This window comes from Leiobunum rupestre, chromosome 2 (assembly GCF_980474605.1).
Source record: "Leiobunum rupestre chromosome 2, qqLeiRupe1.1.hap1, whole genome shotgun sequence".
Lineage (NCBI taxonomy): Eukaryota > Metazoa > Arthropoda > Arachnida > Opiliones > Sclerosomatidae > Leiobunum > Leiobunum rupestre.
The window spans coordinates 23,410,038-23,482,126 of NC_143385.1; the positions used below are offsets into that span (position 1 = coordinate 23,410,038).

Sequence of the window (72,089 nt, forward strand, 5' to 3'; positions counted from 1 at the left end):
GACCATTCAACCAAGAATATCACACAGTGCTTTCGACCGACTGGAAGGGACAACTGAGCCTCAAAGAAATCCCCTTCTCGGAGAACCTTAATTTCATCGAAGTGCTGACCGATCCTGCTACGGTACGTTCATACTATATATCTTAGGGTTTAAAGGTCAAAGTTTATAGTCCCCTAAAAAATATACAAAATGATGGACTACCGATTATCCTCGTAGATTTCTACAAAATCATTTAAATCTCAATGTTTGTGGGAAAAATGTTCTTATAGTTAATCATATATGCTCTTTATTGGCAGGGGCGCTATGGATATTACTCAAAATTATTAAAATCCACGAGGCAGCGTGGAAAAGTTTCAGAAATCAGTCCTTGAATTATCCAAAATTGATCAACATTTTTAAGGTCGAAATTTATATTTTCACTGTCCAAATCACCTATTAGTAAAGATAACCAATTTTTCCATCCCTGCTTCAGTTTGATATACAACACAATTACTGGATAGGGCTTAAACATTTCAAGTATAAGCTGTGAAAAGTTACTTAATTCAACGGCCACTTTCGATACAGATTGTTGGGCTCTTCATAATTAAAACGTTAATAATTTTAAACTTGAGAGTTATAAACTATGGAAGAACACTTCAATTGCCTAAATTGTTTAACAAATTATGTCGGTTTTGCTTTTAATTGATCGTTGGATAGAATTGAAATGACAGCTTAATTTTATTGAATTTTTATTTGGTACAATTAATAGTAATATTCAAAATCAATAACAATTTTGGTCTTACCATCTTTGGATTAAACATTGGTCGTCAAGGGCTTAGGAACGTTTGATAAAATGGATAGGTAGATTAAAGGTTTAGTTAAATATTGTTTTGTTATTGAGAAATTTTTTACGGATTGAAAGCCGGGAAGCCCAAATTTGGAATAATAAAAGGTCAACAATATTATTTTCAAGGTTGAGATAGCCCGGTTTATCGAAGTTATTTTTTATTAAAATATTTTAATATTTTGTTATATTGGTCGATATAACAATTTTGAAGGTCGAAATTTACATTTTCTCTTTCGAGATCGCAAATATTTTCAACCCTGAATCAATATGGTATGTAACACCAAAACTGGTAGAACCTGAGAAAAGGGCAATACTTATTCAAAACTAGAGTGGTTAAATTTCCGGAAAAATTAAATGCGAAAAATTTTCCGCAATGCAATCGGAAAAAAATTGAAACACATTTCATTTTCATGGTTTTTATTGTAGAGGTTAAGTTTTACTTTTGGATTCGACCAAATGAGGCGAAAAAGGCGCAATATATAAATTTGTGAACAATATTAGGCTTATCATGGAATGCAAACCTTTATTTTCTTTTTTTTTTAGAAAAATACGAAAATTATTACGACTTAAAACTCTATTCAAAACCAAAGAAGTAGCTCGGATTACCAAGTTACCGAAAATATTAACTTTCCTTGACTGGAATAAACCCTTGATTTGATATCTTGAGTGATGGCCAAATCATGAATATATCAAATTTGAATAAAATCTCTAGCTTTGGGTATACAGGGTGTTTCAAAAGGCTATGCAAAAGTTTAAGGAGTTGTAGGGGGTGAGCTGAGAAGTATGCCGGTTTTTTCCCCATTTTCCTACGATGAGTTAAAAGAGACCCAGAGAACTTGAAAATGTGGCCTACTAGCCCCTGAAACTAGGCTGCAACAAGCGCAAAACCAATCAGCTGGGACTTTAAATACTGTTTAAGTTTACTTTTTTACGCTGGTTACCTCGATTTGTTTACTCCGTCTTTTTTTTCTGTAACACGAACCCAAACCTTAATGTTCGCATTTCCCTGCTGCTGGGTTTTGTGCTTGTTGCAGTCTACGTCCGGGGGCTAGTAGGCCATACTTCGAAGCTCTCTGGCTCTCTTTTAACTCATCGTTGGAAAATGGGGAAAACACAGGCATACTTCTCAACTCCCCCCTACAACTCCTTAATATTTTTGCATAGCATTTTGAAACACCCTGTATAGCGATTATAAATCCTAACTTTATTTTCAAAAAATATTTTAATATTAATTTTGAGGACACCCTGTAACACGAAGATCCGCTTCTTTGGCTTGAAGCTTTTAAAACCTTTAACTCATCAATTTAAATATCTTAGAAACCGAAATGTTGGAGGTGCAAACACATTAGTCTCCCCTCCCAGAGAAATATTTGGAATAAGTATTGACCCTTGCCCGCCTGGTTCCTACGCCAGTGCTTGTCACAGGTATTAAGTCACCTTCGCCCTTGAAAACTGCGATCACCTCTTTTACACAATTAGTAAATAATTCGATTCCTAGAACTATAATGGAGAGAACACATCCAAAAACAAACAGATCAAAAATGCTCTTGGTCGAATCGTACGACAAAGCTGACACATCCTTCTTGGGCTCTTTCCAGTTGATTAAGGACATTACGTGCTGCACCATGGTTAACATATGATCACCCAAACGGGTTTCTGAAATCCTCAGAATTCTAAAATACATAACATTGCTTGATTAATTAAGCAGAAAAGTTTAGTTTTATTCTCCAAAATAGTTGGATTTTTTTTTATTGTTGCCTCAAGTTTATAGTCAAGAATGTATTGATTTATTCTAAGCGTAATATTTAATCCTCCTCACACTCTAACAGCTAAAAAATAAAATCAGCCCGGATTCTTATTGGTTACCTAAAACCAAAAGCGACATAAGACCCAAAAGTGTGTCAGAACGGTATAATGTTTAATGAGAGCTGGTCGCGAAGTAAAAAGAGGGAGTGGGAGAGGGGGTGGAAAATACGTCATCAAAATTTGAAATTTCCTCCACTTCAGCAGACCATAGACTAAATTTAAAGTTGCTAGTACTATTCCAACTAGTAGGTTTTGTAGTCTATAGTGAGACTAGCTCTCAGTAAATATTTTAACGGACGCAAAAGTAGAGTTGACACACTTTTGGGTCTTATGTCACTTTTGCTAAAACTGGTGTATTCTGGCACGTGCAAGGAGAAAAGGTGACCAGGATGTTCGCTTCACAGTCATTCTTCCTAAATATGAATAAGTGCGTCATCCTTAAAGAAATAGGCTCAATAGTCTTTCATTGGTTTTTCCATCTTTTAAAGTAAATGTTATTCAATTTTGGGCATTGATTCCGGCTGTTTGTTATTCAATTTTGGGCATTGATTCCGGCTGTTTGTTATTCAATTTTGGGCATTGATTCCGGCTGTTTGTTATTCAAATTTGGGCATTGATTCCGGCTGTTTGTTATTCAATTCTGGGCATTGGTTCCGGGTGTTTGTTAGCGTTATCGCTAAATCTAATCGAGAATCAACCCACATGTCAAGTTTAAGCACAACTCCGTTCTATATCGTTCTATGAAATTAATTATAGCTAGACGGGTGATTTGCAAGCAGATACGTGTTAAAGATGTGAAATTTAAGATTATTCATAGTGGAAATGACTCCACGTATCACTGCGGCGCCTTACCTATGATCTAGCGTCTATTATTGTTAAATTCGCTATGTTATCACATTGTTGAGAAAACCAAACAGCGTAAAATTAAATGTAAGTATGATATTTTTTAAGTTTCTATTTCATCCATAATTACACGCTATTACGAATAATAGTGTACCATAAAAATTTTGACAGGTATTAAAGTACTTGGCACTATTTCTACTAAACTTGGAACCAATAAGAACAGGTCACCTACAGGCGCACATCTCTATTTAATTTTCTAATTAATCTTATTATCTGTCATTGGATAGGCCAAAGGTATTGGGTATTAGCCTAGCTGATTATTATTATCAAAAGTAGCATAAGAGCCAAAAGTGTGTCAGAACGGTATAGTAGTTAATGAGAGTTTGTTGCAAAGTAAACAAGTCGGCCAAGGCCGTAATATTAGTTCCACATGGATGAATTAATTAATTATTCTCTAAGCCTTGGCGCGTGTCAAAAGGTTAAGCATTACGTCAGACGTAAGCTTCTTTATCTGTATTGTAAGTTTGAGCTCCGTATCTCAAATCCACTAGGAACTACGAAGAAAATTCGCATACGCTCACTAACCCTTGGCGCGCGTTAAAAGAGTTAAACATAGGGTCAGACTTCAGCTTCTTAAATGTATAAAAAGTTTGAGCCCCGTATCTCAAATCCAGTCAAGACTGCGTAAAAATGCTAAGCCTTCGTTAATTTAAAATTAAGTCTGGTAAAATATCCGCAATACCTATCCTAATACCTACATCAAGTTTCAAATCGCACGCGAATAGTGTTAAAATTAGGCCAAAACAAGCTAAGCCTTGGTTAAATTACAATTAAGTCTGGTAAAATATCAGCAATGACCATCCTAATAACTACATCCAGTTTCAAAGTTATACCTCGAATCGCACGCGAATAGCGTTAAAATTAGGCCAAAACAAGCTAAGCCTTGGTTAAATTAAAATTAAGTCTGGTAAAATATCAGCAATGACCATCCTAATAACTACATCCAGTTTCAAAGTTATACCTCAAATTGCACGCGAATAGATTTAAAATTAGACCAAATCAAGCTAAGCCTTGGTTAAATTAAAATTAAGTCTGGTAAAATATCCGCAATACGAACCCTGATAACTATATCAAGTTTCAAAGTTATACCTCAAACCACACGCGAATAGCGTTAAAATTAGGCCAAAGCATGCTAAGCCTTGGTTAAATTAAAATTAAGTCTGGTAAAATATCAACAATGACCATCCTAATAACTATATTAAGTTTGAAAGATATTCCTCAAACCGCACGCGAATAGCGATAAAATTAAGCCAAAGCATGCTAAGCCTTGGTTAAATTAAAATTAATTCTGGTAAAATATCGAGAATACCAACCCTGATAACTATATCAAGTTTCAAAGTTATACCTCAAACCGCACGCGAATAGCGTTAAAATTATACCAAAATAAGTTAACCCTTGGTTAAATTAAAATTAAGTCTGGTTAAATATCAGCAATGACCATCCTAATAACTAAATCAAGTTTCAAAGATATTCCTCAAACCGCACGCGAATAGCGTTAAAATTAGGCCAAAGCATACTAAGCCTTGGTTAAATTAAAATTAAGTCTGGTAAAATATCAGCAATGACCATCCTAATAACTAAATCAAGTTTCAAAGATATTCCTCAAACCGCACGCGAATAGCGATAAAATTAAGCCAAAGAATGCTAAGCCTTGGTTAAATTAAAATTAATTCTGGTAAAATATCGAGAATACCAACCCTGATAACTATATCAAGTTTCAAAGTTATACCTCAAACCGCACGTAAATAGCGTTAAAATTAGGCCAAAGCATGCTAAGCCTTGGTTAAATTAAAATTAATTCTGGTAAAATATCCGCAATACCCATCCTAATAACTTCATCAAGTTTCAAATTTATACCTAAAATACACGGCTTCGATAAGTGAGTGTCACACTTATATGATATTTCTGGTCATACATGGCTTCAATAAGTAGTGTCACACTTATTGGTTACTTCTGGCCATCCACGGCTATGATAAGCACGTGTCACACTTATTAATTTTTTCTGGCCATACGAGGCTTCGATACGTAAATCACGCACTCTGCGTAAGGCAAAAACGAACGTCAGCGGGAATGTGGTTTATGCGGCGCCCAAGGGCCCCTAATTTTCCTAGGGCACCGAAACCCGGCAAATCGTTAGAGCTAAAATAAATACGTAATTTAAAAAAGAAATTAAATTTATATGTCACTCAGTTGGGTAATAATCAGCGTGCGTAAATCAACGCTCACAATCGGAAAAGGGGGGCTTTTGCGCCCCCTGTTTCCACGACAGAGCTGAAACGTGCGCACATTGTAGAGGTATAGCGGTTATATAGATTAAAATTTGAACGAAATTTAAAAGTCAATCGTAACCAAAATTGCAAGGCTGCGTATTTTTTTAGAAGTGACTAAGGGGGGTCGGATAGAAGAGGCTGGCAAAGCGCCGCTAACTAAATTTAACCCGTGAAACTTGGTTGTGCAGATAGTGGCAACCGTATTAAGCATTCTTAGAAAAAACGGTGGGATTATGTCACCCCGTTCAAAAGATATGGAAGATGTTGAAAATGTGGACGACGACGACGACGACGACACTTCACAACATTCTATACATACATATAGATGTGGAACTAAAAAGGGAAACGAAGAGATGGTCGGAAAATACGTCATAAAAATCGAGTTACTCCAGCGCCGCCGAGTGAGGCGTTTTAGAACGTATGTCTACGGGCGAGTAAATCGCGCCAGACTAAAACCTAGATATAAAGTTGATAGTACTATTCCAATTAGTAGTTTATGTAGTCTATAGTGTGACTAGGTCTCACTAGAAATGTTAATAGGCGCGAAGGTACAGCTGACACACATTTGGGTCTTATGCTACTTTTGTTATTATTATTATGTTTCTATAATGTACAATCCGAATCTGAAACAAACTAAAATTACTTGGTCAATCAGCGCTCGTCTTGAATACATAAACGCACTTGAAATTACTGAATTTATATTCAACGCATACTTCTTTCCCCTTATTTGTTTTTCACGCGCTCGTAGGATACAAAAGACTGAAATGTTCTCCGAGAACACAGTTGGAAACTAAAATTTGGGACACAGTTTCTCGGTATATTTCAGCCATGGTCACAACCGACCTTAAAAGCTTAGGCTCACCCCTTCACTTGGAAAAGGGTTCAAACCAGGGTTGGCAAAAACTTGTTTTCGCCGGGACATGTTTGAAAAACTGGTAAAAACCGGAAAAAAAGTGGAAAAAACTCTTTACACGCTAAATTAATCATTGATGTATCTATTAAGTGACTAATTTGGTCATTGCAAATATTAGAGATGAAAAAAGGCCAAAAGAAGAGTGAATAGAATTGAAGAATATTCTGCTTTTATTATTTATTTTTTATTGAATTTTGCCACTATAGGTGGAAAAAACCGCGGAAAAATCTAGTTTTTTCGACCTGGTTTTTGCCACCCTTGGCAAAATTGTGCCAACCCTGGTTAAAACATCTTTATTTTTTCGATGGTCAGTTTTATCTCCTGACCTCTCCATGTTTAAGGATTAAATACGGCATAGTAAGCATGCACGCTGCCAAAATTGTCAGCAGTTGAGAATCGCGAAGTCTGCGTTAGGAGATGACTATTGCTATCAATATGGCGATAACGAAGGGAAAGCCAAAATATGTTTGAAATGTTTTGATATTGAATGTAAGTTGGTTTGTTTGACAGTTTGATATATTTTTGGAACTTTTAAATGTAGATATAATCTACACGAATCCTAGATTAAGAGATAGTGTGACCGTGTCTCTAGTTAGGTCCAAAATGTCATTCAAATCGTTGAACGTTTACTACGCCTATGATATGACGATGACAAACATTTCGCCATTTGAGTCATAGTCAAAACAAATACTTACATTTGATTAACTTTTTCAAATCGGTTTGATTTGGCGAATTCCGATGAAACCGCGTAAACGAGATGCACCTGGATGAAAGGAGGCGAGAGGTAAAGTCTTCCAATAATCCGGCTGATATTAAACCTTGCTGATATTAAATTGAGCCACATTAACTTTAGCCCAAAAGTGTTAGCAACCAAGACTTCGTGTGGGTCGGACAAACGTTGGATGTAATCACCGCTCATTAAATCAATAAAAGGAATTCTTGATTGTCCATCGGCCTCTAAGATTTCTACCAGTTTTTTATAAGTGTTATCAAATTTTGCCTGAAAATGAAGTCAATGTGTAAAGTGAAGTTATAATTTACGACGTTTTGTATTTCCACAGCTCTCTGTTCTAAAACACGTTTTGATAAATATACCAAATTAAATATAGGCCTATTTACTTTTGGTGTGTCTTCGAGGGTAGCTAAGAGCTGTTGAAAAATATGTATATCGGTTACAAGCATTTGAAACCTGTAGTTAATTACATAATCTTTTTTACCGATAAAGCTTGAATAATTGGTCTCAGTTGAATTTTAAAAATGTAAGAAAAATTGGATAAAATATGGTATTATAGTCTTTATTAGGACAATTACGTAACATAAACAAATTATGGTATCACTGGGACATTCTGATTTTACTTTTTTACTTTTATTCAATTTAATTTTACGGCTACACTAAATTTGATAAACGCCAATTTTTTAACCAAGCCCATTTGACAACTAATTGGAATTATCTCGGATGCGAAAATGCTTTTATTGGAGCACGCAAAATTCGAACAAAACGGCAAAAAGGTACATCGTGCTCACAGATTTCGGTTCGGGGTGCAATTTTAGCATTTGTGTCCTTTCGAAATGATATTTCCAAAACGGGAATTAATCGCTTCGAATTTTAGAATATTGGGGTAAAAGCGGTGAAACGGAAACAGCGATAAATAATTAATGTTTGAAAAATACAATTGCAACGATTTTAGTTATTTAATTAAAATAGCAGCTGTTTGGACAGTATTAACAAATCGTTTTTAGCTATATTATTCAATGCCTGGTATTAAGCCTTGGTTTTTTTTAATTTTGTATAAAATTAAATTCAATGAATGAGCAATGGGTTGTATTTTAATTGTTTTGGCACCTATAAAGAAAATTTAATTTCCCAAAATCAAGCATCTGGCGAAGTACGTATTTAAGCTAATACGATAGAAATCAGAGATAACCAGTACAAATGCTCTCTTTCCATAACTCCAACAATCAAACCAAAACTTTTAATTTCAAAAGTATAACATAGGGCTACTGAAAATAAGAGTTTTACTGACAGTGACTCGCTGTTAGGTTTTAGAAATTGTTGGTACCGTATGATGAGTCAAATTACTTTTGACGTAACTAAAAGAGGCGTAATATTAAATGAGCATAAATAATATTTAACCAACTAAACCCTTATCCCTAGAATAGAGGTGGTAAGGCTGGCTTTTCCGGTGCCCCAAAACTGACTAGGGGCCCTGGGCTGTAGCCCACTTAGCCCATGCCTTAAGATGGCCCTGACCATAACAAAACCATCTTCAGAAAACTTTGAATTTTTATTTCCTTCTGATGATTCTTCCTAATAACTTTTGGGAGAGCTAACAATTCTCGAGTTTTAATTTCCAAATGACTTGTGTTGAGTCCGTTGAAGAGCCCCCAAATTCGACCCCTTCTAACGGTCCGTCAATGTAGAGCCTAGGTAGCGCCCATTAATTACGTGAGGCGATTGTGGCGATTTTTCGACCCCCCTCCCCCCTCCCTCCCCTGTAGAGTCTTCAACTGGGATAGTAGCTGTCGGAATTGTATTAGATACTACGTTAATTGGGAGAGCTATTCCAACTTTAAATTCAAATTACCGACTGAAAAATCATTTGAATTCCTTTTACTAATTTTAAATTATATATATTTTTACAAATCTTTTACTTTTTAACAATATAATTTTGACAGCGTTATATTTCAGAATCAATGGTACTAAATAAAGACATTTCTCAACATCCCCCCTAATATCACGTGAGATTTTTCAAAATTCATATTTTTAGTGTAAATACGTTTGCGGGAAAAAAAATACGTGATATTTGACGAAACCCCCCCTCTCCTCCACGTGAGATTGGGTGAGATTCAGCTCGACCCTCTCCCTACCCTAAACGCCTCACGTAATTTATGGACGCTCCCCTACGGACGACTAAGAGAAGCCCTTCCCGTCCAAACCTCCAGCTGAGAGGTGAAAGTCCAAAGTAGAGTAAAATAAAACTGAAAATTGAATTAGATTAATAACCATGTCAGGTATTTTGAATTATGCGCGTTTGGTTGGAAATCAGGCCCTGAACATTGAGTTAAAATTCAAACCTCTAGAGCTGACCGTTCTCGAGTTTTTAGGAACATGGCATACCAATAAATAAATAAATAAATAAATAAATAAACAAATAAATAAATAAATAAATAAATAAACAAATAAATAAATAAAAGGACAAACTTTAAGACTTATAGTTATAGATACACCGAACAAAATAAAAAGGACAATATACACCCAATATAACTCAGCCACCTGAATAAATGGGATTCAAAGTCGATAGATGGATTTGACCTAAGGTGGTACCATCGTTATAGCCTAACTGATTAGGTTTGTGTTTATAATGTTAATAAACACAGATCCGCCATTTAAACTGAGAGATCGCTGGAACTTCTAGTCAAGTGAGAAAACTTAAATATTGATTTCTGCTGAAACTTCTTTTGTGTAGTAAAGAAAAGCATCCAAGGGGCTTTCTTTGGAGCATCCATTTGCTTTAAGTCCAGTTACCGGATCTGGAAAATTATCTTTCAGTCTAGCAATAAACTTCGCACACTCCCATACACTTTGTTTCTGTTTATACCATACACTTTTTAAGTTGAAAATCTGGGAAAACATTAGAACTTTAGTGATGCGTTTTAATCGCTTTGAGCGCAGACAAATTTCTGGGTGATGGTTTTGACTTAATAATTTTTCCCAAACCTTTTTGAAACCGTAATTCTATTAAATATAATTTATTAAGCTTATTTATTTAGCTAAAGTAAATTTTGAAAGTTGCATGAAATGGGCGTATCGCTTTGAAAAATCAATTCCACCACTGAGATATTTATCTCGAAGCTTCCAACAATCGACGGTAGAGGCTTCAATCTTATACAAGATGTGTGTTTTGTAGAAAAAAAATTGTATCGACGTACCCTTTCAAGCATATAAATCTCTTGCGGCGAATGTTTGACGACTCTCAGTTTCAGAGGTTTCACTTTTAAAGCGCTTTCGAACGAATCCAGTTTGTCATAGACTGATTTACAAAATTCTGACTTCATGTGCCCATTGATATCAAAGCTCAGCATAGTCAGAGAAAGAAACCACACAGCTGCCAGAATTCGCCAAGACAAATAACGTGGCACGTTTTCCATTGCTGTGAGATAGTTATATTATTAAACGTCTTATAAAGCAAAACTAAGTCGTAGGCTACATCCAGTTTTCTAATTTTTTTATCTCAGGTAATATTACCACTCAAACTGGCTTGAGCCAAATTGCTAGAAAGTACGTTGTAAAATTGGACTAATTAGTATGCTATTGTTTTTATTTTAATTCAGGTTTCTGGTCGTTTTTATTTGATCATTTTTAACTTTAATTAACTTAACATAATATATATATTTAACCAGAAAACAAATAATTGTTCCTCGACTTTGCAAGTTGTTTCCCAGGTTCTTAAAGTGGTTACCTCTTTCCATAACAACTTGTAGAGGTTTTAAATCCATAGTTACCGTAGGGACACTATATAGTGGTTATCTATGGTACGTCTAGCCTCAACCTTCCTACGTGGTCTAAATACCCCTGTTTTGCCGTTAAAAGGGCTTCGGCCTGTTGCATTGCAAATTATAAAAATATATATTTTATTAATGCTCATCTCAAACTTCAAAGTCAAACGACATCTTACAAAACCCTCTAGCTAACTACAGTTCTTAAAATCCTCAACTCACGTTCGTAAAAGATGGTGAAGATTATTTTCCACAAATTTTCATAAAACTTTTCAAACATTCTACGTCTGATAATTCCATATTTAAGTAGTTCTGATGAAACGGTGAGGAGCAGAGGAAATGAAACTGGACGAAACATTTGAAATTGATAAGTATTGAATGGAAATGGCTAGTTATGGAATCGAAATGGATGAACATCGAATTGAAATGAATAAGCATTGAATTGAAATAAATAATCATGGAATTAAAATGGATGAGCATGGAATTGAAATGTCTAAGTATTAAATTGAAATGGATAAGTATGAAATTGAAATGGACAAATACGGAATTGAAATGGATAAGTATGGAATTGAAATGGATAAGTATGGAATTGAAATGGATAAGTATGAAATTGAAATGGACAAATACGGAATTGAAATGGATAAGTATGGAATTGAAATGGATAAGTATGGAATTGAAATGGATAAGTATGGAATTGAAATGGATAAGTTCGGTATTGAAATGGATAAGTATGGAATTGAAATGGAAAAGCATTGAATTTATATTGATAAGCATGGAATTGAAATGGATGAGCATGGAGTTGAAATGGATAAGCATGGAATTGAAATCGAAAAGCATTGAATTTATATTGATAAGCATGGAATTGAAATGGATGAGCATGGAGTTGAAATGGATAAGCATGGAATTTAAATGTATAAGCATGGAATTGAAATGGATAAGCATTGAATTGAAATGGATAAGCATGGAATTGAAATGGATAAGTATGGAATTGAAATGGATAAGTTCGGTATTGAAATGGATAAGTATGGAATTGAAATGGAAAAGCATTGAATTTATATTGATAAGCATGGAATTGAAATGGATGAGCATGGAGTTGAAATGGATAAGCATGGAATTTAAATGTATAAGCATGGAATTGAAATGGATAAGCATTGAATTGAAATGGATAAGCATGGAATTGAAATGGACAAGTATGGAATTGAAATGGATAAGTTCGGTATTGAAATGGATAAGTATGGAATTGAAATGGAAAAGCATTGCATTTATATTGATAAGCATGAAATTGAAATGGATGAGCATGGAGTTGAAATGGATAAGCATGGAATTTAAATGTATAAGCATGGAATTGAAATGGATAAGCATTGAATTGAAATGGATAAGCATGTAATTGAAATGTTTACATATTAAATGGAAATGGATAAGTATGGAATTGAAATGGATAAGTATGAAATTGTTATGGATAAGTATAGATTGTATGCCTTCGATTTAACAATATTCCGTGTTATTTAAAAAAAGTACAAACTGTTTTATCCGTGGACAACAATTCCAGTGACGCAATCGTCTTTTTCTTGGGAAACGTCGTAATGAATAAATTGGACACTGAGCCAAATGGGTGGCTTATTTTTGTTGCATTCGAAGGCCTGTCGTGTCGGAATTTGAAAAGACGAATTGGCACTAGCAAGATGTCCATTCCCTAATTTAATGAAATGGAACAGTTATACGAAAGCTTTAAATTAAATTATTTATTAAGGTTCAACTACACCAAGGGTTTCCCAAATTTAAAATTGTAAAGACCACCACTAAGATTAACACAATAGGAAGTAAAATACTTATGGTTATTATGCTACTTATGTTGTTATTTCAAAAGATATTTCTATAAAATAAAATGAATCAAAAGTAAAAAATGGAATATGTTTCTCTTATGTCACAAAACACGTCTTTATTAGTATATTATCCGCACGCGTGCTAGAAAAACCTATATCCCTCGTGACTGTAGCGCGCTTGTAGACTTGTAAAAGTAAGAGGCAACATATTATATTTTTTACTTTTAATTCATTTTATTTCTTAGAAACATCTATTATAAGATTTTAATCTAACACTGCACGTATTAAGCTGCACGATACGATTTTTTAGTTGTAAATAGAGTGAAACAAATTTAGTGAGGCTAGTCGCTCTAGCTAAAAACAGAATGAAAAATAAATTTACCAAAACTATCAACGATTATAATCCAAAAAGTATGCGTACGATTTTCCAATTATCTCATTTGCTAATCTGTGGCGAAGGATTATAGTTGTTCTCAATTTAATACCATAACCTTTGAGTTACCTTAGCGGGTGATGCCCCGTTCGCTATAACCGATTGGAAGGATGATATAGGCTTACTCACCAAATTGAAAGATCGCCCTAATTAGTCTAGTTATTTTTATTAGAGAAGTTAAATATATTTTAGATAAAAAATTTTAAAGCATATTTTCGATAAAAAGATTTTAAAGCATATTTTCGATAAAAAGATTTTAAATTATTTAATTTTACCAACTACATAGAATTGATGGTTTCATGTCAATTATTTGTTTAAATTAATTTAAACTAATTGTACACTCTGTATTTTCTGTTTATCTCTCGAAGTTTGAAATGGAACTGATATTTTAACCTAGAGCTGTCACGGTAGTTTTACTAAGTAGGTTACGCTATAATTTTTCATTTAAAAAATAAATATGCGATTTTTTGATAGCAAGGAGGTAGAAATTGTAGAACACATAAAAATGGCTTTGTTTAGTTGGAAAAAGGCCGATGGGTTCATAAATTAATAACCAGGAAAAATAGCTTTTCACGGAGCATGTTAAAGGGGCTCCAAAGTACGGTGGCAAAAAAAAGAAAATTGAGCATGCTTTTCTTTCCCCCAACCCCTCACTCTGCCTTGGCAGAGGCGGGCAGAGTCAACCGTATATTTCGCACTTTACTGACTTTACACACATTTTGCCACCGAACTTTGGAGCCCCTTTAAGTGTATGTTCCTAATTTTTTCTAGAAGCTCCACATTTTGAAGATTTTTGTCAAGTCTAGGACTATAAACAAAATATCTTACCGTACCTTTTTAATCATAGTTATAAATATAAAATTTAGTTATTCGTTTAGCTGCTATGAACTTTATAAGAAGAATTACTATTTGCAATTCATTGATACTTACAAATCCTAGATCTTCATTGATGCTTATTGTGTTAAATTCTTCAAATTTTAAATTTCTGTATACTACACTGTGGTGTTAGAGTGAAATCGAATTAATTCTCACAAATTAAATAAACAAAATGCTTAGCGTTGACTACATAACTTCATTGAAAAAAGTTAGAGATACGTTTCCTGAAGAACCCGGAGTGCAATATATTTAAAATATAACATACAACAAAGTACAAAACCTTTGTGTTGCTAATATTTTAAATTTAGGAAAAACTTACCTTATATTAGTTAACTTTTCAAAAGAATACTTGAATGTGCTGTATAAAATGTCCCCAATAACTTTAAGATTCATTGTTTCCTGATAAATAATTCAAGTAATCTTATGTAGTATTATTCAAGTAATTTTATGTAGTATTTTTCAAGTAATTTTATGTAGTATTATTCAATTAATCTTATATAACATTACTTGAATAATATTCTATAGGATTGCTTGAGTAATCTTTTAGAATAATAGTTTGGTAATCTTTTAGAATATTATTTTGTTCTTCTAGAACCATATTTTAGTAATTTTTAAGAATAATGTTTTTGTAATCATATTTTAATAATATTTTAGAATATTATTTTGTAATCTTTTAGAATATTATTTTGTAATCTTTTAGAATAATATTTCAGTTATCTTCTAGAATAATATTTCAGTCATCTTCTAGAATAATATTTTAGTCATCTTCTAGAATAATATTTTAGTCATCTTCTAGAATCATATTTTTTAATCTTATTATAGTAATCTTTTAGAATCATATTTTTTAATCTTTTAGAATCATATTTTTTAATCTTTTAGAATAACATTTTTTAAATCTTATTATAGTAATCTTTTAGAATAACATTTTTTGAATAATTTTTAATCTTTTAGAATAACATTTTTTGAATAATTTTTAATCTTTTAGAATAACGTTTTTTTAATCTTTTTATAGTAATCTTTTAGAATAATATTTTTGTAATCTTATTTAAGTAAACTTTTATAATACTATTATTTTGTCATATTTTAGAATATTATTTTGTTATCTTTTAGAATATTATTTTTTAACCTTTAGAACAATATTTTAAGAATTTTTTATAATAACATTTTAGTGATCTTTTAGAATCATATTTAATCTTTTAGAATAACATTTTTTAATCTTATTATAGTAATCTTTTAGAACCATATTTTTTAATCTTTAGAACAATATTTTAGTAATGTTTTAGAATATTTTAGTCATCTTTTAGAATAATTTGTTTCATCTTTTAGGATAACATTTTTTAATCTTATTATAGTAATCTTTTAGAATCATATTTTTTAATCTTTTAGATTATTATTTTTTTAATCTTTTAGAATGATATTTTTTCATCTTTTAGATTATAATTTTTGTAATCTTTTAGAATAATATTTTGTAATCTTATATAAGTAAACTTTTAGAATAATATTTTTGTAATCTTTTAGAATTATATTTTTTGTAATCTTTTAGAACAAATTTTTTTGTAATCTTTTAGAATAACATTAAAGTAATTTTATGGAATAATATTTAGGTAATCGTATATAACAATATTTGGGTAACCTTATATATAACAATATTTGGTTAACCTTATGTTCAACAATATTTGGGTAACTTTATAAATAACAATATTTTGGCAACCTTATATTTAACAATAATTGGTTAACCTTATGTACAACAATATTTGGGTAACTTTATATATAACAATATTTTGGCAACCTTATATATATATAGCAATATTTGGGTAACCTTATATATATAACAATATTTGAGAAATCTAACAATATTTAAGGTATCTTATAAAATTATATTTAAAAAATCTTACTGAATGATACTTAATTTTTTGGAATAATAATATATGTAAATGTTAGGTTATGTATATTTTACCTCTATAACTCCTACTGTCAGTGGTTTACTAAGATCATCCTATAAGAAAAATCTCAATTAAGAAGAGGTGAGTTGATATATTCTTACATTAGAGAACGCCACAAACTTATCAATCTTCCTATAGTGGACAGGTTTTCAATTTTTGTAAAAAAAAAAATAAACTTGAATTTATGTCTAACCAAGCAGCCGATTAACTTTCGCAGATATTTTCATGAGATGTACGATTTTCCCAGATCGCGGTGATTTTCATCCAAAAATAATCTTCTGGGTGTGAATGAATAACCAACAGAAAATAATTTAGCAAAATAACCTAAATACTCTGAAAGTTATCGCTTATTGCTAAACCTTTAGCCTTCCATTTGTCAATATGGCGTTTGATATAAAAAAACGAAAGCTGTCGCGTTCGGAACGATTAGAACGAACTCAATAACAAGCTGTTTGAATAATAACAAAATTAGCTTAAAACTAGTCAAAAGCAAAACATGTTTATGTTTCCATGAAAATAACATCTTGTCTCAAGGTTATTTTACTAAGCTAACTAACTTTATGAAAAACAATTTGCAAAAAAAAATTATTTTACTCCAAAAGTATATAATATTAATAACGATAGAAGTGTCCATCTAGTTCATTAAAATGAATGGCCGCGAATTTCAGCATATTCTAAATGACCACTCCAAATTTGCCCTGACGAGGTAAAATATAGCATCCGTGGAGATATTGTTTTATTTATAAACCACATTTTTCTTATGAAATAGTTTTAGAAAATCACTTTTATAATCAGTACAATTTTCGTCCCAAAACTTCTTTTGAAAAATCAACACGACCCCGATATGCATGATTGAAGCAAATAATATTAAGAAGGTAAGAACATAAATACTACTCTCTCTCTCTCTGAGAAATATATCAAATACTTCTGGTTAAGCCTAAGGAAGAATATAAATTTTCATACCTCTCCCATTACTCCAGTTTTTTTTCTTATTCCAAATATCGATGCTAAAGTATTTATTGACACCGGTAAAAACTTTGCCCTCAGAATTCTGAATAGAGAGGTTTCACCATGTCCTAGTCCTCAAAAAGGTTAGTGCTCTAATACATATAACGCGCATACAGTCTAAACTTCATCGATCATAGCCAGGAAGTTATAAATTATTTAAGTCTTTGGTGCCGCCTGCGCTGGTTAAATATAAAGATTTTTATTTTTATATTGTGTCAAGAGCCATGAAAGCAAAATAAACTCCGGTACGAAAATTAACATCTGTTGTCTTCTCGTTTCCCATCGTATCATGGTTACACACGTACATTGATATTTTCCCAAGTCTACAATGTACCTGAATGCAAATGTCTCAAACGATTCTATTCCCCCCAACCCACTTCAAGACGTATTGGCTTTTCCGGAATTTTCCGTTATTGAAATTATTTGATCTGGGTGGGTGAGGGTGTGTTTATGTGGGTTAAAGAGTACATTGATCTTCCGTTTTCGATGACAGGGCAATGTAGAAAATTTTAGATTGTAATTTGTATCACTATCTCTATCGAGATAAGTATCCACCTCGGCTAATAAAATTGTAAAAGAATTTCACGCCAAATCACTGTCTTCTCAGTTAAAACCGATTGTAATCAGGACATTATTGATGATATTCAGCCTCACTTTTGATGACAATAAGATTGATTGTTAATGAAAATCTGGCTCAGTACTGGTGAAAATCAGGCTCGTTGTCGATGACAACAGTGGCAAAGAGAAATTAAAAAAAACGTTTTAACACGTTTTGACTATAATAAGTAGCACATAATGATACCCGCACCGGTGCCACCATACGAGCTACGCCACTGGATGAAAATCAGTTCCATTGATAACAATCTGGCTATTATTGGTGAAAATCAGGCTGTTATTGGTGAAAATCATGCTATTATTGGTGAATATCAGCCTTATGGACGATAAAAAATAGTCCAATTATTAATGACATTCCCAGGTAGCAAACACACGTGCTGATTTGGTTGATATTCCGTAAATTTAGTTGATAACACGTGTTTGCAATAACTAACACGTGATTACCACGTTGACTTCGAGTATTCTAAAACACGAAAACCAATTCGTGTAGTTCTATACGTTGCGGACACGTGATTATAAAGTGTAAGAACACACGTACCACTTGTGGTGTATCTCAACACGTTGCGACCACTTGATTATTAAGTGAACAACACACGACATCTATTTAGTGTTCCTTTACACGTGGTTTGTAGGTGTTCATTGGGTGAACAACACACGACACCTATTTAGTGTTATCTTACGCGTCCGTTGCACGTGTTTATTTAAACTGAATTAACACAAAGTTTATTATTTTTGAACAGCGACTATAAAATCAATCGCACAAAATTTAGTGATTTAAATTAATTTAAAAATATTGGGATTTTATATGCGCGCTCCATTTGAAATAATGTACTTATTTCAGCGTTGTCACGCGTCCAATAATTATAGAAAAAAATCTATAATTCGACACTAAAGTTTCGGTGTCTTAAAATTTTTACGGTTTTTGTTTTCGATTTTTCGATATTTATGACTTATAATTGGATATATCTTACTTAAAGCGTTTACCGTCCACGAATAACCCGACTCGCAGCCACCAAAATAATGCGAATATAGGTCTAGAAACTCGGACCACATAGGCCACCGACTTCATTATTTCTCGAGTATTTCTCATTTTTTACCATTTTAGTGTGTGTTTTTTTTTCAATGTGCCCTAGACATATTCGACTGGAATTTAGCCTTTGGGTTTATAATTTGATTTTGGCTATCTGGCAACCCTGACTTTTCTAGTAACTTCCGAACCTCGTGGTCCGTAGTCTAGATTATCTTTGTCCGTGGAAGGGTTAATATTTATCTCTTATTGTTTTGCCATTTTAGAATATCTTCTTTTTCATTCTCTTTGTTTAACTTTTATTAGTAAATTATTGTGACTATTTTCTTATTCGTAAAGTTAAAAAAATACATTTCCTTTAAAGGTAAGTTTGCACTAAAATATTTATGCATTTATTAGCATTTACATCATTTTCGTACTTTTAGGCCTTTTCTTGGAAAGGATTGCTTTGACCTTTGTTGCTTGTGGTTACACTTGATAGGTAAATTTTTAAAATATTTATTTTTATTTAATTTTTGATGTCTTGAGTATTTCTGAAAATTATTGAAATAGCTAATATTTCATGCCAGTTTGTCGGGTTTACCTTAGAATTGTTATAGAAATATAAATCATTTTTCCCACATTAAGTTAATTTAATTTCAATTACATACAAAATTGGGTCTTTCTTATGCGGCACTATCAGTTATTCATGTTTTTTGGGAACAATAGTGGCTCCTTATGTCAGAACTGATATAGTCGAGTAAATATAAATAATTTTTTCCACAGTTTAAGTTAATTTCAATATCAATTACATATAAAATTGGGTCTTTCTTATGCTGCACTTTCAGTTATTCATGTTTTTTTGGGAACAATAGTGGCTCCTTATGTAAGAACTGATGTAGTCGAGTAAATATAAATCATTTTTCCCACATTTTAAGTTAATTTCAATTCAATTACATATAAAATTGGGTCTTTCTTATGCGGCACTATCAGTTATTCATGTTTTTTGGGAACATAGTGGCTCCTTATGTCAGAACTGATGTAGTCGAGTAAATATAAATCATTTTTCCCACATTTTAAGTTAATTTCAATTCAATTACATATAAAATTGGGTCTTTCTTATGCTGCACTTTCAGTTATTCATGTTTTTTTGGGAACAATAGTGGCTCCTTATGTCAGAACTGATGTAGTCGAGTAAATATAAATCATTTTTCCCACATTTTAAGTTAATTTCAATTCAATTACATATAAAATTGGGTCTTTCTTATGCTGCACTTTCAGTTATTCATGTTTTTTTGGGAACAATAGTGGCTCCTTATGTAAGAACTGATGTAGTCGAGTAAATATAAATCATTTTTCCCACATTTTAAGTTAATTTCAATTCAATTACATATAAAATTGGGTCTTTCTTATGCGGCACTATCAGTTATTCATGTTTTTTGGGAACATAGTGGCTCCTTATGTCAGAACTGATGTAGTCGAGTAAATATAAATCATTTTTCCCACATTTTAAGTTAATTTCAATTCAATTACATATAAAATTGGGTCTTTCTTATGCTGCACTTTCAGTTATTCATGTTTTTTTGGGAACAATAGTGGCTCCTTATGTCAGAACTGATGTAGTCGAGTAAATATAAATCATTTTTCCCACATTTTAAGTTAATTTCAATTCAATTACATATAAAATTGGGTCTTTCTTATGCGGCACTATCAGTTATTCATGTTTTTTGGGAACATAGTGGCTCCTTATGTCAGAACTGATGTAGTCGAGTAAATATAAATCATTTTTCCCACATTTTAAGTTAATTTAATTTCAATTACATACAAAATTGGGTCTTTCTTATGCGGCACTATCAGTTATTCATGTTTTTTGGGAACATAGTGGCTCCTTATGTCAGAACTGATGTAGTCGAGTAAATATAAATCATTTTTCCCACAGTGTAAGTTAATTTCATTTCAATTACATCAAAACTTGGGTCTTTCTTATGCGGCACTTTCAGTTATTCATGTTTTATGGGAACAATAGTGGCTCCTTATGTAAGAACTGATGTAGTCGAGTAAATATAAATCATTTTTCCCACAGTGTAAGTTAATTTCAATTCAAATACATCAAAAATTGGGTCTTTCTTATGCGGTACTTTATAGTAAATATTATGTACCAAATAGGTTTTGACTACTCTGTATTTTGGAGCCATCAGTTTTCGTTATGTATAAAATTTCAAAAAGAACGAAGAGAAGAAATATTTCTAATGCTGTTCAAGAACATTTACTTGATACACACAGAAATGTGGCTTATGATGAAAAGGAAGTTGCTGTTTTGAACTTTGAAAAAGATGTGGATAGACAATACATTGATCCAGATGATAATGATTTAATTCAAGATAGTCACTACATTGATCTCGTCGATAATGATTTAATTCAAGAAGATGGAGAAATTGAAACTTCTTCATTTACGGACTCAGCGAACAGTGGAGATGATGTTAAAGATAATTTTGAATATTTTTCTAATGGAAGTGAAAGTCAGTGGAGTTCTACCTCGTGTGGCGAAGCAGAAAATGATGAAAAGTTACAAAGCTATTTAAGAGAATGGGTCTTAACCTTCGGAATTAGTCACGCAGCTTAAATGGGCTTTTGAAAATATTAAAGCCATTTCATAGTACACTTCCTTTGGATTCAAGGACTATTCTGGATATAAATAGTCAAAAAGCTCTTATTCTTGATAATCTTCAAAATGGGGTTTACTACCATATAGGTCTAGCAGAGGGTTTACAAAGAAAACTTAAATCAGGATTAGAAAACAATACGAAATCATTGACTCTTATCTTTAATATAGATGGGATACCAATTTTCAAAAGTTCAAATGGCCAGTTTTGGCCTATCTTATGCCGCTGTTTAGATACTAAAGATAAATATCCTTTCGTAGTAGGGTTGTTTTATGGCAATAGAGATACACAACATTATTAAGAAAAATACAATTATATATATAATTGGAAAATACTATAAAACCACCACAGATGCATACAAATATCCGTTTTCTTCTTCAAAATTGGGAATAAAAAAAGTGTCGAATCTATCATCGCTAAAATCATGGCCTGCTTCACAAATATTTAAAAAATGTTACTTTATGACTGACACCATAACTTCAGGGATTGCAGTTCCACTACTTCATATTAACTAAGAGTGGAGGTTAGTAAATCACTTGCTACTGCTAATGTGATAATAATTAAACGGAATTTTTTATTTGAGTAATTCACGATATCTGATAACTAAAGATTTAACTTCCCTTTAATTTGGAATTTTGCTTGCTATGCTTTCTTGTCTTTGATAATTTCTAAGATTTTGCTGTTGCTAATTAATTTGAAAGTTGTAAATTTTGAAGTTTTACCTAATTGCTTTTACTATTTTTAGGACTGGTTATTTAGAAAATGTTTATGGTTGTGGAGTTTGTTGAAAAAACGTCCAGTGGTGATATCGAATGCGGTATTATCAACAAAAAATGGCTTGATGCAAGTCGAAAAAAGTGTTTCTGGCCTCCATATCGCTCTGCAGATAGACAAGTGAAAGCTATTCTCAATTCTGAAAGCCCGACTGATAAGTGGAACAAGTTTGGCGTTAGCAGAGTTTTTTATTCAACCGGTATGATATATCAATATGTTTTCGAATTGGAATTAAAATAAAATAATTTTTTAATGTTTTATACTAGATGATTATAAAACTGCCGAGAAAAAAGCCCAACAAAGCGAGACAATTTCTGATGTAGCTACGGACTGTGGAGATTCTGAAACGAATATTGGTATCTCAAATAAAAGGAAAAGGAAGAGTGGAGCTATTCACTCAATTTCTAAAGAAAAAAGCAATTTTTTCAATGTTAGCAGTGATGATGAAGGTACAATTTTTTTTAATTTATTTATAGTATATAGTTAATTGTATTTTTATTTGCTTTTACAATACATTAGCAAATCAACGACAGCAATTGAAAGATTTACATCTGCCAAGCATCGGAAGTTTTCCATCTAGCAATAACAACTCAACATTACCTCTTTCTGCCTCAAGTGTGTACACAATTTTTTTTAAATATATCAATTGAAATTTAATTTTGCTATTTCTTATTTCAGTGGAGTTTGAATCGACTATAAATCAATCAGTTACAGATTTAAATCTTCAGGCTGAAAATAGTAGTAATCTCAATGGTCATAAGGTCATTGGCAAACAGTCAAAAGGCACGCCATCAAAGATAGCTGTTTCAAAGAATCATCTAAATGGAGACGATGTTTGCCCCGCTAATAGTTCAGTTGAAATGAATTGCACTCAACAATCAACAATTTTCCCATCTCCAAAAGAGTCCCGTAACGTGACGACGGCCAGTTTTAGTGGATATAAATCTACAATCAACTGTAAGTAAAAGCTCTATCATGTTTATCGCATTATATAACCAAATTAAAATGAAAAAAAATATTTCAGGTGAACCAAGTCTTCTTGATATCGTTCGAAGCATACAATCCTTCCAAGAAAAACTTATGCGAGAAGTTCAAGAAATTAAAACTCAAACTATGGCAAATGCAAGAATGCTCAATAAGCTTGTAGTTGAAAATGATCCAAAACATTCTAAGCTGGACGTTGATAATCTTAATTTACCTGTAGATTGTCAGTCTTCCATGGATAACTTGGAAGAGTTTCTTATGGATAAGAAAAACCAAATTATATTGGTTAGTACCTTTAATTGAACTTTTCAAGTAAAGCAAATGTATATAAAATTATTGTTTTTGTAGATTTCATTTCTAGGAGGGTTAGGCGGAAAAAACTTAGGAGATGGCACAAGGAGAATTTTATCAACCATATTGAGTGACAAATTAGCCCAAAATTACAATTGGGCAGGACACGGAAAGATGTCGTTTAAGTCCTTAATGACGAAAGATATGATTATAAGCAAGTGCTTACACTCATTTGAATTTTAAAAACCATTCATTAAAACATAACATATTTAAGGTGCTGTAAGAGTAAACAACTGCTTCAGGAAAGCACAGGAATCGGAAATTGAAGAAATAATAAAAGAATGGTTAAAACATGCTTATACACGAATAACCAAAAAAGGAAAGGCCAAAGGAAAAACCAATAAAGAAAGCAGTACGGTTGACCATAACAAAGATAATTCAACTAGCAACATTTAAATGAGCAACTAATCACATAAATATAATTTGTATGTTTAATTTCAATACAAATTTGTTAAAACCGAATAAAATTTTCCAAACGAATTGAGATTTAGTTGTTTAATTGCTCCTATTTTATCAAAGTAGTTTCGAATACACGTAATTTTTGGGGGTTTGGTAAGTGTAGGAATGATGTTCGGATACGTGCTATATTGGTATTTATACACGTGTATATTTGGTGGTGTATCACGTGTATATTTGGTTTTGTATCACGTGTAATAGGGGTGGAATTAACGGGCATTTATTGTTTATACCTAGGTAAAAGAAACGTGGTTAGAGACGTTACTATTTTGTAGTTGAACACGTGTTTTCTTTGTTTTCAAACACGTGAAAGAAACGTGGTCAGGATGTGTGTGGAAACGTAATGCACGCGGCCAAAGTTTACGTGCCAAACACGTTAACTGTCTACGTTAATTGTTCGTCTTTTAAACTCGTTGTAAACACGTGTTTTTGCTACCTGGGATTCAGGTTCAATATTGTTTAAACTATAAAATGTGACCATGAGGCTCAATATTGTTTTAATTATAAAATGTGACCATGAGGCTCAATATTGTTTAAACTATAAAATGTGACCATGAGGCTCAATATTGTTTTAATTATAAAATGTGACCATGAGGCTCAATATTGTTTTAACTATAAAATGTGACCATCAGGCTCAATTTTGTTTAAAATGTGGTTCATTGTTTGATGACAATCAGGCTCAATATTGATTAAAACAGACTAATTGTTGGCCATCAGGTTCAATATTGGTTAAAATTAGACTCATTGTTTAATGACAATCAGGCTCATTATAAGAGCTCGGCGTTTGATAAAATTAACCACTTATTTTATTTTTATCCATAGCCTACAATTATCCGAAAATATAAATAATTTTTTGCATGTTAAATCGTTGTTTATCCATGGATAATATCCATAAATAAACAGTTAACCAAAATATTTACGATTAATCGAAAATTTGTCAGTTAATTTATCTGTTACGCAGAGCTCTATTCATTATTGTTTAAAATGTGGCTCATTGTTTGTTGACCATCATTATTGGTATAATCGGGCTAATTACTGGTTTAAATCAGACTCATAGTTGATGACAATTCGGCTCATAGTTGATGACAATCCGGCTCATTATTCATAACAATCAGGCTCAATATTGGTTTAAATCATACTCATTGGTAGATGTAGACAGTCTTTGACATAACTATGAAATGGAATTCAATGTTTTTTCAAATGATCGCGCAAGAAATACAAAAATCAAACATTGTACCACCTGTATTTATTCGCCTTAATTACACTCCATAAGGACATTTACCTATTTATAGAAATATTATCCCAAATAAATTATTTTACGAATTCGCTATATTCTGCATTTCGAACAGCAATATTTTTTAAAGTAAATTCCATTAGGATTAACGGTAGATTTAAAGTCAAAAAACAACTGTTGTGGAAGAATAATACTCGTAAACAAAATTATTAAAACATTTTTATTGTGATAAAATATATGCCATTAATATGATTATGATATGGATTGGGTGGCAGAGTGGTTAGAGCTTTCGATCCCAGCTTGTGACACGTTTTGAAAAATTGGAACCACTCCTTCTGAGTTAAGTTTGCAAGTTATCTATTGCTCAAAGGGTTTGCCCCCTGGATTATTTGGTTTCCATAACACCTTGTAGATAATAACGGTATAATAGTAAGTGCAGGGAGCTGATAGCTGGCGTGGCATCCAGGTATGCACCACCCTCCTACGCATTATAACCTGGACACCTGAATAAATAGCATTCAAAGTCGATCTTTAAATTAGTCCTAGGATGGTTCATTGCTTATTAGCCTAGCTGGTTATTAATATCATCTTATATTATTGATTAAACCCATTCTCTCAAAATTTATATACCCTCTTTAAATACAAAGCAAAAAATACATCCACCAAGAGTAATATTTTATCAGTTGTTTCACGATTCCAAATGAAATGTAATGACCTTAGTCATAAAATTGATTTTTTATTATGTAAAAATTTTGATATTTTAAATCTGAAAAACTAAGTAATTAAAAAAGAATGTGTATCCATAATCTAGTAATTAATATATATTTTTATCGCCATTTATGTATATTAAACCTCTGCTGTTTATATCCTGGTTCATTGGTCTGTAATGTTAGTATGTACAATAAAGATTTTAATTTCATTATTATACGTTTCTCGCAAGAGATATTTTTCGTTGCCCGTGTAACACTGAAACAGGGCAATACAACCAAAAGTCTTAAATTTTAACGATATTTCCCGTTCAAGAGCGACCCTTAAAGAAATAATTTAAAGTAGACTCCTAGTTTCTCAGTTACCTAATTGCGTTAATACCTATAACATATGTTAAAGGTTTTTGGCTTTTGCATTCTATAAAACAAACCCTGAAAATGATTAACATCCACTTTTATCAAAAACTTTAACATGCCAAAGCAACATGATTTCGAATAGTAACAAACCGGTGATGCTTCAGAAGTTCACACAGTATAAGGATCAAGCATTCTAACTATAACATAAGAGAACTAACAGCAGTAAATAAACCACAAATGGTCAGGGTCACTTTTACCATTGTTATTGAAAAGGGTTCAATGCGCGGGTTGAAATTTAAACCTTTGAAGGTACATTCCAAAACTGAGTTCAGTTTTTAGCCTTCAAAGGTTTAGTTAGCAAATGCGATAAATGGTTCAGATTATATTTATATCTGAACCTTAAAAGGTTGGAATTGTAAGAAAGGTTCAGACGAGGTTTAACTATACACTATAAATGGTTCAGATTATCTTGAGGGTTCAGAATTCTTATTTGAACAATTAAAGGTTCGAAAATATGAACCTTTTGGGGTTTCATTTCGTCTAAGATTAGAGTTAGTTAAAATATGTAACTCATGATTGTACTTTACACAGTTTAACTACGTGGTGGCGTATTTATTTATATTGTAACTTATGATCGTCCTTGCACTTTACGTGTCATTGCTAAGGAAAATGAGACTACATATAATCTTAATACTGAAATTATTTTTGTCAAGAAGTTAGAGATATCCAATAATAATAAGCCGTGAGTAACCGAGTGTCAAACTATTATAACGTCACTGTAAATTTCGAAAAATGGTTCAATATTATCGACAGGGCCGATAGTTTTCGTACGCCTTGCAACTCTCCCCTTTAAGCGCATTGACAAACAAGATGAGCTTAGAGGGAAACCAGTAAAGACTAGAGGGAGTTCGAAAACGGTAGCAAAGTTGTTCTCTGGTCGTGAGCGAAAGTGTAGTTCAGAAAAAATTGAAAATCACTCGGGCTAGCGTCATCTCTAATGTGTCGCTCCACGAGATTACTATTACTACTGCTACATTTTGATCCGACAAATAGTCCCACTTGATGTGACACTAAAAATGCGCTTTTGAAGATTTCACTGTTGGAAATGATATATTTGGAGATTTTTTAATTGGTACTAAATTCAAATAACATCATAGAAAAATGCGATTTGTTAGGTGCCGCAAATTGATTTAAAACCCCAGTTAAATTTTTATTTCAAATATAAATGTAGTTAAAAATTCATTAAATAATGGTATTTAAGATCAATTCAAAGTTTTTTGAAAAACAGTATGTAGATATTAGAAAAAATTGCCAAATTCTTAAATAACCCACTGCATGCGTGATATTTACTACCGAATGACAAATCGTTGACCATTCTATACCTGATCCAGGGAAAATCGAATTCAGCATGGGTCCCTTTAAACGTGAGTATATATCGTTCAATATCAAAATAATTTGCCATTTTCTAAAATCATTTATATGGTTTATTATTATACTGTATATGAATTATTGTTTATTATTATACTGTATAGGAATTAAGGTTTATTATTATACTGTATATGAATTATTGTTTATTATTATACTAAATATGATTTATTGTTTATTATTATACTGGATATTAACTATGTCTTTTTGTACAAGAAATGAAATTTGGTTGAGGGAAACAAATTTATTGAATTATAGAAAAAATTCGTTGTACATACTGATGAAGTTAATAGTTTGGTGTTTTTGATATTTTTCTGTATAAATATTTAAATACGTCTAAATTAGCAAAAATGCATCCTCTGATGCCGAAGTTTCTTTATCCAGGTATCCCTCATAAGAAAAGTTAATTCAAAATAAGAAAAATTCATTATATTACAAACAAGGAAATTCCAAAAATTTATGGAATGAGCAAACTACATTGCCATGGCCCTAGAATTGACCGCAGCTACAAAAACACGAGCACTGTGATCGGGCTTAATATTTGGATATATTGCACCTAGGTAACCGTTAGTGATTTGTTGCCGATCCATTAAAAAGTTGTGTTTATTTATAAGGGCAACATATATTCTTGAATAGTCTAATTTATTTGGATACCTAAAAAAAATTAAATTATTATATTTTTATTTAACAAATTATTTACCTCTAAAAATAAAATAAAACTTTACACTTACATATCAAACTTTCTGACGTCCTCAAACAGAATTTGAATAATGGTAGCTCTATTTCTGTTACTCAATACTTTTCCATCTTTATTAATTATTAAAATTTAAATTTTTGTTGGAAAATTGGGCACTACATACTCATCTGGAATTCGATTGCCCATTGCTCCAAGGTTTTTGTTCGATGAACGTTGTTCGACTATTAAAATGGTATACTAAAATTTTTGTTGGAAAATTGGGCACTACATACTCATCTGGAATTCGATTGCCCATTGCTCCAAGGTTTTTGTTCGATGAACGTTGTTCGGCTATTAAAATGGTATACTAAAATTTTTGTTGGAAAATTGGGCACTACATACCCATCTGGAATTCGATTGCCCATTGCTCCAAGGTTTTTGTTCGATGAACGTTGTTCGGCTATTAAAATGGTATACTAAAATTCATAAATTTAATGTTAATAGTACAATAACCTACAATAAAACTATAATTTATTTAGTAGATTATTAAAAGTAACGGCATTAATCGTATTTAAAGCGGCGGTTAGAAAATAAGATATCACGGAAATTTAAGTACACACAATCTGGAATTCGATTGCCCATTGCTCCAAGGTTTTTGTTCGATGAACGTTGTTCGACTATTAAAATGGTATACTAAAATTTTTGTTGGAAAATTGGGCACTACATACTCATCTGGAATTCGATTGCCCATTGCTCCAAGGTTTTTGTTCGATGAACGTTGTTCGACTATTAAAATGGTATACTAAAATTTTTGTTGGAAAATTGGGCACTACATACTCATCTGGAATTCGATTGCCCATTGCTCCAAGGTTTTTGTTCGATGAACGTTGTTCGGCTATTAAAATGGTATACTAAAATTTTTGTTGGAAAATTGGGCACTACATACCCATCTGGAATTCGATTGCCCATTGCTCCAAGGTTTTTGTTCGATGAACGTTGTTCGGCTATTAAAATGGTATACTAAAATTCATAAATTTAATGTTAATAGTACAATAACCTACAATAAAACTATAATTTATTTAGTAGATTATTAAAAGTAACGGCATTAATCGTATTTAAAGCGGCGGTTAGAAAATAAGATATCACGGAAATTTAAGTACACACAATCCCCACATGTGTTACAAATAATAATTTATTTTTTACAGCGACAGTGAGGGCAGCATATTTGATATCCCCTGCCAACAGATGCATAATTTTCCCTTCTATTCCTTAAGGTCCTTGAGACAACCAATTCCAAATTTCTGGGGCCCCATAGTAGAGGTCGGCGTTTTAATAAGAAATTATCCAATTATTTTTTTTATTCATAACCGACAATTATTAAAAAATATCAGAAACAACTCATTATTTTTGCATCTTAAATCGTTGTTTTTTCGTATTAAACGTTCATAAATAAACAGTTAACCAAAACGTTTATGATTAATCGAAATTTTTCCGGTTAATTTATTTGTTCCGCCGATCTCTACCCCATAATGCTCATAATAAAGACAGTGACCTTGAAAGCATGATTTCAACTATCAATTGATATATTACTTTCCTTGCATACGCCCGAACAATTGACCCTCGAGCACACAAATTAAGACAGCAACAATGAAGGCTCACTGCTCGACTACTATACCGTTGATCAGGAATTCATACCTCTACTTGGAATCCTTATCGCGGCAGATTTTTTCATTTCTATATAATTTCCTACAGTGGAACTTGATGTTCCACTACTTGCGACGCAATTTCTTGTTGTTTTTATTAGGTGGGGTGGATTGCAGATGAAAAAGACATCTCTATCTTCATCTCTGGTATAAATATTTTTGCATTTATAACCAGATTCATTAACGGATGATTTCCAAATTTTCCTATTCAAAGTTAGTTTTCAAATCAATAAATGCTTCATCTGTAAATCCAGACTTCACTCCAAAATGAGAAGCATAGTTGTACTAATTAAGTTCTTTGCGAGGGTAATTCAAAACACTGGCTTCCCTCTAAAGCTTCATATGCACTTCGAGATTTACTTCGTAAATATAAACACAATTGTATAATTTGGGGTGCCAGCGCCTACCTCTGTTATTTTTCCATTTTATAACTTTTATTTTTTATTTATTGATCACGAAAATGGTGTTTATCAGAATCTTTTGGGAAGTCATTTCGATGTTTCTACAATACCTAAAGTAGGTCATTGCTATCCCTTTCATTTAAAATCTGACCTTCGACTTGATTTGGTTGTCTAACTACTTTAGTCTTACGTTTTTGGAATTTGAATAATAACCTTGTTTCTTTTGTTTTCTAATATTTTCCGTTAGTTGAGAATGTAATTTACCGGATAAGGAAGAACGTTTATATATCACAGCATTTATATTTTTCCTTCTGTATAGTCTTTTTGCAAGGTACCGGTTTCATTTTTCATTTGTTCGAATATGAAAAAGATTTAGAACATTGCAAAGAATAAATAAATAAATTTTTGGCCTACTAAAATAAGTTTAATTGTAAATACAGTGCTTAAGTTACTACGAAATAAACGTTTACAGAATTGCAGTAGTTACCACAAATATCTTCTGTTCACACCAAAACTAATATTTTATAGCGTTTCTACGTTCTTTCCTTACTATAACGAAATGACAATTCAAAATGGGTAAATGTATCTCTTAAATCCAAAGACCGTACGCCTCACGAATGAGCCACTGGTATTAATAATTAATTTGGTTCTTTTGATTGTACATCTACGCCAGGCATTATTATGATACTAATCATAACCACGAGCCATTAAATGTTTTGTGAGTTGAACATTTTAATTATGAATACACAATGAAGTAAGAACAACTGCGTATGCCTTCAATATTTTTGGCCAGGCAATGAGGGTAATGGAATATTTTGACGGTGTAGTCTTTATCGTGGAATAAATCTTTTATATGCTTACTTAGAAAAGCACATTAATTGCAACTACTATCGAAGGTCATTCGACACTCACACATGTAAGGGTTTAATTTCACCTAAAATTGCTTGCAAACTAATTATGGAACAGTAAGTGAAATATTTTATTTTTTATAACAGCCGTGAACTGGCTGCTGTAAAGAAGTTTCGGCGAAAAGGTAAGACAACGATTTCATGGAAACTGTTTAGTTTCCAAATTGATTTTTTTTCAAAAACAGCAATGCTACCCTTTATCAGCTTAATTCTGGAATGGTGTTGAACTTTTACTGGTATATTTTTGCAAAACACTAACCATCATCCTAAATGTCACACGTTACTAAACGTAGTCACGTTTCCTCTCCGGAGTATCTGAAATTCGGTATTTAATTTCTAGATCTAATGTTTTGATAAAATTAGCTTAGGTTAGATGAGGTTAGTTTAAGTTAAGTTAAGGTAGGGCAGGGTAGGGTATGTTAGATGAGGTTAGTTTAAGTTAAGTTAAGGTAGGGCAGGGTAGGTTAGGTTAGATGAGGTTAGTTTAAGTTAAGGTAAGGTAGGGTGGGGTAGGTTAGATGAGGTTAGTTTAAGTTAAGTTAAGGTAGGGGAGGTTAGGTTAGATGAGGTTAGTTTAAGTTAAGTTAAGGTAGGATAGGGTAGGTTAGATGAGGTTAGTTTAAGTTAAGTTAAGGTAGGGTAGGGTAGGTTAGATGAGGTTAGTTTAAGTTAAGTTAAGTTAAGTTAGGGTAGGTTAGGTTAAGTTTACGTTTGGTTAGATAAGGTTATTTTAAGGTTAGCTAGGGTGAGGTTCAATTAAGGTTAGCTAGGTTGCGGTTTAGTTAAAAATAGGTAAGGTTAGGCTTAGATTCTTTTCTTTTGGCTAGGTTAGTGTAGGTTTAGGTAGTTATTGTAAGGTTTAGGTTTCGTTTATTTGAGTTACTTTAATACAAATGAAATCTTTTCTCGTGTTGGGAGAGGGTGTTGGATAAATAAAACTTTTGAACTGTTGCTCCGCGTAGTACATCTCGTCTTTCAAAGGACGGGCACCTGAAAAAAGTCGCGACTTCTTTTCAATTTGAGGTTAGAAATATTTAAAACGAAATTTACTTTCAATTTATCTCTGTACGTGTTGCAATAGTGTTTTCTTAAATACAAAAATTTATCATTCTTACTATTGATTTCCCTAGGTGGGATCACAAATGCACTATTTTCTCGATATCTCTACCAGACTATACATGTTTTAGAAAACCTTTTGGTTTCTCGGGTTATAGTCGAAAGTTCAACGTTTGAAAAATGAACTAAAGCGCCTAGGTACTTAAATTGGCATTCACAATATCTAAGACGAAAACAAACATTTCGTCATTTGAGTTGTTGATAAGGAAATTTCGCTTTAATTAAATCATTGATAATTTTATTTAAGTAAGAAGGTTTCTTCTTGTAACTTTCCCGGCAGAAGTAAGGTATTGCAGAACTTACTTCTTAACGTTCTATATATATATATATATAAATTTTATAATTTTACTTTGAGGTGAATATTAATAAACGAAAATGTATTTTGCCAGCAAAGTCGTGTTAGCTAAGTACGAGGCACTACGTGTCTGTGTATTCCCGGGTCAAGAATAACTACAAGAAGTAGCGGCCCTAGTTCGGTTTTAGAAAATGTTTGCAATTGAAAAACGCACTCACATATCGGTAGTGTCACGTAATGTTTAAAATATATTTGGACGTTTACTACGCAATAGTGGATTTTTAAAACATTGTTTTTGTTGGTAAATATTTAGAATAAATAAAACAAGAGATCCACAGGTTTCGTCATAAAATCGTTTTATTAAAAATCGACAGCTTGTTTTACCAATCCATTCGGGGGCTTCTTCAGGCCTAACTTTGACGTGTCCGCATCCGACCTTCCCATTAATGGTTTTTTTGTTGCAGGTAAAAAAAAAAACAATTTATTATCGTTAGCGAATTGCATAATAGAACATTTTTATAGAAGTAATATAATTTCTTAAGTTTACAATTTTTTACCCATATATGCGGAGCGTAACTTTCAGTATCGTTCAGTGGCATAGCTAGGGGGCAGGGGTGGTCCGCCCGTGTGCCACCCGTTTGATCGTGATTTGGGGGTGACACCCGACCATGCAAAAAAATAAAAACTTACATAAACTAGAGACTAGTAAGTAGCCCACAATGATTCCAGCCCGGGTGTCACCCATGCTAGCTACGCCACTGGTACCGTTATCTCAATTCAATACATTATTGGGGTTATTGTTAGGTTTTTTAAGATTTCAATGGATTCTCTCACATTTAATTTCAGTTGATTGTCAATTTTACTTATGATTTTTACGTCCTGTATACTTTACTGCAACTACAAGGAATTTATACACTTCGCAGTTTTCCAATAAGTTAATTATCTCTTCAAAGAAGAGAGATTGTCTAACAATTTGTTAATTGGTCTAAAAATTGGTTTAATATTTAATTTGTTGAACACGTTGCCTATTCCAATAGATATATTTGCTATTTATGATAAAACGACGTAGTTACGGCTTAATAACTCTTTTTCTAAGGGATATTTTTAATAGATTTTTGTTAGTATTTTGATCAATGCCTCTCTTCCCATAAAATCTTGCTGAGGTTAACGGTAATAGTTAGTGTAGGGAGCTGTTGGCTCGCGTGGAAACCGTGTTTTATTGCGCTTCGTGTTTTTAAAGTAATTCGACAGTTAAAAGTGCCTAAGAGCGGCGATTTTTAAATTATTTTGAAGCTTGAACTATCCTGCTATCGAATTTGATAATTGCATTTCCGGTTCGACCGATATTTTAGGTTTAATAACCTTTTTTCTGTTCCCCGAAAATTAGTTCTTTCGTTTTTTTAAGCCCGAGTGCCTTTTCAAACTTTTCATTTTAATTCCGCGTGCGCGCGCGTGAATTAAAATTTCAAATCTCGCGCCAAGGATTTGATTAAGGCTGACGCCGCTAAAGAAGATTTTCTTGTTCCTTCTATGGGAGATCGAGAGGAAACTTCATCCCAGCTTTTGAGTTTACTACCGTAAACACTGCTTCAGCTACGTCAACTTCTCAACGCGATGCCACCGCCGCAGCTACTATCGATGCTAAAGTTCCTTCTTCGGAAGAACAGTCTGCTAGTTCATCGTGGGCCGACGTCACTGCCTCGTCGGAAACCGCTAATTCGGAGCGTAATACGAGTGAGAGATTTCAACTGCCTCACACGTATTCGTTCAACCGACCTTCTCAACAAGCGAATCCAAACGATAGAGGTATTTCTATCCGTTCCATTCATTGAAACGCTACTATTGAAGATTACTTAGTGGCCATCTCCAAAGTCCTGCCTTCGAAAAATATCACTGATGCTTTTCGTAATAACGGATTTATCTACGCCTATTTCTTCGATGCTACCTGGGATCGTCAACTGATTGCTGAAGGCCTTGACTTCCGTAACGAGCGCCTGGAGTGTCTTCCTATTGGCATAGCGCCGAAAGGGGTACTCCTCTCTTAGGTTTCACCCGCAATCGACGACTCCATGATTGTTTCAATCATGTCGCGTTACGGTACCTGCTTTCGTCTCTCGTCCTGAATTTAAATATATCAAAAGTGCTCGCCGCGAAGTGTCGGTCCTTTTCGAGTCCTATGAAGCTTAGCGTGCTCTATCAGAATACTTCATGGTTATCGTCAATAACGAAACATTCATGGTCTCAGTCAACATCCCAGTTCGCTGCGTATATTGCGAGGAAACCGGTCACATCGTCCGCGATTGCAAAAACGTTCCACCAAAGGAGCCTAATCAATCAACCTCTGCGCCACAAAATCCGTCTACCTCTAATGACGCGACTACCATAGTCAATTCTGTAGCGTCGTCCGTTGTGCCTTCTTCTCTTCTTACGGAAACTGATGCGAACTCGGCTGACACCACTGCCTTTCCCGGTGCTTCTGGAACTGTGATCGTCAAGAAACTGGCTACTACCGGTGACACTCCTAAATTCGATTCATCGGAGATCGTCTCTGGCTCAGACGTAGAGTTCAAAGATACCGAGATGGATTTTGACAACTATCCCACCGTTCAAGTGGTTCCAAAAAAAGTGGCAAAATAATCGTCCGAAAATTCTGCTAAGCGGAAAACCGATATGGGTCCACCTAGTCCCATGCCTCCTAAGAAACATACAACTGGTACGAAATTCCAGTTTAACTATTCATTTCAACCTGCTTTCTCGTATGATGAGGTTAAACAAAACATTAACCTCGCCGTCAAATTTCTCGCACGCGTCGCTCGCGACGCTTGTCAACAAATCAGCAACGACGCCGTCGACGCTTACGCATTATCCCGACAAATTCTAGTCATCGGTTACACCGCTCCTGAAATCGCCCAACGACCTACGGAAAAATGAACGCAGCAAATTTGACCGTCTTGCTAATGTCATTCGAGGTATGTTCCCAAATATTTCGGATATCGAACACTCCTCTCAGGAGAAGTCACTTTAATTTTTTTGCTCAACTCATAATGGTGTTCCTTCATTTAATCATGGTTTTTAATTTATTGTCTCTAAACGTTCGCGGCATGAGTCAGGACTTAACCTCCATTCGCGCTCGTTATTTGTGACTCGTTTTAATCCGGACATTATTTGTTTTCAAGAGACTTACGTAAGTTCTAATTTCGCTAATTCTTATATTTGGTCTCAATAGCCTTACGTCTTTTATCACCTGCCCTCCTTAGTGCCACGAAGTTCAGGTGTGTCAATCACGATTCATCCTTATCTTCGTCCTTATGTAAATTATTTTAATTCTTTCCGCAATGTTTGTTTATATATGAAATTTAACGCGGGGATTTTCTCTTCGGATACCCCACTTGATCTTTTCTGTATTTACATTTCATCTTTAAATGATAATATCGCGATTGACACCCTGTACTATATTAGAAATATCGTTGACAAAATTGATCCTGGTATCCCTGTTTTTCATCCCCTATCGATCGTTATAATTGTACTGAGTATCGATTTCCCCTTCGTCAAAATTTAAACGATCTCGTTACTGATTTAAATTTTATTGACGCTTTTCGTCACCTTATTTCAGACACCCAAAGTTTCACCTAGCGTACTAAAAATCACCAAAAACTACTCTCCGCTCGCTTAGAATATACGTTCGTTCCAATTTCCGCTTAAAAAACGTTCGTCATATTCCGCCATTTTTTCGGACCACGACGTGATTTCGTGTCAATTTTTTGACACTTACACCATGCCCCGGTCGCCGCCGTTTTGGCGTTTGAGCCCGCGGTGTTTAAAAGACAGCGTTTTTCTTTCGCAGTCTCGCGATATGCTTTTGAGCCTTCTTCGTGCTTAGCCGCTCACGGAGTCTTGGACCTCGTGGGGGTTTCGCGTCGTGAAGCCCAAAATTAAGTCTTTCTCCATGTTGTTTTGGCGCCGTCGCAATGTTCGCGATACGGCTGCCATTCACTTCCACGAAGCAATGGTGACTGCTTGTCCTCCCGGGTCTCCCGAGAACCAGAAACATAGCGAGAGCCTCAAATATTTTTAATTAGATCGCTCCACCGAAATTGTATATAGATGCCGCTTCCCGCGACTTCTATAAACTCGAAAAAAAGGCTCACGCCGTGAATATTATCCCATGCATTTACGACCCGCGTGGTATCACCGACTCGGACCCTGATACTATCCGCGAAGTAGTCGCTAACTATAACGGGAGCATTTATACAAAGCCAACCGATATTCGCGACTCTACCATCAATAACCGCCAGCCCTTGAGGCTGATGACGCTACCGCCATTTCTGGTACTTTCTCCCTCTCAGAGATTACCAGCGCCTTGAAAGGGTTATCTCGTGGAACGGCCTGCGCTCTCGTCGGGATCCCTGTTGAATATTACATCGCGTTTTGGACCTTCTCGGGCCCATTTTATGAACTTCGAAATTGGTCTGTTTTCACCACGCGCCTTAGTCGCGTTCTTGGTCGCTGACTTCATTATAAACACCTTTTTCCATTTCGGGACGAACGCTACTCGTTAATCAGCTCTCCTCCTCTATTCTTTGGAATCGGCTCAAAATTATCTCACCCCCCTCCTTCTTCTTCTATTCACGATTGGCAGTCTAATTTAGTTAATTTCCTTTGGGTGCGAACTCACTGGGATTCATCCCATTATTTGTACCCTCAGGCTATCACCGGTGGTCAATGTTAATCTAAAAATTCAGGCTTTCAAAGTCCAGCATACATGCGATTTTCTAAATTCAACCGATCGCGACTCTCCGAACATTAAGTGTTCTACCACAATTTTTAATCACTTACTCCCAGGTCTACCGTCTCCGCAAGCTATTCTCTCGGATGCTTCTACTCAAAATGCTGATATTCCTTTTTATTTTTCGGCCCTTTCGTCTTGGTTTCGTTTGTCGCTTCGTATTCAGCCCACCCTCTCTTCCATCTTTGCCTCCAAAATGCATACGCGTTCGCAGCCCAGACAAACAGACCCACAGACAGACCGACAGACACGGTGATTGTAATACCCCTCCTACGGACTAGGCCCCTCGAGAGAGGTAAAAACCAAAATACCTAGGTTTTGGTAAACTCACGAATTAGATTAGTGAATATGGAAAGCTGTCGTTTTTAAACTAGACGCAAACAGCTGCTACTGCGACCACCGTAACCTCACCGGACCTTAAGGAGTTATAAAAAAATTGAACAAAGAAAAGAATGATCAATCATTTTACGCAAAGGATATTTAGTAGAAGGTCAAAAAGGAAAAATGTTCAATTGCTTCAAGAATCAAAATCTATGTCCCTTAATCACCACTTTCGTTGGAAATACCGCGATGGATAACCGGTTCTGAACGATTGATATAGTCAAGCCGCCGAGCACGATAGACGCTTTTCACTTCACCCACAAATGACATCAACAAAACCCGGAAAATTTTAAGTTTCCTTTCTACAGAATGTTTTTATGTAACTAATTTTATGATTCTTAAATATTGAATAATTAAATAATGCTTTAGACTATTTATTTTTGAAAATGGTTCAGGATAATATACTACATTTTGAAATCTATTATATACGTTTATTTCTATTATTTGAAATTACTATAAAATCTTCTAGACTCAGGTTCTTGTTAGATTACAGAGTTTAATGCTTCATTAACAGAGGTTTTGAATAAATGGACGTTCATCTAAAATTAATGAACCATATTTTTTACTTTCATCTTCTTGAATTCATGATTTAATATCTCCTTCACTCATGTTGGTATGCCAGTTTCTTGAATACTGGCTCCTAAATATTTCTTCGGAGTATTTGACTATCGTCATTGTAGAAATACTAATTCCTTTGCACTCCAACGGGCTGATAGTGACGGCTTTCTCTATATTTTAGATTTAGCAGTTTCTTTAAAATTGACTGTTTTCCCAAAAGCCATAAATTGATCCATTATTATAAAGCTTTCTGGCTACCATTTTTAACTCGTGATGCTTGATTGTCAAGTACTTTATTTGGACGTTTCCAATTGCAGATTTTTAACATTTTGTAATTCAGTCATTTTCTTCATTATAAAGATTAATAATAGTTCTACCTTGTTTTTGGTAAACCAATTTTTATTTATGAAACATAACCTTAGATGTTTTGCCCGTCAGTAAGAGTCTCTGATATGAAGTGTCTTGGTCCTTGTCTGATGGAATAATGATAGTGGTAGTTGTACTTATAATTGTGGAAGAATAATCCCTATTGCCCAAATGTGTTAGATTTCAATGATACATGCAACTATAATTTGCATACTGAGATTCCAATATCATTACTTGAAAGAAGTCTGATGTAAATTGGGCTTTTACCAATTCATTACATATGTTTATTTGGAACATTTAGAATCTTTATTCTTATTTAAATTAACAATTTTAATCCTACTAACAATGCTTCCTTAACCAGAACCCTATAAGTACTCGAAGTAGATTAGCATCTGCAGAATTTTACAAATAACGACATCACGATGGCGTCATTTTCAAAAGGTTTCTAGCATACAGTCGGCATTAAGCGGCAGAAAAATTATGAATCATTTTAGACATTTTTTCCTTATACATTGGCACCTCCTTGCCGGGGTTGCACATTTTACTCTCTATGCGATATTTTCCGGCTAGCAATATATCTTAACTTAATTTTTTGTTTAACCGTAGCTGCAATATTTAAGATACTACAAACGAACCGTATGCACAATTGCAGTAGTTACCCAAAATATCAATGGTTCACACAAAAATTAATGAATTATTTTGCTCTTACGAAACGGATCAATAAATCTCTTAAATCCAAATGCATATACGTTGATCTCGCCTCACGAAAGAGCTGGCACCATCAATAAACAATTTTGTTCTTTTTGCGAATACATTTACGCGGCGTATTATTATGAGAGTAATAACGCTTTTCGTTTTGCGAAATTAGCATTTTAATTAAGCTTTCACGAATAGGCAACGAAGTAATAAGCACCGAGATATCTTGTCGAGTACGGCTCAAGTATTTTCGTCATGCAATAAAAGTAATGAAATATTTGTGACTGTGGTATAGCAGCTTTGAGCTGGTTGCTCTCTGGAAGTCCTAATATCTTATATCTGTGTCAAAATTTTAATTTATCATAAACTGTTTATAGACTGTTAAACTTTTATATTTATTACACCTAAATATTAACTTAAAACCCAATATTTTATTGTAGCCCGATCTCAGTGGCGTCATTTTTGACTGCAGTGAAAACACATGTGGTGTACACGCTTTCCATAATCAGTACGTATTCCTTGTATACTGCACGTAATTTTACCCACTTGATGTTCTCTTAGCCGAAGGAGTTATCCTATAAAACGCGCTGGAATAATCTACTTCTTAATTTATTCTCTCATATGGACACCTCTCATATATATGTATCCAAAATCAACCAACAATTGGAATAAGATTGGTAATTAAACTAATTATGTCACGTTTGCAAAAAGGTAGTTGTCAAAACCAATTTTAGAACTACCTTATACGGCAGTACTTACATATTGTACAGTTCAATTAGGCTCCTAATTTTGTCCTCGCAACTAATAAAAGAGAAAGGTATCCGAAATTTATATGATCAAGAGTCGGCGGCCCAAAAAGATTTTGCTCGGCAACGTTTTTTAACTGCTATAATTCTTACTGCCAAGACTAAGCACGGTAAGTGAAAATTAAAATAATAATTAAAGATATTTCAATAAAATATATCCATATATCAGACACCCAGATAATCTGCATTTACGCTCAGATATTATCAGAGAAGTTGTAATAAGTTCAGAAGCCTAACAGTTATTGTTTTTACCATCTGGTTAAATTCGGTTAGACATTTTAATTACCGTTTATTTTGATTTGCTTTCCACAAGATTATGTATATACCAAACATGTTAGTCAGAAACCTGTTCAGTTAACTGAGTCTGATACGATGAATTATTGTAGATCAATTTAGATCGGTTACTTGTGGTAAGGAGTCAGATAAAATTTTAAATCAGATTTCTGGGTATGAAAGATTAACCTGATTTGATTTCGTTTAAATAAGAAATGCTATTTAATATCACCATTGTTCTGTTCATCAAATCGAGAGATAATTCAGGTAGATTAATCCTTTTAGCAAAGGTTAATACTGAATATTATAGGTGAAATCCGATACACATTTAAGATTAAGTATGGTACTCGAAAACAAATATGTTTTAGACAAATCCCATAAGTATGGTGTGTCTTACTTATTGGTTAAACGTGTTTTTAATTTCTTCATGTCCCCAGCTTTACGAACTATTTATAAGTAGATAGATAATGAGTCCTTTTTAACGAGATCAAAGGTCACAAATCCAAGAACTGTTTGGTAGAGCTCTTTGAACAGTGCTTTGGAGAGTAGAACCCCTACCTGTAGCTTTGAACAGTGCTATGGAGAGTAGAACCACACCCTAGGTTGCTTTGGAGAGTAGAACCACACCCTTGGTAGCTTTGAACAGTGCTTTGGAGAGTAGAACCACACCCTTGGTAGCTTTGAACAGTGCTTTGGAGAGTAGAACCACACCCTTGGTAGCTTTGAACAGTGCTTTGGAGAGTAGAACCACACCCTAGGTTGCTTTGGAGAGTAGAACCACACCCTTGGTAGCTTTGAACAGTGCTTTTGGAGTTAATCTGGCTGTAACTGCAGTCCCACTTTACTTGTTGCTTTCCCCCTTTTTTGATTGGTCGAGCTAATCTGATTAGATGAGAAACCACACCCCTTATAACCGCTTCCCAACCCACTTTAATGACGTCACAAACTTGTAGCACTAGTTCAGCATTCCATTACATTACACCCATGTTAAACTGCTTTTGTGACCCACCCCTTGATTATACTCACCTGTAGAATTAGTCCACTACATTACAACCGTGTAAAAATAGTTTCAATTGTGTTTTTACCAACTTACGAATTTGGTCACACTTACGAACGCTAAATTTATTTATTAACATCTGGTAACATTGAAAATTGACTAACTTGTTTTCCTCCGCTTAAGGTTGAATTAAAACACCATATCATAAACGCAAAGCACGTTCCACGCGAACTCACTGCGCAGAGCCTGTAAAAATCAATTTAAAACGCTGGATTTACCAGATTCTAAAACATTTAATACAACCAATATAAAGAAAAGGTTTTATTATAATTTATACAGTGTTTTTATTTTTTTAAGATCGAGAATAGTTACATACCGAGCTAAATTTGGCTTCTATACAATCTGTATCTCTCAAACGTCTTATATTGCCTCAGACACCACACACGGTGTAAATTAAGCGTTTAGGAAATAATGTTACACTTTAAAGAAGGTTGGGTTAAAAATTACCAAATTGGGTAAATGTCTACCCAAAATCTAGGTGAGTATTTCACCTATCCAGGAACTTGGGTCAACTTGAAACAACCCAAAAATGGTTTGAAAATTAACTATATTTCTCTGTTTCACTAAAATAAGTTTGAATTTTAAAAAAAATCCGTTATATATGAACTTGTAAGGGTCAAAATTCCACCAATTCCTCTCATCCTATCCATAACTTCATGAAAAAAAAATAGCTTAAAAATACATTTATCTTATTTGCTAAAATAAATTGAAATGTTTTCCAGAAATCTGTTAAATATTGACTCGTAAAGGTCAAAATTCTACCAATTCCACTCATCCTATCTATAACAACCGAATATGTTTTGAAAATTAGCTATATTTTTCTGTTTCACTAAAATAAGTTTAAATTTTTTCCAGAAATCTGTTATTAACTCGTAAAGGTCAAAATTCCACCAATTCTACTCATACTATCCAAAATACAGAACCACATCTCTGTCCAGAAAAAATATCAGTTTTGCCTTTCCCTCAAATTTTTAGCTTGTCAAATTCACGAAATGTGAAAAAATCAAACGTTACTCTCCGCTGGCAAGAACTTGGTTTGTCAATTCCGAGTTCCAAATGCTTATAGCACGAAACTCGTTGAGTAATTTATTTCCTGTAAAGCAGCGTTCGACTATGTGAAAATGTTACGTTAGCGTCGGTCGTGTCGTTTCGGTTTTGTTGGTCGCGTCGGTTCGTTCATTTCACTGTTCAGAAAGGAAACAACTTTGCACGGAGATTATAATAAAAGGTGATTGTTCATCCAATCAGAGCTCAATAATAACGGCGGAAAATTGAAATATACTACAATGGCGACAGATAATAGAAAGGCGCTAATTTTGAATAATAACAATTTACTCGCGGCCTACATGATCAATAGAATTAAAAACCGAAGAAATAGGGAAATTTTTATGAGTGATTTTTACAGTTAGAGAGAAAGATGGAGATTTCCACAATCTTATTTCGACGCGAATGGGTGTTAGAGGTCTGTGCTCCTCCTCAGCCGATGTCTTCCCTGAGTTCAGAGTTGCCAACTTTCGGAGAGCCTATCCCGCGGCCAACGGGGAAAAAACCCGCGGAGATCAAATATAAAACGCGGCATTTTAAATAACAAAATAAATGGCGAAAGATGTATGAATAAACGAATGAATGTAGTATTTAAAAATTCAAGTGTTTATTATCCTTTATTTTTTTATTTAAACAGTACATTTTACTGTTGAATTTGCTTAATGTAGCCTAAGTTGGCTCGTATTCAGAAACTTTAAGTTGGTTTATCAACAAATGGTAATGGACATGAAGTAGATTTTGTAATAACTCCACACTCATTCTGCTCCGAACATCGTTTTTCAAAAAATTCACTCTTGAAAACACTCTCTCAACTTGAGCATTGCTCAAAGGAAGACTAAGTAAATTAATTAATAATTGTGCAATTTCTTTAAAGCAGAAAGACTCACTACTATCTATGTAATGCAAAACACAGTTCCAAAAAGCGATTGCGTCGAATGTCGTTTCTCCAGTTGCTAAAAAATTAACTTGTTTCTAATATACTAAGGGCAATTTTTCCCATTGTTTCTCGTATATATAAAATTCCTTAACAGGAAGGAATTTTTTATGGTCAGCTATTTCAGCGAGAGGAGTTTTAAAATGGGAAGTAACTCTTTCTGGCGCTAGGTTTTCCGTGGCCATCAAAAGTTTCGTATTAGATCATTTAGATGGCAATCTTTTTAGGACCTCCGTATAGGCAGTTTAAAAAATGCCATAAATTTTTCTTTCAAATTAGATACTATGGCGACGTTTAATGCCTTGCTTACTTCTTGAAATTCATAACCATAATTGCAGGAGTCAATATGCATTACAACGTTCTAAAAAAATTGGGGTTACGATTTTCGATAGCAAATTATAAATGAAGTGTTGTAAATATACAAATTGTTGGCAATGTGTTGCCTTTTCTGACTGAAATACAGGGCATATTTCATAAATATTATACAAGCTTTGTTTGACAAATCTTTATACATAGCAGCTAATAGTCTCGGGGTATAACAACGTTCGTTATCGGCAGCTAACTGATCCAAAACACGCGTTATGGCAGGATAAAGAGAGAGCCAAGGAGTGTCGGCTGTTAAATGAAAATGAAAATTAATGCATATTCCGACATAAAATAAGTGAGTAAACACGGTAAAAAATTACGACCGAAAATATCAAACAACTTTCATTTCTTTTTTTTTTTTAAAACCGCGATACCGCGGCTATATTTTACGAAAACCAGCGGTAAAACCCGCGCCCCGCAGTCCGAATTTTTTTCCCCGCGAATGAAATTACAAACCAGCGGAAAACCGCGGGAAAACCGCGGAGTTGGCAACTCTGCTTGAGTTCCCCCGTTAAAATCCTGAATTGTCTGCTATGAACATTTTGACCTTTAATCCGAGACGCCATCTAGGCAGTCCGCAACGAAATGAAAAAATGTAAACGACACGCGCGAAAATTTAAAGTCTCTGTTGAGAAGTCTGAACGGTGTAAGAAATCGAAAGAACCGACACGATCGACGCAAACGTCATATTTTCACCTAGTCTGAACGCTGCTTAAGCTGAACAAATTATTGAAATTGGTGATAACATAGTAATTGTCTTGATTAATTCCTGTCACTAATTTCAAGAACTTACAACCAGTCCAAATTGTTTATTCATATAAACTTATATTTTTAAACAAAGAGACCTGAGAAAAACTTTACCCACGTTTGGAAGTAAAAAACATGTTCACACAATAAACAAACAAGGCCTAAACACTTAGAAAAAATTATTTTAAGCCAAGAACTAATTAACGTAATTACGTTAATTAGTTCTTGTTTAAGCCTTATTAAGTATAGGAAATGCATCAAATTTAGTTTAGAACATAATGCAATGTTTTAAAATAGTTCTAATGCAATGTTTTAAAATAGTTCTAATGCAATGTTTTAAAATATCTAAGTTCATACTGCATATAACTAAATTAAGAATAATTTAAAATTACCATCTAATTCAATTGTTGATTTGTGGAATTTAAAACTAAAAACTAAAACGTTCCTGAAATTTCCAGAAAAGTTCTAGTTTCGACTATTTGGCGCGAAAACGTTAAATGAACCAATAAAAACTCAACATTCAAACAATCAGAACGTTTAGCAGCCGACATAATGGAGTTTTACCAGTTTTTGGGTACATTTTACCCAAAATGTGCAATAGGACCAATCCGGCAAATAACCCAAACACATAACCCTTTCACATTAACCCAGATGTTTTAGTTAGAAGAAACCACCTATGGACTGTGAGAAGGATGATAAATACTCGAAAAAGTAGATTAGTCCATAATTAAAAGGGATAATATAGCTGAATCCTAAACAAGTAAGTAAGTTTTTTAATTTCTTCAAATTTGTTTAGGATTTAGCTATATTATCCCTTTTAATTATGGACTAATCTACTTTTTCGAGTATTTATCATCCTTCTCACAGTCCATAGGTGGTTTCTTCTAACTTAACTTATCGTATATACTATTCTCCACCACTCTCCCCCCTTTTCGGCTTTCCGTTGCTATATGCAACGCGTTTTGAAATTTTTAATGTTTAGGCTTAGTTTCTCCTTTAGATTTGACAGTCGCCAGCCAGATTTCCCGCACGGTACTGATGAGTTCCAAATAGAACGAAACCGGTCTACCGTTGGAATTTCTGGCTATATTATTTATTTTTAATTTAGTTTATTACTCGAAGATCTATTTGATCCGAGTTTCGCGTTTTTTGTTTCCTCGAAGACCTATTGGTACGAGTAATTAGTAAGTTTTTTAATTTCTTCAAATTGTTTAGGATTTAGCTATATTATCCCTTTTAATTATGGACTAATCTACTTTTTCGCGTATTTTATCATCCAGATGTTTTAGAACAACCCAAAATGGGTTAAAATTAACTCAAATTGGGTAAAAATAAATTTTACTCAGAATATTTAACCCAACCTTTTTTAGCGTGTAGTGCACCCGATTGAATTATCGCTGACAAACTGCCTTGCCTTAACACAACAGGCTGGTAATGATATCGACCTTCTTCGTTCCAACAATAATAGTCTCTAATGATTCAGTATATCCGAAACAATAGGGACAGTAGATAAACCCGTCTTTACGAACGTCAACGTATCCCCTTTCCAACCAAATTTTACAAGAAGTTTCGTCCACTATGTAAAAACGATATGATAATTAGAACGTCTAATTGAAGAAATAAAAATTAGCAACAACATTCTTTTATCCCCAAAATTGTGGAAGACACTGCTGCTTTAGTGACTATCAACTAGCTCGTTTGCACGTATTTGCGAATATGTTTCTTTTAACTATTTCAAAGTAAAATTCTGGAGTTTTTATACAATTGTGAGATGTGTACACTCTGTTTGAAAAGTCTTCGACAGGTGACTTTTCCCCTCTAAAATCCATGTTTCTCGAAAACCGGATAAGGTAGAACGATGAAACCAACTGCATGGATTTTATTTTAAAAATATCTATCATTCGACACAACCTTTTCTAAGCAAAAGCCGAACCTCCAGGGGAAAAAACTTAAATTAAAATTTGTAACTTCCTAAAATAACCGAGTAACAACCCTGAAACCTGAATTTTTGAATTCAGCATGGTCGATTTATATTTGAAAAGTGCAACTATTATCTCTCTAGGACCAATAATTAATGAGATATGGCTGTTGGAAAGGTTTGGCTGAAAACGCGAAGCACTAAAAGGCAATACGAAAAAATCTAACATAATTATTTAACTTTCACCTTATTTCAGTAACTAAGAGTTGGTGGGATAGTCTTACGGGTATGAAACTTCAGCAATGGGTAAATTCAGTCCGAGTAGCTAACATTCGAGCAAAAATGCCATCAAAGAAGTTATTGCCACCAGTGACGCGACCTAGCCAGTGGGTTTTTAATAATTTTTGTTATTTTTCAGTGCGCGGTTTCAGCTTTAGAATCAAGTTTCGTAAAGACGACTTTTAGTATAAAACGCATTTAATAAGATTTTTAACGAAATCAGTGTGCGGTGTCGCGTCTTGGATTGGGATGAATTCCCGGTCTCAAGACAAATGATACGCGTTGCCCCAAAACGAATAAAATTGGTTGACGTTGTCAAGTCAAAACTTCGTGTTAACAAGAACACTGCGCTTAAAAGTCCGGTAGCTCGATCGCGCCGCTCCCTTTTAGTCACTATTATCAACCTTGCTATTATATAATGTCGCTTAACCTACCAATTATTCCGTCGCACCATGTCGTCTACACCGTCGTATAATTAATGCTGTTAGAGGCAGGGTATTTATAAACAGAGCAGTATGTGGGATCAACAACAAAATATTGTTTTTAATTTATTGAATTAGGTATTTACCAAAGAGAATACCAAGAGCGGTGTTGTAACTCGTCGTAGTGCAGATATGAGCCAACAATTTTACCAGGCTTTTTATTTGCAATATATCGTAAAAATAATTAAACCAAGAAACGTTATTTAAAGAGAGACAATTGTTATTCATTTCTATTCAAAATCCAAAATAAAAACCGTTAGTAAGGGATAGCATCACCCCTTCTTCTTAGGCACTCCCTTAATCTTCGACGAAAGGAATTCGTCAGCGCACGAATATATTGCGGAGTGACTCGGTTAAAGGCGTCGTTCACCATATTTCTTAAGTCGTCCACGTCGACCGGTATTCGTTTCTCCATAAAGAACGTTATCTTCGACCAAAGATTTTCAATAGGGTTGAGGTCTGGAGAGCAAGGTGGCCAGTCCAAAACTTCAAAGCCTTCATCTCTTAGGAAATCTTGGACGATACGTGAAGTGTGGGCCGGGCAGTTGTCTTGCATAAAATAGACCCTATAAAAATGAGAGAAAATATTAAGTTGCTTTTAAGTAATTGCAAGCCCTTTAGCTTTGTTTACCTGCCAGCGTTCTCCAGGCCATATATAACAGCTACTGATGGTAGCATCGAGTCTCGGAGAATCTGGATGTATGACTGCCCATTTAGTCGACCGACAATTGGTCTAATAGTTCCGGCTTGGCCGTCGCCAATACAACACCAAACATTGACCGTAAAACGACCACTCCTTTTCAATCGGTAGGTGTTTCGAGAATAATTTATCTGCCTCCTTCGTCTCGTTACCCAGACTGTCGGTGAAATTGGAGAGCTCTGGAACGACTGTAAGCATCCGATAAATATATCATAACACTAACCGCTTAGCCATAATAAATACCTTTTCATCGGAAAACAATATATAGCGTGACAAGACATCTCTCGGCCATCGTAACAACTGGCGGCAAAATTGTCGTCGAAGTCGTCTGTGCCTCAGGGTCAGCAAAGGCTTGACCAACGAACGACGACGTCGAAGACCAGATGTTTTTAGTCTGTTCCACACAGTTGAGGTGGCGGCTCTTACACCTGCTTCAGCCCAACGATCTCTCAATTTTCGAATTGAAAGCTCCGGAATTCGGGTGGCGTCCCTGGCCAACAGCCTATCTTCGGCTGGAGTCGTATTCTTTGGACGACCGCTTCTATGAAGATCCTGAAAACCAAATTCCAACATTTAAACTTGCTTTTAAACTCCTGAAATAAACTTCCTTACCGTAACTCTACCATGCCGCCGATACTGTCCGTAGCGGTATCTAGCTCCAGATACCGAACAATTTACAGCGGCGGCTATGAATTCCCAAGTCGCCCCTCCTTCCCTTAGAGTTATAATTTGAATTCTTTGTTGTTCGCTAATTATAGCCATGCTGCGTGAGTCGTGATACAGAATGAACTGTTAAGTTCGACACGAACGATGTCTACATTTATACTTTTCGAGTTAATTTGGTAAAAAATTGATCCAAAAGTATTAGGTAGAAAATACAACTTTGTGTTTTATTTTTATTTACTCGAAAAGTATAAATGTAGACATCGTTCGTGTCGAACTTAACAGTTCATTCTGTATCACGACTTGCGCAGCATGGCTATAATTAGCGAACAACAAAGAATTCAAATTATAACTCTAAGGGAAGGAGGGGTGACTTGGGAATTCATAGCCGCCGCTGTAAATTGTTCGGTATCTGGAGCTAGATACCGCTACGGACAGTATCGGCGGCATGGTAGAGTTACGGTAAGGAAGTTTATTTCAGGAGTTTAAAAGCAAGTTTAAATGTTGGAATTTGGTTTTCAGGATCTTCATAGAAGCGGTCGTCCAAAGAATACGACTCCAGCCGAAGATAGGCTGTTGGCCAGGGACGCCACCCGAATTCCGGAGCTTTCAATTCGAAAATTGAGAGATCGTTGGGCTGAAGCAGGTGTAAGAGCCGCCACCTCAACTGTGTGGAACAGACTAAAAACATCTGGTCTTCGACGTCGTCGTTCGTTGGTCAAGCCTTTGCTGACCCTGAGGCACAGACGACTTCGACGACAATTTTGCCGCCAGTTGTTACGATGGCCGAGAGATGTCTTGTCACGCTATATATTGTTTTCCGATGAAAAGGTATTTATTATGGCTAAGCGGTTAGTGTTATGATATATTTATCGGATGCTTACAGTCGTTCCAGAGCTCTCCAATTTCACCGACAGTCTGGGTAACGAGACGAAGGAGGCAGAGAAATTATTCTCGAAACACCTACCGATTGAAAAGGAGTGGTCGTTTTACGGTCAATGTTTGGTGTTGTATTGGCGACGGCCAAGCCGGAACTATTAGACCAATTGTCGGTCGACTAAATGGGCAGTCATACATCCAGATTCTCCGAGACTCGATGCTACCATCAGTAGCTGTTATATATGGCCTGGAGAACGCTGGCAGGTAAACAAAGCTAAAGGGCTTGCAATTACTTAAAAGCAACTTAATATTTTCTCTCATTTTTATAGGGTCTATTTTATGCAAGACAACTGCCCGGCCCACACTTCACGTATCGTCCAAGATTTCCTAAGAGATGAAGGCTTTGAAGTTTTGGACTGGCCACCTTGCTCTCCAGACCTCAACCCTATTGAAAATCTTTGGTCGAAGATAACGTTCTTTATGGAGAAACGAATACCGGTCGACGTGGACGACTTAAGAAATATGGTGAACGACGCCTTTAACCGAGTCACTCCGCAATATATTCGTGCGCTGACGAATTCCTTTCGTCGAAGATTAAGGGAGTGCCTAAGAAGAAGGGGTGATGCTATCCCTTACTAACGGTTTTTATTTTGGTTTTTGAATAGAAATGAATAACAATTGTCTCTCTTTAAATAACGTTTCTTGGTTTAATTATTTTTACGATATATTGCAAATAAAAAGCCTGGTAAAATTGTTGGCTCATATCTGCACTACGACGAGTTACAACACCGCTCTTGGTATTCTCTTTGGTAAATACCTAATTCAATAAATTAAAAACAATATTTTGTTGTTGATCCCACATACTGCTCTGTTTATAAATACCCTGCCTCTAACAGCATTAATTATACGACGGTGTAGACGACATGGTGCGACGGAATAATTGGTAGGTTAAGCGACATTATATAATAGCAAGGTTGATAATAGTGACTAAAAGGGAGCGGCGCGATCGAGCTACCGGACTTTTAAGCGCAGTGTTCTTGTTAACACGAAGTTTTGACTTGACATCGTCAACCAATTTTATTCGTTTTGGGGCAACGCGTATCATTTGTCTTGAGACCGGGAATTCATCCCAATCCAAGACGGGACACCGCACACTGATTTCGTTAAAAATCTTATTAAATGCGTTTTATACTAAAAGTCGTCTTTACGAAACTTGATTCTAAAGCTGAAACCGCGCACTGAAAAATAACAAAAATTATTAAAAACCCACTGGCTAGGTCGCGTCACTGGTGGCAATAACTTCGTTGATGGCATTTTTGCTCGAATGTTAGCTACTCGGACTGAATTTACCCATTGCTGAAGTTTCATACCCGTAAGACTATCCCACCAACTCTTAGTTACTGAAATAAGGTGAAAGTTAAATAATTATGTTAGATTTTTTCGTATTGCCTTTTAGTGCTTCGCGTTTTCAGCCAAACCTTTCCAACAGCCATATCTCATTAATTATTGGTCCTAGAGAGATAATAGTTGCACTTTTCAAATATAAATCGACCATGCTGAATTCAAAAATTCAGGTTTCAGGGTTGTTACTCGGTTATTTTAGGAAGTTACAAATTTTAATTTAAGTTTTTTCCCCTGGAGGTTCGGCTTTTGCTTAGAAAAGGTTGTGTCGAATGATAGATATTTTTAAAATAAAATCCATGCAGTTGGTTTCATCGTTCTACCTTATCCGGTTTTCGAGAAACATGGATTTTAGAGGGGAAAAGTCACCTGTCGAAGACTTTTCAAACAGAGTGTACATCAGTATTAACATAAAATTTAAATTAGAACAACGAGGAACTTTATTAATACAATGTGAAAATTCTTAATATTATCGCCTGTTAAAATATTTAAAAATCATAATTATTCGAAAGGCAAGATTCGGAATTTTCTAAATAAAAATTATCGGATAATAATTAAGAATAAGTGTAAACTTGTATCTAAATATCGAACCATAATTAAAAAACATTTTAATATTCTCGTTTATATCCTTTTACATAGAGGTAATTATTTATGTGTTGAAACGGGCAACGTCACTTGTTGACCTTGAGTGCCTTTTTCGGATGAATGGGCGCAACCGTCTTAGAAAAAGATAACAAGTTGGCAAGCCAAAATATACCTCTCCTCGGAAGAATTGTCCCTAGTAGTATTAATTTCTCGAGATAACCCGTAAAGATATCTCCGCAATTAAGAGTTATTTGTTAAAAATGTTATCCCAGTTCTATCCCGCCCGGTATAAAATTTTAATTATAATTAAAATAATTGAGACGAAACGACCAATTTTAATATATTCAGAATATCATAAGTTAAAGGAAAAGTCCAGGTTTGGTAAAACTTGGGTATATTTGAAAAATCATGTTTAAATATACTCAAAAATATCAGTCGTAAAATTGTATCTTTTCTTAATGACGAGAAATTAATTTTTAAACGAGCGAAATTTACCGCCAAGCGAGCTGCCATTTTCTTTCGCCTTCCCTCCGCAGACCGCACGCAGAGCAAGCGCGCGCGGGGAACAGAGCGCTGTTAAAGCCTGTTATAGCGCGAACAGCGCGTGATTAAAGTCCTAAAACGTCACCCCGAAACAAAAAATGGCACATCGCTTGGCGGTAAATTTGGCTCGTTTAAAAATTAATCTCTTGTCATTAAAAAAAGATACAATTTTACGACTGATATTTTTCAGTTTATTTAAACATGATCTTTCAAATAGACCCAAGTTTTACCCAACCTGGACTTTTCCTTTAAGTAGTTACAACAGTGAGTTAGACGTACTATAACAATGCACAATTGAATTAAACCCTTTTTACAGAACAAGTTCATCAGTGAAATATAATACGAAGCAAATTTAAATGAAAGAAATATCTACAGAGGGTATTATAACGACTGTTCGCTTTTTGGTTTATTTGGCCGATTTGAATTAAACGATAGTTTATCGAAATTTTGTTAAAAGAATATTCCCTAAGGCCACGCGATAAATTTACGAGAATAATTTCCCGTCGCCGTTATATCGAAAATTTATTTGATTCGGGATTGCCAGAACTGTAATGTTGTGGGCGAGTGATTAGAAAATAAAATGGCAACCCGAATTATGCAAAATTATATTTAAATTTTTATTCAGAACAGTCTATGGAACGTTCTAGATTTAACTTTCATCAATAACCCAACAATATATATCCCTTCTACGTAATTGTACAGAACTGGTACTCAAGTGTCTAAGACTAGATTTGTCTTAGTTCATCGTGATTGAAAAATAAACCAAAACACACTTACACTTAAGTAAATATCATAAATTATACTGAGTAATTTTAACTAAATTCAAACTACCTAACTATATCTAAATTAACAGGTGAGAGCTGTTCGCTACTAATTACTTCAAAGCTACTTAATTAGCCTCACAGGCTGAGTTGATAATTTCAAGGGTATAATTAGGTTATTCCAATTCAAAAAATAATAACAATCAATTTTATCTTACAGCTGACTTGAGTTAGTTCACAATTACTTTAACACTTTCAGTCTTAAACACGCACTGTTCATACACTGAAGTCCATTCACTCACGTTCCAAACGCGAAACACAATTTATCTCTTTTCTTGACCGAAGACCAAACATACTAATTAAAACCGCAAAGTTACCTCATAACTTTTGACCGACACCAGGACCCCGTCCTGTAGTAGTTCGTCTGACAGCCAAGAACTAAGAAAGACTAAATCTTCTACATTGACGGCAACGGCCTTATATACTGTTATTTTGTGTTTTTTTTTACCCGTCGAGATTTGACTAAAGTTCGAAAAATTGAAGAGATTATATTTTTTACCCGGTTTGATTGATAGTTCTCCACACGGTGGCGCTATATTATTACTTTGATATAGTTTCCGCGGGAGTTTTGAATAATTATCCTTTTTCTAAGCGATATTAAAAGGTAACAATGAACTACTTTTTGTGTTTTAACGAAATTTTGTTAAGAATATAACAAAAATTTAAAACAAAACAAAAAACCGTACCAAAGAATAAACAAACAAAGTTCAATAAACAATATATACAGATATTGTATTAATCCGTTTAGTAAAAAAACCTGCCTTATCATAATTGTTCCTTTACTTTAATATTTTCCCTAAGTAAGTCAATGGCTCGGCGGTGAACTATCCGCATTGTTCCAATGCGACCCGAGTTCAATTCCTGATTACGATCAAATTTTACATTAAAATACTAAAATATTTAATTAAATATAAGATTAATATAATCTATAAATATTTAATTAAATATAAGATTAATATAATCTATAAATATTTAATTAAATATACGATTAATATAATTTATAAATATTTAATTAAATATAAGATTAATATAATTTATTAATATTTAATTAAATATAAGATTAATATAATTTATAAATATTTAATTAAATATAAGATTAACATAATTTATAAATATTTAATTAAATATAAGATTAATTTAATTTATCAATATTTAAAATGATGTTGAATAAATTATAGTACCTAACGTTATAACTTTGTAAAGGACATTCGCCAAAGCTGTTTTTTAGTAAAACACCGCAAATTAACAAGCGTTGGTGGCTGAGTGGTTAGAGTACATCTCTTTCACGAGCAGACCCGGGTTCGATTCCCGGCCGGCGCCACAAAATCGCAAACTGATACTAAAACGAATACCGTGTACAACTGGTGGAAACCCTGCCATTGAACGTTGAGAGGTTGCATAACACTCAGCACTCGGTTCGTCCCAAGGTCATTAAGAAGAAGTTGGAGAGAAAATGCCCATACAAACACAACAAACCCAACATTCACAACTTTCATAACGCAAACACAACAAACTCCACATCAACAACAAGCTCAACACCCACAACAAACTCAACACCTAAACCATCACAACACGAACTCAACATTCACAACCAACACATAAACATAACAATAACGAAATATCCAATCAAACTGAATTAAAACTCAAGAGATAGAATAATTACTATACTGAAAAGACCGGTGATTTTTATAGAAAGTGAGCGGAAACGTTTTTTTATAGAAAGTGAGCGGAAACACTAGTTTTTTTTATAGAAAGTACAGGGATTGTTTTATAGAAAACCTAGGATATTTTTTATAGAAAACCTAGGATATTTTTTATAGAAAACCTAGGATATTTTTGTAGTAAACCTAGGATATTTTTATAGAAAACCTAGGATATTTTTATAGAAAACCTAGGATATTTTTATAGAAAACCTAGGATATTTTAAAGAAAACCTAGGATACTTTTATAGAAAACCTAGGATATTTTTATAAAAACCTAGGATATTTTTATAGAACAACTAGAATATTTTTATAGAACAACTAGAATATTTTTATAGAACAACTAGAATATTTTTATAGAACAACTAGAATATTTTTATAGAACAACTAGAATATTTTTTATAGGAAACGAGGATAGTAATTTATAGAAAAACCACAGGTTTATCATAGAATACCAAATATTTCATTAAACCAAAATAAAGGAATTCATTGAAAATTACACTTTATTAATTTATTGTTAATTTCTTTAATTTTGTTTGATAAAGTCTCCATTACGTCTCTCCTTGTTGAACGGGGGTATTTTTGCAAAGTATAGGCTATAAAAATATATTGACGTCCATTAATTGAAAATAATCGTATAAAATATAACTGTACATGAGTGTTGAATAATCACATATAATGGCCTCAATTTTTTGGGCTTCAAGCGGTCTTTTGGGTGGATATTTTTGACTGTTGCTGGCTTTGCCTGTTACAGATGAACCCTCTAGATCCGCTGCAGAAAAAAGCGTCAATAACAAAGCCCTTAATTGCAAACTTGGTACCAGTTGGGCTAGTTCTAAGAATTGTGCCCCGTTGCGATTTGCCAACATAGACATTATTCCCCAAGTCAATTTTCTAATAATGAAATAAATTATAATTTAATACGTATTTATAAACGTGTACTCTTCTTACCTTAAAAATGAGGTGATCTATATTTTAAAACCAAAAATATTACAAAACTAGCAATCGCAAAGTTTAAAAAACTGACAGTTAATGGATTCACGTTTTCAAGCAGGGAAAGTTCCAAAAGAAAAAATTGTGGAGCATTACTCACCGATAATTCAGAAAGGTTAATTGAAAAACATTTCTCAATTAGGGATTGTTCTTGTAATTATAATATTCAGAAGTGTTCTTGTGTGACAAAGGTTTTTGTAACTGTTAAACCTCTAAAGAAATGTTATGATAGGTTGTCTTTGCGTAGCCAAATAATATATTTAACAAAACCCCAAAATGAAATTTGTGTTTATCCAATGGAAGATATTTTAAGCAATGTATTTATTCTCAATATTTCAAATTTTGATGGGTATATTTATGTTTCCAAATTTGTTAACACCATTGAAAATTATTAATCTACATATATTTTAGATTTTTGAATTACGAATAAATAATTTTTTAGATAACCTGAATTGAATACTGTTAAACCTTGTGCTATTACTCCTCGTATTTTTACAACTTTAAGCCCCATCCTGGAAAACTATATTATCTTATAGGCATATGATCCCACTAGTGTGATAAGAAACAAAACACTTAAAAAATAAAATAACTGTAGTACATCTATCAAAGTTAGCCACTTTTATCCTGCCCAATTTACAGTTTCCACTCCCTCGTGCAAATTTATACTTCCATTTACCAAATATCAGCTGAAACCAACATTGGGGTGTTTTTCAAATTTAAATATCTGTAGTACATCAAAGTTGATCACTTAAATTAACCATAAAATTTTGAGTTTTCACTCCCTGGTGCCAACTTATTCTTCTATTGGGCAAATCTCAGCCCTTCGGGTGAATTCAAACCCATATTGGGGTGTTTTTCACACTGAAATAACTATAGTACACCAAAGTGAACCACTTTCATCCTTCCCAATTTAGAGTTTCCACTAACTCATTGAAATTTATACATCCATTTTGCAAATATAAACCCTTCGGGTGAACTCAAACAACATATTTGGGGTGTTTTTCAAATTAACCATAATAATTTTGAGCTTTCACTTTGGTGCCAATTTATACTTCCATTTGGCAAATTAATCTCGAGAATTCAAATAACCAACAATTTCTATAGAAATAACTGGTATAATTTTATGTAAAAATTGTAGAAAACACCATAGAAATCAATCCTTATAATTTCTATAGTAATAACTGGTATATTTTGATATAACTATTGTAGAAAACACCATAGAAATCAATCAATATCATTTCTATAGAAATAATTAGTATATTTTGATATAATAATTGTAGAAAACACCATAGAAATCAATCCATATAATTTCTATAGAAATAGCTGATATATTTTGATATAATTATTGTAGAAAACACCATAGAAAACAATCCATAATTTCTATAGAAAAAATTAGTGTATTTTCTATAGAAATATTTATAGAGCAGTCTATAGGACATAGAAATCTATAGGCCCTCTATACGTTTCTATAAGATTTCATAGAAAACTTATAGAAATATTTTTGGAGGGTTTGAATTTGAACCTTGGGGGTTTATAATCAAACTCTTTTTCTTACTGTGTATGAATAATCCATATTAGAATTAATTTCGTTATCGTGATGATAAGCCTTATTTAAACCTTTAAATGCTAGAATTCGTAAAATATTTCAAACAGAACGAGGCTACCCGGGAGAAGGGTATATGGATCACAAAGCGCATTCTAGACTTGGGCGGTACTATTAAGGGATACGTAATTGACTTCTAGTCGTTTTCACCAGTAAGTAAAAGTGATGAAAATGGAGCCAATCAAGCCTATGGTAACACTGTGAGGTTAGAGTGAGCCTATCCTGTTCACCTTGGTATTAGGGGATTATTAATGTATTATTTTCATGGTTCGTTATTGAGCATTTACATTTAATTCCTATACGGTTCAATAGGGTTTATTGACCGTTGTCTTGATTGTCTATTACAATTATTACAATAAGTTTAATTTATTTATTCCGAGAGTGGGATTTTCCATACACTATATAGCGTTATATTATTAAGGCTTTAAATTTAAGCGTAGCAGATTTGAAATATTGTTAATGGTGACCTAGGCATTTCCATGTCAAACAAGCCTTATTAGATAAATGGACAAAGTTTATTCACCATATAACATACTATATATGACATCGCGTTGACAGTTTTGGAAGATGGAATAATTATTTCTTGTGTTGCTTTATGAAGATTGTAGTAAAATATCGCATTGATAAACATTTTCATAATGTGAGTTTTTGATGGAATATGCAATTGTCATTATAAAAGTAGCAGTCCATCAACTTGATATTTCAGGCCATGTTGTTGCAAAGGTGATTATTTAATTCATTCTACGTTAAATCATATTAAGTTATTGCAACAACTTTAACAATAACACAAGTTTGTTTATTTTAAAGAATACTTTTCTCACTTACAAGTAGACGACCCGAGGTGGTACTCACCGATTTTGTTCAAAGTTGGGGGATTTGTAGACCTAGATTTAAATTGAAAAAGCTAAAGAAAAAAGTTACGCTGGGCTTCCGTTTTGTCATGGCAACCAAAAATGCTTTTGACAATTTAAAAAAAAATCAACGTAAAATAACATGGAATAATGACCACGTTTCATTATATTGCCGAGTAAATGAGTCCTATTTCCTATGAAAGAAATCCTGCACCGTTTTGCAAAATAGCTCATTTCAATGTTTCTCTTGGTGCGATAAACTCGATATTATTATTGTTCTGAAATAAAATTGTGCAAATATATATAAAGTGGAACATTTTGGCAAGTTCAAAAAATAATGTAAGTTTCAATATTATTGGATTTACTAAAATAATTTTGCTTGAATTCATTTTAAACTGAGAAATTTCGAATAAATTTAGATAAATTCATATAATTTGGGTTAATTGAAATAATATTAATTTAGTTCAAACGGCATTGTCTACATTCATATAAATTTTGATTAAATCAAATGATATTTTGTATATGAATAATTTTGGGTTAATTCAAATAATATTAGGCAAAGTCAAATAATTGTGTTTACAATTGAACAATTTTGAGTAAATTCCAATAATATTGGGTTTATTGATATAATATTGGGTAAATTCAAATATTGTTTATAATTATATAAAATTGGGTAAATTGAATTTTTTTTTGTATATTTGAATAATATTGAGTAAATTTCAATAACATTACGCAATTCCTATAATTTTTACTCAATATGGAAATTGATGTTTATTTTTGTGGGCTTATTTTATATTTTGGCGAAGGAATTATTGATGTTTCATTTAAATGTTTACTCTCTAAAATATAATTTTACTTTAGTTAAATAAAAAAAATTATTATTTGGTGTTTTTTAATTTTTTTTGACATAATTATAGTTGTTACCAGAGATGGGCACACCTCTCAATAACTTAGTCACACTCACTCTTAAATGAAAGATTTGAGAATTATTTACACTAGTTTCCGGTCCATAGAGTAACCCACTCACATAGAGTGGAAGGCTATCAGCGAAACTTATTAACACTTTTCGTACGCAACGTCTTGTTTCCGAGGCGTTAAATAAACAAGTTTGTCCAAATGTAATAAAGAATATCTGCATAAAAATGTAAGTTTATTCTCTAAAAAATGTAAAAACAACACCATTGCTGTTCGGACTATATTTATTCACGCCTCGAAAACCAATTGGCCAGTTAGGATTATTGTTTCATGCGCTTCCATAGGGCCTTCCACTCTATGCGAGTGGCTTACTCTATGTCCCGGTCACTTAAAAATTTAATGATAATTCTAACTCCAGCATTCATACAAATTTTTAACTCAAAGAGAACTCTTGTCAAAACTCATTAACTATTTAATAGCAAAAATAACTACTTAAAAACATAATTAGCTCACCTCCCAATCTCACTTTTATCAGTTTGTTTAAATACAATCATTTGGCCTAAAATACTGAAAGAAAATAACTACTCACTTGCACTCCCAATATCATTTTAAGAACAGAATACGCTCTCTAACACAACTCATTTCAAACTATTTCAAAATAATTACTCAGCTAGCTTGAGAAAATCTAAACTCGTCTCCCTTTAGAAAATATTTACTCGTCTCCTATCAGAAAATCTAATCAGAACGATTTCTGCTAGTTTCGCAAGCCTGCCATCAAAACAGAAAATAATATATTTAATGTCAATTTTATGAAGAAATTGGTACTCATATTGTTTTTTATTCTCTTTCCGCGATTTCTAGAGTTAGTCCAAGAGCCCATAACAAAATAAGCATGTGATAAGCTACACGGTGGGTTAATGTATTTTTAAACGTCCATTCTATGGCGTAACCAATATCGCTTTGTCTCACGGGTCAGAGTGGGGGCTTTTGGGAGATGGGGGCTTTTGGGAGATACAGTCAATCTGAGGTCACTTCCGGAGACCCATTAAGCACGTCATAAGTACACGGCTGAAATACGCCTTCTATGTATAAAAAAAGGAAGTCTCGAGTCAGATGAAGAAAGTGGGGGCGTACGTCATAGCAGACTGATTACGTCACAGGCTGACGGACCCTTAAGCATGTGATAAGGTATACTCTTGAAATTATTATCATTCGATAGGTCTCGACGTGTACGTTCGTAAAAACATCGGCTGAATAACCCAAGTGGGGGCCAACAGAGAATCTGAAAACTTTTGTCACACACCAGCCAATAATTTCGATATATCCCTCGTTTTAGGAATGGGTGTACAACATGATTCTAATTCGTCTTGACGAAGCTTCAGACATTATTTCAGGTATAATTGGAGTGTTGTTCAAGAATTCGTAGGTTTTCAGACTCTTAAAATATAAAATAGGATGAAAAATTTAAAAATTACACACATAAACTTTGCCAAATTAACAGCCAGTTTTTACTTTTATTTCAAATTAATATTGGAAATATATTATAATAGGCAATGGAAAAAAAGCATATTGATAGTTTGCATTATCCTAACTCCTAAAATTCGTATAGCAGACTCGTTAGTTGACGCAATACGAATTGAAATTGCTAATGTTGAACGGCAGATCGTCAAAAAAAAACCCTTATGTTCAGACCCTCTTACGTTAAGCAGACGATAAAATATCTCGTAAGAGGGAAGTGCGAGTTAACAAGCGCTTTGCTGCTGTACATGTCTCTCATTTGTCAACAGTAGTTGAAATAAACCAAGACGAAATACAGGAAGCGGAGAGTTTACCCTCAACCAGTGGCGGCTTAAGAAGGCTGGGTCCCCGGGGCGGCGGCAGTGTTTTGTGACACCCCCCAGGACCGTGTAGAAGTTTTCACGGGTCCGTCTTCTTCAACTTTAATCGTTCTGATTTGCAACCCCCCCCCCCCCTCGAGCTTCTCCGATGGCACCCCTGGCTACCCTGGTACCCGGGGCGGACCACCCTCCTCGCCCCCCCCCCTTACGCCGCCACTGTCCTCAACAATTTCAACTGAATCTATTACTACTGATACGTCAAACCCTAGTGCTTTTGAAAAGAAATGTTTATTTTGTCACCCGGAATTTAAAAAACACAACCGAGTGAAGATGAAGTTGATTAAATGTGAGAACGTTAATCGGTTTGCACTGTTAATAAATGACAAAGAAATGGTATCTAGAATTGCCGGAGTAGATTTAATAGTGAAAGAAGCTCATTGCCACGCATACTGTAGGTCGTCTTATCAAACGAAAGCAGAAAGTAGAAAGCTTAAAGATAAAGATGGATCGTGGAACTTAAAAAGAGCCGCACACAAAGCAGCTTTCGATACAATATGCACCTATATTCAGGAAACTGTCATTGAAAACGAGAAAGTAATCTTATTAAAAGTTTTAAACAGTCAATATAAAGCCCTAGTTTGTGAGTATTATAGTGTTGACTTTCGGATTTGGAAAACGAATACCCCATACAGTCTCTTGAATCAAAGTTGTTTTGAAAATTTTGGAAATACGATATCTTAAGACGGCCAACTTAATCAAAGAAAAGGCCAAATTATTTATAAAAGTGGTATGAGCCTCCAGTCAGCTCTGAGAATGATGTTTAACGAAAAACACAAAGCTAGCATATCAGTTCGCGATGTCGCCTTTAGACTTCATCACGAAGGTCTAAAGCCGGGTTCACAAATTATAATTAAAAGGAGAATGGAAAGAGGATTTCGGCGTTGGTGGGTTCATCCCATCTGGAAAAATAGGAAAACTGAAGGCTATTTCCATACTTTGGTAAATACCTGTATATTTTTATGGGCCTTGGTATGCCAATGAAAGATAAATATTGTATTTCTTATTTTTAGATGGAATCAATGAGGAAACACAATGTTCAATATTTCAAAAATTACACTAGAATGTCTCCAAAAATCTTTGATAAATTGTCGCAAATGCTTTACCAATCCCTTAAAAACTCACCACCATCAAGAGAGCCATTATCCCCACAACATCGCTTAGCCATAACATTAAGGTTCATTATTTTTAAATAACTTTTGGGTTAAAAAAAACTTAGTACGAATATGTTTTAGGTACCTAGCCACTGGTGATAGTCAAGTTAGAACTGCATTCGGTTTTAGAGTTGCCAAATCAACTACACATTACGTAATAAATGAGACATGTGATGCTTTATGGAATGTATTACAACCTATTTATTTAAAAGTATGTTTGTGTATTCCATATAGGTGGGTTTACTGACTATAACTGGGAAATAAGCCACATAGGGCCAGGGCGATGTTAGGATTGTTTTATTTTTAATTGTAAGTTCTTGAGCTGAAATTTAGGAGCTATTGGCGCCATCTCTCGATTGAAAAAAGCTAAAACCCTTCTGGTGCTAAATCTTTTTATGTATTTTTGGAGTGAGTGGTGTGAAGACCTAGCTGTCATAGGCACTTTACTTTGAAAAAAATCTTAGTTTTTCCTTACCACTGTAAAGCAAACTCTGACTAATGAACAGTAAACCAACCTGTAAGGGTATTTTAAATAGAATTGCAGTAATAAATGTGCTTTTGTGTTCAAATAGCCCCCTAATCTCGAGGATTGGAAAAATATAGCAAACATATTTGGCCGCAATTAGCAATTTCCTAACTGCTGTTGTGCAGTTGATGGCAAGCATGTTGTCATACAACAGCCAGCTAAAAGTGGCTCACTTTATTATAATTACAAGGTAACATTTTTATTACTATTAAACCTTTTTTTTATAAACTAAAATCTGAATAAATATAGGGGACCAATTCCATTGTTTTAATGGCAGTGGTAGATGGAAATTATAAGTACATTGCGGTTGACATTGGAGCATATGGCTCCCGTTCTGATGGCGGGATTTTTCAACTCTCAGCTATTGGGCGAGCTCTTGAAAATAATAGTTTGGTTATCCCACAAGCGTGTCAATTACCTCGCTGGAATTGGTTTGCACCCCACGTACTTATAGGTGATGAAGCCTTTCAATTGAGACCCGATTTCCTTAAACCGTATGCGAGAAAAGAACTGGACACGAAGAAAAGAGTATTTAACTTCAGATTAAGCAGAGCTCGGTAAGTGTTAGCTTCTGCTAAAAATCCTATGATGGGATACTAAATTTTCAATTACTTAAAAGCCGTTGTAGTGAAAATGCATTCGGAATTATGGGGGCACGCTGGCGTATATTCCAACGAGCTATAAACTTGAAACCAGCTAACGTGGACAGAGTAACTAAGGCGGCAGTTGTTCTCCACAACTTTTTACTAACAGAAGAAAAATCTTTAAAAAAATCTGATAAAGTTTATTGCCCGCCTGGTTATGCTGATTTTACAGACAGTTTAGGAAATGGAAGCTGGCATGAAGCAAGTCCATCTCATGCGCTTCAAAATCTACATTGTACGCCAGCTAGAAACTTCTCTGCCGAAGCCAAACTAATTAGAGATAAGTACTCAGATTATTTTGTCAGTAAAGAAGGAGAAGTACCTTGGCAATGGGATTTGCCGGGGGTCGAAAATCCAGAGGATTACATTTAAAATAGTGTATAAAATTATTTTTGGTTTATCTTCACTGGAAGTAGGCTGACTGCATGACACATATGCCATGCAGTCAGCCTACTTTCAGTGATGGAAAATTAACACTGTTAAAAATGGTTTTAATTTTGTTTAAAATAATCTGTTATCTATTTTATGAACAATAATAATTTTACTTGGTTAATTGATAAGCAGAGGTAAAAGACACTGACCATTAAACTCAAGATTAAAAACAACCTTGAACTTCAACTCATATTTATTAAAATATCTTGTGAAAAATAACTTATAAAAAGGTTAAAAAGTTTATTCGCTGTTTGTCTCTTTGTCCGATTCCTCAATAAATTCATCTACAACTTCCAAAAGTTTCCCTTCACATCGCCTTAATAAACAGCTGTTGACATCTCGCATCGCATCCGCTAAATGCATTGCAAATCTGTCAATTCGATCACTTTTCTGGTTGGATAAACTGTTCACTAATCTGAGGAAACCCAATAATTAAATATAAGAATCTTACTATTCTACAAACATTTTACAGGTACCTATCAATTTGATTAATTTCTCTATCGATTTGGATTTCCTCGAGTTGATCTTTTTTCCTTTTTTTGTTGGAAGATGGCTTTTTAGGTAGGAGACAGCTCGTACCCGGAGATTTAGTTTCCACTTGTTTTACCAATTCAAAAATATTTTCAGTGTCATTGTCGTTAGCTTCGTCTGATTTCTTTTCTTCAGTTTTATCAACAGATTCATCAGTTTTGGTTGGAAATGCGTCCTTACTACAATTACTGTTAAAAAAGTTGGTAAAAACCTCAATTTCATCCCCAATTTTTGACAAAAACTGAAATTAAGGAAACCAAAAATTTGTGTTTATCCTTTTAACCAGAAGTTAATAATATACTCCACGAGATATAAGATAAACTTCGGTTTTCTAATGGTTAGTGTACCTCGTCAACTTCCATCCCATCTTTATTTGACACATTTGATGTAACCGTAATATTTGATGATGTACTAAAAATTAATGACAAAATTATAAATAGGCAGCCAGTTTTGAATTTTATACTTACGGCCTTTTCTCACAAACATCTTTTAAGAATAATAATGATTTAAAATAAGGCCAGGCGACTTTATCAAAATCTTTATCTTCATCATATTCCTGGCCAGACTTTTTTAATCTGATAGCAGAATATTGGGTACCGAAGTACCCTTTTAGATACTTCCAAACACTTTTAGCTTCAGTTTCTATGTACATAAAATCATTGATATTAGCACACGAAAAAAACCACTATATTGTTAAGCTTAGCAAACTTAATAATTTGTATTTTTTGACTAACATTATAGTAGCTTTTTCCCACTTCACGTTAATTTTAAAATAATTCAATTAATAATTATACTCACTAGTCATGTTCACTTCCTTTGCCACTTTTGTCTCGATCCCTTTTTTCTTTACATTTATTGTCCCAAATGACTCTTTCTGTTCTTATCGCTTCGATTAATAATTCTTTTTTTTTTCTATTTCTTTCTGTTGGTTTAGTTGTTTTTGTTGTTTAATTTGCGGATTTCATCTTCCCTGCCTGTGGTGGGACTTTAAATTTCGTGAACGCGTTTTTAAAACATCACATGACTAGTTTGACGTCAATCACGTCGTCCTATTGACCAAAAATTTCACGTGATTTCCTGCCTAAGGGGGAAATATCAAACTGGGTTAGATAGAAGCAGAACGTCGATTTTCCCCTCGGCATTCGGAATTTGCCAAGCCCTTTCGACTATCGGCGGGTTTGTGAACCGGCGAATTCTAAATTCGACTTTTTCCATTCGCTTTCGACTTGAGCATTTTCCGCATTTTCGAGTCTTTGTGAACCCGGCTTAAAAGCTGAAAAGACACCACTCCCGTCTAACTTGTATGTTAAAGATGTTTTAAAAGGAGAAGCTATAATTGCAGATATACTCACAGAGTTCTTTACGCTACTTATACGTGGCCCTGATAGTAGGCGTGGAAATACAACCAGAAATGCTTGTAGAATTTCGGCGATATCCCAAGATGTAATTTATGCGGTAACAAACAGTCACGTCCAACCATCGAAACATCTACAGCTTGGTCTGGCATTTAAAAGCATGACTGGAAGTAGGAAAATCATTGATGTACTTAACCATTTTGGACACTCGATCAACTATAATTGCGCTGAAGAAATTGAGACAGAACTAACGAGGAGACGACCCGAGGTGGTTCTCACCGATTTTCATTCAAAGTTGGAGGATTGTTAGACCTAGATGTAACATGAAACCCGTTAAAGGGAAAAGTTACGCTGGGCTTCCGTTTTGCCATGGCAACCAAAAATGTTTTTGACAACATAAAATGAGAAAAAGTCTATGTAAAATAACATGCGAAAATTATAAATTCTATTGCAAAACTCCAATAATTCAAAAAAAAAATATTTTTAAAAAAATTGTAAATTTTACTTTTTTGGATTACTTTGGACAAAAATTTCGACCTGTTTATTCAAATTAGCTCGAGCTCACCCTAAATTGTTTTTATTCCCCCCTATTTGTCCAAAGTAATCCAAAAATGTAAAATTTACAATTTTTTTAAAAATATAAACATTTTTGGTTGCCATGGCAAAACGGAAGCCCAGCGTAACTTTTCCCTTTAACGAGTTTCATGTTACATCTAGGTTTAACAATCCTCCAACTTTGAACCAAATCGGTGAGAACCACCTCGGGTCGTCTCCTCGTAAGTTATTCATATTTTGAGGATAAACAAGTAACTCCCAACAGTTTGAACCTGCTTGGGAATTTATCAACTGGTGTAGCTTGCGACAACTACGACGCATTTGTCGATACCATTGATGGCGAATGTACTCTACACGACACTGTTGGAATTTGTTTTCAGAATGTTAGGGAGCAGGTTTTTGAAAGGTCCGAATACGAAAATGACCAGGAGGTAGCTGACGATTCTACAGCTACCAATAGAAAGCGTAGAACACTAGTTGCTACTGGGCTGGAGTTATCACCATACTGAAAATGACCTAGAATGACAAGTAGCGGGTTGATCCCACACAACGATGATAGATAGTCCACAGTACCTCTTCATTAAGAAACCTATGAATTTCCGGGTACTATTTGGATAATTTGGTTAGCATTAAAAATTCCCGTACACCCCTCTGGTGCGGCTGGAATTCTAACCTAATGATTGATAATCAACCTCAACAAGTCATAAATTACTTACCCCAGATAAATCAGTCGCCTACGTCACTACAAGGAGTTGTTGAAACTATGAAAAGATCTCTCAAGATTGCTGAGGAATGTGCATAATAATATATCGTCCTTTCCTATGACCTCGCAATTGCTAAATTGGCAATGACTGTACAAGCCGAAGAAAGCCCAAAATTTGAAAACCTTTTCATTATGCTTGGTCTGTTTCACATTAGTACGTTATACTTCAAAGCAGTTGGAAAATTTCTAGAAGAATCTGGAGGAACTCATATATTGGGAGAGTCTGGAATACTGGCAGAAGGATCTTTGAATAGCTTCATTGCAGGGTTATATAACAATAGGTGTAAAAGGGCCCATTTACTTCTAGCGACAGCATTACAAGCTCTACATTTCGGATAATTTTGTTGCTTGTGTGAAATACCCGATGACATTGTGGAAGACAAAAGCAGCTTGTACTACTTGCACTCTTAGTTCAACTTACAGGAACTTAGCGAAAATCTTTGAACCTTATTAAGTTAATACGCAAGATACTGTGAAGCAACTGAAAAAAGAGAACAAGGAAAGATAGCGCAGTACTGTTTTTATTACATTAAATTGATTCGCCTTTATTTGAAGCTATCTCGTAGCGTACCCACGGGAGATCCTAAGTTTTTCACATACTGCATTGGCGAGCTATCAACGCTCTTTTTAGCTTTCAATCAGCCAATCTATGCCAGGTGGCTAGTGCGATTACAGGACAACATGCTCAAAATGGAAGATACTCATCCTGGAATAACAGCTCAGTTTGAAAATGGAGTACTTTCTATCCGTCGAACGAGTAAAAACTTTTCCAGATCAGCTATTGACCTGACGTTGGAACAAACAATCAACGCAGACGCTGCGAACGGATTGTCAGGAATAATAGCCTTTACAAACTTAATTTCTGCTAGGCAACGATGGGCTAGAAGCCATTCCATGAGAACCCAAATTATAAGCAATTTATTCGATGAACTTAGATTACTAAAAAAAGAAGAAGCCCAGAGCTACGTCACAGTAACATAAAAAAGAACCAGGATCAATTAAACATAATTTCAACGAAAATAGAACAATGTTTGAATCCTTTCTAGCAGCGGATTGAAAAAAACTCAACTCTATAAGTATAACATCAGCACCGGTAAGGCTACGTCAGAGAAAACATCATAATTTCTGTTAAATGTCTTGCATATTGGGAAAGAAGCTCGTCAGGACTTTATCCGCGAATGTGCTGAAGACAAAACGAGATGCGATCGCCCTATTAAACGAATTGAAAGTAACACTTTTGCTTCTGAAGGTAGGAAATATCATAAAAAGCAGAGAGATGGTAAAATAATTGAAGCAAAAATGGAACGAATTTTTTGGGGAGACATTTGTACTTGGCGATCGAAAACAATATTGATTTGGAGTTGGTTTTATCTTATCCGCTTACTCCGGTACCTTTATCTCTAGTTCACATAGATGGCACTATGAATTCTACAGAAAAGTCTGTAATTTTACGACATCTGGAAAATGAAATTAAGACTTCAGCTCCTCGTACCGTTAATTGCACAATCGTCGACGAAATGTTTTTTTGCATACCTTGTTTGACCCCCCCTTCTACATTTGGCGGAGTGGCAAGAGCCATATTGGCTAAACTTTGCAAGATGGATGGACAAACAATTCATATAATTTTCGACCGAACAATTTCACCTTCAATCAAAGACTCTGAAAGGGACAAGCGAGCCACCAATTCATCTACGTATCGAGAACAACGATTGAATATAACTGGAACAGACATGAAAAGTCCGTCTGACTTCGGAGCAGCATTAAGAAGTGATCAATTTTAAGAAGAGTTAGTGCAGTTCTTAGTTAGATGTTGGATGTCCGATGACTTATCTCATGTTTGCGGTACCAAAATGGTACACGTGACGGCAAACTTAAAGTGTTTTTTTACACATCTTCAAATGGAATAACATATTGTAGAAAAGAAAAAACGCTGACGTGCTACTACGAAGAAGCCGATTACCGAATGAGGTTCCACTTGGCAGAAACTTGCAAAGAACCGGTAAATGTGGTTGTACGTACTAATGAGGCAGCATTTTATTTGGTGTACCCTGGCGTGGGTGCAATGTTTCCAGACTTGATTGTGAAGCTTATTGCTTGCCAACTATAAAATGAAATTTTGTATTAAGTGGAGAAAATTAGCAACAGTTATATACTAAAACTGGATTGAGAGAAAGAGTCATGACTCTGAGTTTCATTTATTAAGAGAAAAATAAAACAATGCTGAAATTACAAAATTAAGATAACAATCGGTATGGCATGAATGAGTTTGAGTTAATACATAAAGACAAAAAATACTCATTTGGTAATTTTAGGAACAACTTATGAGCTTCTTCCTAGTCTTTGAATTTATGAAGTTAGCAATTCTTGTGGCATGGTCAAGAGTACGAAGAATGTCTTTTTCAATACTAAATAAACATAGATTATTGAGCCTTTCTTCGAGCATGGATGTACGCAGACGGTTTTTGATCAACTTCAACTTTGAAAAACATCTATATCCACTGCTGTTGGTGACCATGAGAGGCAAATTAATCCACAGAACAATTTCAACATTAGGGAAGCAATCCTCCCCAATTTTTTTTTTCAATTAAGAGTTGATACATCCATTGATCTTTCTTGACCTTGAATTCACTTGCATCAATTTCAAATGTAGAACAGAACTCCTTAAAGTGGATCAATTCGTTTGCTAGATTTTTATCCAGGTCGCTGTTGTTAATTTCAAGTTATATTTTGGCTGCTTCTCTTATTTCATCATTACTGCAGGTATCCAACTTGTTCAGAAATCCAAATCTGTGGTCAACTAAAATTTAGAGATGTTATAACTTGATCAATGACTGGTAAAAAACTTTGAACAAGGAATTTTTAAAATGGTGTGAGCTCAGCTTCTGGGGCATGTTGACAGTCAAGTGTGGCTAACTGAACACTGAATCTACACTTGCGCTGCGGTTGAGCTTCATATTCACAGTCCATAAATTCCTTGGCTTTTGTTTCATATTCTTCAAAACTGTTACGCTTCATTTCTATGAAATTCTTCAATGATATTAATGATGCAGTAGCTGTATTGACATCTAGTTTAGGATTGTGTAAGGCTTCACTTGTTCTATTAACTTGCATCAAGACATTGTCCCAAAATATTGTATACAGCACAGTCTCCATTTTTGACATTCTTTTGTGACGGCCTTGAGCAGCAACACGGGATTTCCCTGAATCTTCCTTATCTTAGGAGTTCTCCTGATTAGCAGCTTGAATTGCTTTCAAAGCAACCATGAGGCCCCAGTGACAGAGATGGGCACTTTTTTGCCTATCTGTCTTTTTACCTCTGAAAATCATCAAGATGGCGCCAATATCATTATTACGATCAATTTTTGTTTATCACGATCAATTTTTGTTTAAAACCCCGCAACGTTTAAATATCATTTTCAAATCAAAGATGAATAACTTTAACCGATCAATTTTTTCCACTATCACTATTCCGATCAAATTTTCTATAATTACCTCAAAAGGTTTAAATATCAAGTGAATATCAAATATAATTACTTTCTACCCGATTAATTTTTTTAAAAACCCATAAAGTTTAAAAATCAAATTAAAATCAAATCTTAGTACTTCCTACTTGATGGATTTTTTTACCTTTCAAAAAATCTTTAGAAAGCACCACTATCAATTTTTATTTAAAGCCCTTTAAGTCACATATCAAGTAGTAAGTTATATCTTAAACAAAAATTCTAAATTTGAAACGAATCAAACGACTTCTCAATGGTAGGCTTTCCAAAAGCCACGCACCGTAATCCCGCGAATAATGTCTGGTTTGGTTTAGTTTTAGTTTTATTTACCGCGCCCTAAAGACATTTCTAGAATTTGTTTACAGTTTACACAAAAGATGCAGAGTTCCGTGGCTCTCGGCTAGCCCACTAGCCCACGTGATGACATCAAAATATCAAAACCAACAATCAGCAATCACTTTAGCTGGCGCCTTTTTTAGGACACGGCCAGCTTTAAACTACAGCGCAAGATCAAAGTTGGCCGTGCTTAGGATAACGTGTACGTATGTACGAGTTACAATACAACCTTGAATATCCAAAGAATAGTTCAAAGCTACCAAGGGTGTATTTCTTATCTCCAAAGCACTGTTCAAAGCTACCAAACAGTTCTACGAACCACCTTCTGGGATTAGTGACATTTGAACTTAATAAAAAGGACTCACTATATACTTTTATATAAACAGTGAATTTGTTTCCTTAAGCAGTGAAAAGCGCTGAATTGTTTTTAAGCAATTTCATTTTTCTTGATTTTCGTTTTTCTTAATGTTTTTAATCCCTTCGCTTTCTGGCACCAAGTGCCTTTTATATTTATTTATATCCAAAATAAGACTTAATGAAATTCTACTGATTGTATAATAAAAAAATTAATGAACTAAAATAATACGACTAGTTTCGCCGACCCGTTCGGGGGCTTCATCAGGTCTAAATTCGGCGATTTTAAACTTGTGGTTAATATACCTTCCAATAATTTTAAAAAAAGTCAAATTATACAACAGATAAGAGATATGGATCTAAATTTAAAAAAACTTACGAAACTTAAAAAAACCATTTGTTAAGACCCTTATAAATACTGTACGGTAATAAAAGTCAACTTTTAAACACTTATAAAACCTATGATAAATAAAAATGTGCAACATCAATTTTTAGACACGTTTTGAGTTATAATTCTTTGTCCAAATTTCCGCTATAAGATCTCTGTTTAATATTAGAGCAGGGTTGTCATTTCGTTTTATAATAATTTCCACGGATTCTCTAATATTCATTTTTAATTTACCGCTGGTGTTACTCATAATTTTCACCTTGTCAAATAAAATTTCGTGGTTCGTTTCTGCTATGTATTCGGCTAAAGGCGATATGAGTACTTCTTTGGTCCGAATATA

At 34.1% G+C, this 72,089-nt stretch overlaps 2 protein-coding genes across 3 annotated transcripts; both read left to right on the forward strand.

Annotated features, from left to right (window-relative positions):
• The first annotated feature begins 18,872 nt into the window (after positions 1–18,872).
• LOC149956349 (uncharacterized) lies at positions 18,873–21,839 on the forward strand. Its single transcript, XM_090164711.1, has 4 exons — positions 18,873–19,304; positions 19,366–19,421; positions 20,920–21,003; positions 21,086–21,839. The coding sequence occupies exon 4, from the start codon at positions 21,126–21,128 to the stop codon at positions 21,540–21,542; it is 417 nt and encodes a 138-aa protein (XP_090020837.1). The 5' UTR covers positions 18,873–19,304; positions 19,366–19,421; positions 20,920–21,003; positions 21,086–21,125; the 3' UTR covers positions 21,543–21,839.
• A 116-nt stretch (positions 21,840–21,955) lies between these two features.
• Positions 21,956–24,163, forward strand: LOC149956350 (uncharacterized). 2 transcript variants are annotated; one of them, XM_090164710.1, is made up of 8 exons: positions 21,956–22,105; positions 22,328–22,555; positions 22,623–22,805; positions 22,876–22,971; positions 23,035–23,313; positions 23,381–23,625; positions 23,689–23,845; positions 23,906–24,163. In XM_090164710.1, the coding sequence occupies exons 2-8, from the start codon at positions 22,345–22,347 to the stop codon at positions 24,085–24,087; spliced, it is 1,353 nt and encodes a 450-aa protein (XP_090020836.1). In that variant the 5' UTR covers positions 21,956–22,105; positions 22,328–22,344; the 3' UTR covers positions 24,088–24,163. The 2 variants fall into 2 exon arrangements, with proteins under 2 accessions (XP_090020836.1, XP_090020835.1); XM_090164709.1 differs by lacking the exon at positions 21,956–22,105 and having other exon boundaries at positions 22,235–22,555.
• Positions 24,164–72,089: the final 47,926 nt, after the last annotated feature.

Bases quoted from the DNA above. Each gene is read 5' to 3' on its own strand.
- LOC149956350 (XM_090164710.1), top strand. From the start codon at position 22,345: ATGTTTATGGTTGTGGAGTTTGTTGAAAAAACGTCCAGTGGTGATATC. The intron at 22,806-22,875 runs GTACAATTTTTT...ACAATACATTAG, and splicing joins TGTTAGCAGTGATGATGAAG to CAAATCAACGACAGCAATTG. The intron at 23,314-23,380 runs GTAAGTAAAAGC...AAAATATTTCAG, and splicing joins ATATAAATCTACAATCAACT to GTGAACCAAGTCTTCTTGAT.
- LOC149956349 (XM_090164711.1), top strand. From the start codon at position 21,126: ATGTATAAAATTTCAAAAAGAACGAAGAGAAGAAATATTTCTAATGCT.